Source organism: Aricia agestis, chromosome 10, assembly GCF_905147365.1.
Source record: "Aricia agestis chromosome 10, ilAriAges1.1, whole genome shotgun sequence".
Lineage (NCBI taxonomy): Eukaryota > Metazoa > Arthropoda > Insecta > Lepidoptera > Lycaenidae > Aricia > Aricia agestis.
The window spans coordinates 4,109,427-4,166,028 of NC_056415.1; the positions used below are offsets into that span (position 1 = coordinate 4,109,427).

Consider the following 56,602-nt stretch of genomic DNA (forward strand, 5'->3'; position numbering starts at 1 on the left):
AATATATGATTATCGTTAGAGGTTGAATAATATGAATGAAGTTCGCGTTCAATATTTCGAATATTAGGCTCACTAGTAGATGCGTCTATAATTTCGCTACAATAAGGAATAGAATCATCTAAATCGACTGATGTAGGATACGCGATTAATTTTATTTTAGTTTTTAATAGGCTTTCGTTATGTTCTTGAATTACGGTGTCAAAAGTAACACCGGATTGTTTTGAGATTTGAAGAAATTGTTCGTAAGTTTCAGATATTGACGGAAGGTTATGAGAGTCGATGTCACTTCCGGGTGACAGTGTAGGATTACATAACATTGAATTATCAGTTGTATTTTCATCTAAGGCATGTACTGGATAACGAGATAATGCGTCAGCGTTAGCGTTTAATTTTCCTTTTTTATATACAATTTCATAATCATACTCTTCTAATTTAAGGCGCCATCTAATGAGTCTGGATCCGGGATCTTTGACACTGAACAGCCACACTAATGGTTTGTGGTCTGTTATTATTTTAAACTTACGGCCATATAGATAGGGACGGAATGTTTTTACACCGAATAAAATCGCCAAGAGTTCTTTCTCTATGGTAGAATAATTGCCTTCGGCATTATTTAGGGTTCGTGACGCATACGAGATAGGTTTATCTTTGCCTATGTCTCCTTGCGATAATACAGCACCTACCGCGTAATTAGAAGCGTCGGTAGTTAATAAGAAAGGTTGATTGAAGTCTGGATATTGAAGTAAAGGTGCTGAAGTTAATTTATCTTTAAGGTTATTAAAAGCTAATTCTTGCTGATGAGACCAATTAAATATTGCATCCTTTTTCAATAGAGATGTCAAAGGTTTTGTGAGTTGTGAAAAGTTATTTATAAAACGTCGATAGTATCCGACTAAGCCTAGGAAGGATTTTATATCCTTTGGATTTTTAGGAGTTGGAAATTGAGTTACGGCCTTTATTTTATCTGGATTTGGACAGACACCTTTGTCTGTGATTATGTGACCTAAATAAGCAACTTCGCGCCTGAGAAACTCACACTTATCTGGTTGTAATTTTAAGTTAAATTTTCTTAAACGATCAAAGACTAATTTAAGTTTTGAAATATGACTCTGAAGGTCGTGACTATAAATAATAGTATCATCTAAATATATATATGCATGCAACCCCTGAAGACCCGAGAGAACCGTATTCATCAGTCTCTGAAATGTAGCCGGGGCGTTTTTCAGCCCAAAAGGCATTCTAGTGAATTCGTAGTGTCCAGAGACACTCGAATTTGTATTTATAGTGAATCCTGTTTTCGGGGCGTCTTTCGAACTCATTTTAACCTGGTGGAACCCACTAGACAAGTCGAGAGTGCTGAAATATTTACAATGTCCTAATTGGTCTAAAATATCTGTGATGAGAGGTAGCGGATAACTTTCTGATACAGTGACGTCATTTAACTTACGATAATCTATTACTATTCGCCACTTCTTTTTACCTGAAGCGTCCATTTTCTTAGGAACGACCCATACAGGAGCACTCCAAGGTGAAACCGAAGGACGTATGATATTTTGGTCAAGCATTTTACGAATCTGTGAATCTACCTCTTCCTTATGACATTCTGGGAAACGATATGATTTTACGTGAATAGGAGGCGCGTCTCCTGAATCTATGTTATGTTCGATCGCGCTTGTAAATGTTAGGGGTTCACCTTCCATATGAAAAATATCTGTGTAGTGTGAGCAACATTCCAAAAGACTTTCTTTTTCTTCTTGATTTAAATGTGAGCAGCGAATAAGATCGAGGACTTTTTGGACTCTATCAGAACTTGAATAAGAAATAGAATTTACGGATTGAGACGGAATATTACACGAAGAATTTTCTTGTTCGAAAGGGCTTAACTCTACGGAATAATCTTTAATTTCGATAGCTGAGTCGGTAGTATTTAAAATTGAAACATTAAATCTTTTATTTGATTTTATAGTGACAATACTGTTAGCAAAATAAATACCATCTTTTAAAGTATGGTCTAATAATAAACCTTGATTATTCGGATAACGCTCAGGTGTGTAATTAGATACCGCGCACTCGATGACGGCTTCGGAACGAGCTGGAATTATATAAGTTGGTTGGACATAGTTCATATCCAGGGTTTGTCCGCAGATATTAATTGTTTTAGAATCGTAGTTAATGTTGGCTTTAAAATGACCGAGAAAATCACTACCGATTATACCGTCATATTCTAAACTTACATCATCATTAAATATATGAAATTTATAATTATAAATATTATTAGATAAGTAGAAATTAATTTGAGATGTACCTAGAGACTCAGAGCATTGCTCGATATTATTTATTCCTTTTATTTTAATGATTTCGCGAGACAAAATGTATTTATTATTTAAACTAGATTTTTTAATTAGACTTATACTTGCGCCCGTATCAATAAGAAAACGTAAATTACGCACAGAAAATTCAGTTTTTAATTCGATATGAGGCAATGATATTTTTGTTATAAATGATTTTATTTCATAAATTGGAGTTTCAGATTGGACTTGATTTTTCTTTTGAGATTGGGCACATATTTGGGACTGGTTACCCGCGGCTCTGCCCGTTGATTTTCGATTTTGGACACATATTTGGGACTGGTTACCCGTGGCTCTGTCCATCGATTTTTGATTTTGGACACATATTTGGGACTGGTTACCCGTGGCTCTGTCCATCGATTTTTGATTTTGGACACATATTTGGGACTGGTTACCCGTGGCTCTGTCCATTGACTTTTGATTTTGGACACATATTTGGGACTGGTTACCCGTGGCTCTGTCCATTAAAATATGATTTTGGACACTACTTTGGGGCTGGTTACCCGTGTCTTGGTCCATTGAAAATTGATTTTGGACACTACTTTGGGGCTGGTTACCCGTGTCTTGGTCCATTGATTTTGTATTAAAATAAGTTAATTTATTTTTAGATTTAGCAGGAATTCGCAATGTGCCTAAATTAGTCGGAAAACGGCGGCACTTTTTCGTAATCCGATCATTTAGTTTAAAGAATTGTCGCCGACATTTTCACAAGAAATTTCATAAGGTGTTGGTGACGGTGGCGACGGCGGCTCGTATGTAATATGATGCGCGTTCGCGGACTTATTGTAATTATTAGAATGATTATTATATGAATTACGATTTTCATGATTGTATTTATAAGAATTACGATTTTCATTATTAAATTTCCTTCTATAACAATCTTTAATATCATGACCGTCTTTCTTGCAATATCTACAAAAAGCTTGAGAGCTGGATTGATTATTATTATTTAAATTAAATGATCTTTGACCTTGAAATTTTGAAAAATCACGAGGCGGATAAGATCGCCTACCTTTATAATTACATTCAGATTCCGTATGCCCTGTCCTTCCACAGGTTTTACACCTAGATTTAGAAATATTAGTTTTATATAATAGATTTTGAATTTTTTCTTCTTCTAGAGCGATATTGATGGCGTCATTTAGATTTTTAGGACTTCTACATCTAACGTTATTACTTAAGCGCGAATGTAACCCTAATGAAAATGAAAATAGTGCTAAATCCTCTGTCATAGCGATGCGACCAGAGATATCTTTTTTAAGAGAATCAGAATTATAGATTTCGGACTGTAAATCAGTAAGACAACTTTCAACTTCGGAACGAGCTGGAATTATATAAGTTGGTTGGACATAGTTCATATCCAGGGTTTGTCCGCAGATATTAATTGTTTTAGAATCGTAGTTAATGTTGGCTTTAAAATGACCGAGAAAATCACTACCGATTATACCGTCATATTCTAAACTTACATCATCATTAAATATATGAAATTTATAATTATAAATATTATTAGATAAGTAGAAATTAATTTGAGATGTACCTAGAGACTCAGAGCATTGCTCGATATTATTTATTCCTTTTATTTTAATGATTTCGCGAGACAAAATGTATTTATTATTTAAACTAGATTTTTTAATTAGACTTATACTTGCGCCCGTATCAATAAGAAAACGTAAATTACGCACAGAAAATTCAGTTTTTAATTCGATATGAGGCAATGATATTTTTGTTATAAATGATTTTATTTCATAAATTGGAGTTTCAGATTGGACTTGATTTTTCTTTTGAGATTGGGCACATATTTGGGACTGGTTACCCGCGGCTCTGCCCGTTGATTTTCGATTTTGGACACATATTTGGGACTGGTTACCCGTGGCTCTGTCCATCGATTTTTGATTTTGGACACATATTTGGGACTGGTTACCCGTGGCTCTGTCCATCGATTTTTGATTTTGGACACATATTTGGGACTGGTTACCCGTGGCTCTGTCCATTGACTTTTGATTTTGGACACATATTTGGGACTGGTTACCCGTGGCTCTGTCCATTAAAATATGATTTTGGACACTACTTTGGGGCTGGTTACCCGTGTCTTGGTCCATTGAAAATTGATTTTGGACACTACTTTGGGGCTGGTTACCCGTGTCTTGGTCCATTGATTTTGTATTAAAATAAGTTAATTTATTTTTAGATTTAGCAGGAATTCGCAATGTGCCTAAATTAGTCGGAAAACGGCGGCACTTTTTCGTAATCCGATCATTTAGTTTAAAGAATTGTCGCCGACATTTTCACAAGAAATTTCATAAGGTGTTGGTGACGGTGGCGACGGCGGCTCGTATGTAATATGATGCGCGTTCGCGGACTTATTGTAATTATTAGAATGATTATTATATGAATTACGATTTTCATGATTGTATTTATAAGAATTACGATTTTCATTATTAAATTTCCTTCTATAACAATCTTTAATATCATGACCGTCTTTCTTGCAATATCTACAAAAAGCTTGAGAGCTGGATTGATTATTATTATTTAAATTAAATGATCTTTGACCTTGAAATTTTGAAAAATCACGAGGCGGATAAGATCGCCTACCTTTATAATTACATTCAGATTCCGTATGCCCTGTCCTTCCACAGGTTTTACACCTAGATTTAGAAATATTAGTTTTATATAATAGATTTTGAATTTTTTCTTCTTCTAGAGCGATATTGATGGCGTCATTTAGATTTTTAGGACTTCTACATCTAACGTTATTACTTAAGCGCGAATGTAACCCTAATGAAAATGAAAATAGTGCTAAATCCTCTGTCATAGCGATGCGACCAGAGATATCTTTTTTAAGAGAATCAGAATTATAGATTTCGGACTGTAAATCAGTAAGACAACTTTCAATACGCAGAGCAAATTGTGCAACAGGTTCATTTAATTGCTGCTTACATGACTGTAGATCTAGTAATAAATGGTTATAGTGTTTTCTTTCGCCGAAATTTTGTTTGAGGAAACTTTTTAATTGATTAAAATCTTCAAAAACTTTATGTGAACAGGCAATTTGAGCCTTGCCTTCTAGACGCGATAATATATATTTATTTAATAAAATCTTTTGAGACGGCGATGCTAAATCTAAGGCGTTTTGACAATTAGTTAGAAAAGCAGTTAGAGTTTCACGATCTCCTTTATAGGGACTAATAAAATTACATAATACATTAATAGGGAATTGTTCGCTTACTGAGACTTCTGCCTTTTTATCGACCGACATTTTTAAATTAATTTAAAGAATTATTTATTTATTTTTTCTAGATTAATTTATTAATAATTAGGTATAATATTGTTACTTTAAGGATAAGAGATTGGTAAGGAATTTGGTAAGTATATTGAATGACACTGATTAAAAATATAGCTGAAATGTAGCAATAACAAATAATAATATGCTTTACTCACAGGGACAGGAACACTAGGAACTTGAGCGGCATAGCAGCACGGCGAGCGACAGCAGGCAGCGGCGGCGCGTTTCCAAACGCAACCACGTCAGGAACAACGAGAGCGACAGCAGAAGGGCAGCACGACGACCGGGACGGCGGCAGAACAGCAGCAGGAACAATGACAGGAACGATGGCAGGAACGGCGGCGTTACGGATTTATCGCGATTCGCGCGCGAGATGTCGGGGTGCAGGAGTGCAGGACTGGTCTGCAGGCTTACGACGAAAGGCTTATTGTCGAGACACAGTGCACTTGAGTTTTACGAAGTGGACAAGGACACAATCACACTCCGGAGACGAATTGGTTCATAGTTTTTCTATTCACTCAGTTCTCTTTTCACTTTTCAGTTCAGTTTTCGCGAACCGTTAAGGAATACCAGCGAAACGACGGATTTAATGCTGGTATCCCACTTCTGACACCACTGTTACTTGGTGGGTCTTGAGAGACTTTTTAAAAAAAATCACTTTTATTAAAACTAGAATATTTATTTAAAAAACTTAATAATTGTCTTAAGAGAAGACCTGCACCCGACGAAGGTCCAATTCGATCTGATCAAAAAATACGGAAAATGGAATAACAGAAACAGCAAAAGTTTGCAATTGCAATTCATGGAAATGCAACTGAAAACCTAAGCGTTTTTACTACACATACGTTGACATGTGACTTCCGATATAACAGTACGTCCATATCAGTCATCACTCTTATTTCGTGATTGGACCAACTGTGTACCAAATACCAGGGCCATTACTAGGTACATAATTATTTCCAACGATTTTACTTTATTGCCACTTTTATGCTAATAATTTTTTTGAGAAATTAAAACTTGTTCTTGTTTTCTAGTTTTATTAATACCACCATAAGCATGTTCTATATATAATTGCTTTGATGTAGATATTTTGTACATTATACTTTGAAATCTTTTGTACAATAGAGACAGGACCTAGAAGATTGAGAGAAAGCTAACATAAAAAAGACAAAAATAACCGGACTCATTGCTATTTTTATAGAATTCTATCATCAAAACTATGTTTGATGTATAACAAAAAGCAAAAACTATTTTATAAGTTATAACAAGTTAGTACACAAAATATAATATGCTTTCTATTTTAACTTTCTACAATACTTTCAAACAAGCTATTACAGCTTTTAAAATTAAACAAATCTAAGCCATTAGTTAAGCCGTTAACAACAATTTTATCTGTTATAATATTTTGTAATAACTAGAATCAACCATCTTACTAATAAAAATATATTATTATCACAATACATAATAACTTGCTTTGTCGCTAAACCTTTTCAAATATTTCAGGGAAAAAACATCAATATAGAATTATAGCTTATTCATTACCCACTGACTAATAGAAAGATCCACACTATATCCTTGTCTGACACGTTATAAAAGTGTCTCGACATCGAATCGATGAAGACAAGATAAGAACATTTTATAACTAAAACGTCACACATTTTGGATCTTTTATTAGTAAGGGGATTAGTAAATATTTTTATTAGTAAGTTGGCAAGAGTATATTTAAACGCTTAAAAGGATATACAACTTTCACAAGCGTTTAAATACATCTTGTATCTAATTTTTGTACAGAAATTCTAGGTCCTATATAACATGTATGTTTTTACTATGACATTATCTATTATATGTTTTGTATCACTGTTCGGTTCACAGTTTCTGTCACTGGGTAACACTGCACAAACAAACCGGGTCTGTCCTTTGTCATGCTCCAACTGCACACATTTTTAGGGTTCCGTATTTTAGAAAAGGTATGATCGCATATGAAAAGATGAACCTACTGTTGCAAAGAAAAATTTGATAGCAATTTATTGCTAATGTTTAAATAAAATCTGTACTGTCAGGACTGTACAATTTAGCCGATTACGCCGTTTAGAAAGTTAGCTAGGTAATAACTAATAAACTTAGAACTTTCAAGAAAATAAATTTATAGAAATCAGCTAAGTCCACGGAGCTAATACAGAGAGGAGGTGTGGTAATCAAATTTCCTTAAGAAACAACGGTCAACGCGTGACAATTTGCGGGGTGAGGGGGTGTCAAGCTCCGCTCACTTTTCCATATTTCACCTATCGTGTAAAAGCAAAACTACTAGCTTAGGTCGATGTTGATGTTACTACGTAGTTCAGCTATCTTACACTAGATGTCAAAATTCTTAAATATTATGGGACATACTCAGAACTTTAAAAAATGTATATTAATTATAATAAGGTCAATCATTAAAATTAGGGTTAGAATTTTGACCGAATTTTTAATGTAAAATAAGGAGATAAACGAGTAAACGGGTCACCTGGTGGAAAGCAACTTTCGTAGCCCATGGACACTCGCAACATCAAAAGAGCTGCAGGTGCGTTGCCGGCCTTTTAAGAGGTAATAGGGTAGGGAAGGGAATGGGGTAGGTAATAGGTAAGTAAACTCTTTTTCAAAAATTTCATGAATTTTTTTTTAATCAATTACCTACGGCTGGCCAAATGTCAGCGCGCGTCAACATTAGCAAACAAAACTGTCATTGCGATACTTAACCGATTCAATGCGGCGCACATTTTTGAAGACTTTCAGTCGTGGCGGCACACAATTTTCTCGTGACAGCTTATCCGTGTCATACGCCATAGAAGTAGATGACACGGCTACCGTGTCACCCGCCACGTTCAAAAAGGTTTATTGTTTAGTTGAGCCCAAACCATTGATGTTAACGGAAGGCTACGTTGTTTTGAGTTGACTTCGAGTAGTTTTACTAAGTGTTAACCTGAAAATGGCAGGTAAGCCATTTTTTTATTCAGATGTTGCAAACCTTATGTAGGTTTCAAAGTTAGAAAAATGAGTATTCTAAATATAATCGGAGTTTCCGATGTAAATTATTATTTTAAACAAGTTCGTTGTTAAGTTTTTTTAACCGACTTCCAAAAAGGAGGAGAGTTCCAGTAATAAAGCTCATAGGTACAAGACCACTTTTAACCGCAGGGAAACGTTTTATTCCTATGGATAAGATTTTCGAAAGAAACAACTTAGATTAAAACAAAAATCGTTAGTGGATTAGTAATACTTTGATGTCAACGCATTACGTGGAAAATTAAGACGGTTTTTTTTTTAAGAGAGATACAATCGCTTTCTAAATGACACGTGTCATACGCCACACGTTAAAAACATGTATGACATGGCTACTGTGTCATCCGCACTGAATCGGTTAGTAAAATAATAATTCTGAATACAGCCCTGGATATTTGTTACGTTTCAAATGTTTATCATAAATGACGACAGATGGCGGTTTATAAGTAGTATAATAATAAAAGCTATATAACTACGGTTTTAGCTATTAAATGTGTTTAAGACGTGTGTAACAGTTACCAGTATTCAAGTATGATTATTCCAATAAACTTATGCAAAATTATACGCATTTACATCTGTATTATATTTCAAAGGTTTGGCCATCTAGTGTCAAGTAGTATAACTAAGCCCCGCCCACAATAATGACGTCAGGACCTAGTTGAAAATCACAGTGCACAGTTGCTTAGGCCAGCTCCTCTTCGTATGAGCTCCGTGGCTAAGTCTATCAATTAGATAGGTACTTTCGACTTCGTATGGGACGCACCATAGATTCACGCGCTTCTTACATAACCCGGTTTGCCATTGGCTAATTACCTGAAGTTAACCGGTTAAACTAGCTTACTCTGTAGGTCATCTAGAAAATTTACTTAAATCACTTTTTAGCCGGTCTAATCGGCTTAATTGTACAGCTCTTGTTTTTATTAGTTTATTCCATTGAATAAATTGATTCTCTAGGCACATGGTGGACCAACGTACTTTGGTCCGCCATCTGCCTATGAATTAACTTCTCTCATAGTACTTATGAACTTATCAAGCTTTTTGTTACTTTATATATCAAAATATAAATTGTACAGCCCTACTAAAACAACAAATAAACAAATGTTATTTAACACATAATATTGGCAGTTAGCAGTGGGAGTTCAACGGGGAAGTGTGCTCTCTCCGCATGAGTGTTCTCGCTATGGTGGCTGCTTGGAGTGTCGCCGTATGATTACTAGCTAATATCTGTGACGGTTGGGATATATGTTCGGGTTCTGGACGTTGGCATTTGACTGCTGGACCGAGTAGCCCTGCGTTATGCTGCCCTGCTTCGGTGTCTGCAACAGACAATGAATGTTATTTAATTAACGATTTAACTTTGCTTTTTTTTCTATTCGATAGATAAAAAACACTCGTAAAATCCAAATACGTGACCTAAGCAGCCGTACCTTTATGACACTATGTAACTGTTTTAGAAAGTCTATCATGTTTAATATGATAATATCCTCTCTCTCGGAAAAAATAAAAAAAGTTGATTAATACAAAACGCTAGACTGTAAACAGCTCATGCATCTTTGCTACTTCGTTTTTTTCTAAGATTGTCCTAATTTGGAGCAAAAATTGCCATTGATACCAAAACAAATTGAAGTGGTAACAGCAATGGGGTCATAATTATTCTAAAGTCGTAAAATAGACTTCACGAACATAATATAGCCGATAGCATAAGTTCCTACACTAACTGCCGCACTCAGAGACGAATATTAATTCCTTGACTGTTGATTATTGAAGATTTTGACAAAAGCTCCACACCACAGATTACTAAATAGTTACTACATAACCCATACATTAGCTGTCAAACTCTTCATGAAATTAAAGTTTAATTATCATTAAAATATGTCTTTGAGTGCGGCCGTAAGCCACCTCTCCCGGCGGGACTGGATGCAGTGACATAATAAAACTTCAAGGCCACGCTACCTGCATGTTGTTGTGCTGCGGCGGCGGGTGTATGGAGAGGTGGCGGCTGACGGGCGGCGCGTACACCACGCCCGCGCTGCTCACCGACGAGTGCGCCTCGCTCAGACCGATCAGCACCTGCGGCTGATCATGATGATTATTTATAATTGAATATTAATGATAGACTAATTACAAGAGTAAGCAGGCAGCCCTTACTCTCGATACTACATATAATATTATCTTCCAATTCATAGAAGATCCTTGTTACAAAATCTGAGGCCTTGTGTCAGATCACGGTAACTACTGGGTATGCTAAGTACTCGCATACGGTTTTGCTCGATAGTTTTACTCCAAATGGAGTAATAATTACTGTGTGGACCGCTAAACTCACAGTTCGAAGACTCGCATCGAGCCAGCTCGAAGGCTCGCATCGAGCCGGCTCGATGCGAGCCTTCGAGCCGTGGTTCTTACTCTACGTGATTGCTCAATCGAGCAAAACCGTATATGAGTACTAACTTAGTACTCATATACGGTTTTGCTACTGCTTAGTACTACTAAGCAGTATTTACTCAATAGTAAAAAAACCAAATGTATAACGGAAACCAATGTGCTTTTAAATGGTGATACTATAGAACTAGTGGATACAGCTGTATTTTTAGGTATAACACTAGATTCCAAGCTTCAGTGGGGCCCTCATATTGCTGGGTTGGCCGACAGACTCAGTTCAGCAGCATATGCAGTAAGTAAGATAAGACAATTTTCAGATGAAACAACAGCATGTCTAGTGTATTTTAGTTACTTTCATAGTATTATGTCCTACGGCATTTTGCTGTAGGGCAATGCTGCAGATATAAATATAATTTTTGTGCTGCAGAAGCGAGCTGTTCGGGCAATCTATAAGCTAGCCCGTAATACTTCACTTAGAAAAAAATTTAAGGAAACTGGAATCTTAACTGTTGCTTCTCAATATGTCCTATCAAATGTATTATATGTTAAAAAGAATATATATGAATTCAAGAAAAAATGTGATACCCATGGGAGAAATACTCGTAATAAACATAAGCTTGAAATTCCGGTGACTAGACTTACTAAAGTCAAAAATTCTTTTAAAGGTCAATGTATACGCCTTTATAATAAAATCCCAGAAAACGTTCAAAATCTGTCAATTAATAAATTTAAAAAAGTTGTTAAAGAACGTTTGTGTACCAAAGCATACTATAAGGTTACTGATTTCATGAATGATAGTACACCGTGGGAATAAGGTTGCCCCCTGCAGATCTGTTTCTGTATATTATTTTATTGTAATATTGTACACTGGTTGTATTTAGTTTTTTTATTTCTTATTTAGTCATAATGACATTGTAATTTTCCATCTTTTTGGTAAAAGTTGGCCCCGTGCGAGTTTCTTACGCCGGTTCTTCTCGCCGGGTTAGTTCCCGAACCGGTGGTAAGCCCCAGTAGCAACAACGTTCAGAAAACGTTTGAAAAAACTTATTCTGAATAAAAAATTTTGACTTTAACATTGTTAATGTTAACAAGTCAATAATAGTTCCTGATTTCAGTGAATTTATTCAGTCTAGGACTATTTATTTACTTCCCCAAAGTTTATAGACAATAATAGTCAGACATCTCTAAACACATACCTGCTGCTCCTTCTTCTGCTCATGCTGTTCTCTATTCTTCAGCATGTCGAGATACATGGGCTGTGCGGGCGCGTACATGAGGTTGGAGTGTTGGGAGTGGGCGTGGTGCGCGTACAGTAGTGGGGGCGGGCGCTCCCCGACCACGCCCACTACACCCGAAGTAGGCATGTAGTAGGACCCGCTTGACGCGTACTGCGACGGCTCTGGATGGTGTTATGCAACGTTAAAAATTTACTCTATTTCAATAACACACCTTCGATAATATGGTTTTAATCAGGTGTCTTAGGTAGTTTTAACGCTCAGTTTGTACTTTCGCTTGTCTTTTCGCTTTCGCTTTTTATGCCTTTGTTATAAAGGAGAACGGCGAGTCATTTATTAATTTAAATATTTTTTTTGTATATGATATTACTATTTTGCTGTTTGATAGTATCTAGAATGGATCCAATCTGTATTACTGAACTAAAATTAAACACTAACAGGAAGTTACTTGCAGAAACTTTAACATAAAATATACTTACATGTAACTTTTTATGACATACATATAATATAATATATGACATAAAAAGATACACACATCATAACCAGACACTACATTTCTGTGAAGCTACAAAAGGTAAAAGTTATTTGGTTATTGATTTTCTTAATATAATAGATTGGGTAATTTCAATATACTTATTGAAATAATCCAATATAAGTTAAGTTAGCAATGTTAATTAGTATAATGATGTTTTAATCTTGAGAACGAGTAAAAATTAAAAAAATATGTTTTGTTAGACGCAAGAAAACGGAAAAGAAAATTGTTAACACAAAAGCAGAAAAGAAGTTAGTTATAAGTTAGGGATAGAAACAATTACTTATAAAAATTACAACTAACAACTTATTATTTCAAAATAAAATTTAATGTGATGGATAGGTATATATATATTATATAGTAAAACCACATTACAACTAGCCTTTGGTAATCTCGGTTTTTAATGAAAATGTCAGACCATCGACAAAAACGGCAATAGCTGAAGATTAAGATTGTGGTCGTACGTAGGGTTTTGGTTAAATTAAATCAGAAATAAATAAACATAAAGACTTTGACCAATTTGATGAATTAAGGTTGTTAAAATTATTATTCCCCAAGTTAAAAAAAATCAATGATTACAATAATTATTATTTTTATTCAAGTAATAATTCTCAGCATGATGTGAGTGCGTTTACCAAAACAATATTTGAGGTACGAAAATTCCGATTTTTGAGGTTTTAGTGTGAACTTCTGATTAAGTTTGGTCACAGATTACTACCTACAGCCTACATAGTTACTACGGTTCGATTGCGGGATATATAGAAATTTGACAAAGGTCTCAGGCTAGTTGTCTTTTTTCACTCAAGCACGGGTTTAATTGTATTCTGTTTCCACCGAGAAGTAATGTCTCGACCGTGAGTGAATGAGACAAGTAGCATTAGGACTCATTCAAAGTTTTGCCCATCCAAACCAGACTCTAATAACGTTTATACCAGACTCTAATAACGTTTATTGGTCAAAGACAACGGAAAAAAAACAGAACCAAAAGAGAAAATGAATGAACGATTAGAACCAAAAAAGAAAATTAATGAAGGAGCAAACAAAAAGTAAATGAACAAGTGATTGAACAAGAAGCACACAAAAGAATGAATGAACGAGAGTGCACTCTAAGCGACAGTGACGAACTATCACTCACTGTTCCATAGCACTGCACGCGCCATCTGGCGGCCCATACGATTATCTTCGACCTCTGCGAACAGATTAACACAATACCATTGCTGTAGAAGTTTGTAGCAAGTCATTGTCTTTACCAATGCTTCTAAGCTGTACTCACATTGACAATTAGAGATTTAAAGAAGGTAAGACATTTTTAATTTTACAACGACTTACTGCAAAACTTAACACAAATATAGTACCTCAATACTAAACGGTATAAAATGATACATATAAAAATAGAAACACATATAATTATACCAGTAAAAATAACAACTACCCTTGTGAATTTATAGTAGGTAGATTTACTTATAAAAATTTTGCAGTTTGGCATATTGATAATGACATATTTAGAGCTAAAATATATTTAACACAGTATAATCTTTTTTGTATAGTACATACGATACAGAAAAGATGATACTGTGACATACATACTTTCAAAGGAATAAATAATTTCCAATCTAGGACGAAAATTCTTAGTTTACTTACTAGAACATGATCTTCTCTAAGCTGTCACTTTCTGGCACAATATGAACAGAATTATTACATATTTATTTTACACTTAATTTATTCAATTAATATCAATGACAAATCCCACCCATTGCTACAAAATCCAATATTACAATTACGACAGAAATGAAAACATTGATATCAATTTCGCAAAGCTTATTATTACAACAAACTCACTGTGATCAGAATACACAGACTGGTGTTTCATTGGGGGCTGGTGAATCCTGTGAGCGTAGAGTGAGTAGTTTGGTGACGGGCTACGAGGTCTCTTCACACTCTGTACTGGCCCCCGTACAATTGTCTGTTGTTGCGGGAACAACATGTAGTTGGAGTGTTTGTTCTGAAAATGTCAATAAAATTTTTTCATTCTATGTTATTGAGGAAATTATGGTCATATGAATGTACCATCGAGGAAGTTGATTCCTATGCAATTGACAGACCAACGTTATTTGGTCGAATATGTCAATTCAATGTTAGCTGTGATCGGTCGGATGGGTTTGACTTAACGCGACCAAATTACTAAGGTCCCCCATCTGCCTAGGGATCAACTTCTCTGATAGTATATTGTACAGTGTAAATCCACACATGTCTGTGATAGTACATTGTACAGGGTAAATCCACACATGTTACGTTTGAAAATCTATTTTCGTTTTTAGATTCTTGCAACTAACAGAGGCTTAGTCATCGAACATATTAAACTGATATAATAAAAAAGTTTTACAAAATAATTATCACAGTGGCTGGAATTTTATTATGTTTGCAGAGATAAGGCATTTAGACTAAAAACATTAAATTTGTCTGAAAAAGTATTACAAAAGTAAGAAAGCTCCAGTATTAAATGAGCAATTTATAAACCTTATTCAATATGTGTGAAGAGAGTGGTGGCGGTCTTCCTTGGTTTTGTTGCTGTTCACCCTGCCCAGTGGATGTTGGCATTTGGAACATGGGTATCTGAATATTTCCCATTGGCATCTTCATTGATTGCATTTCACTGTAAAAAAAGTTGTATTTGACAACAAATAAAGAAGAGAGTAGGCGTGGGAGAGCCATGCTTGGGACGAATAGGCCAGCTCGACTGGAGAAATACCACGTTCTCACAGAAAACCGACGTAACCGTACCGTCGCTTGCGCTGTGTTTCGCCGAGTGAGTGAGTTTACCGGAGGCCCAATCCCCTACCCTATTCCCTTCCCTACCCTACCCTATTCCCTTCCCTACCCTCCCCGGGCAGGGATGGGAAGGAAAGGGAATATTACCCTATTCCCTCTTAAAAGGCCGGCAACGCACCTGCAGCTATTCTGATGCTGCGTGTGTGTGATGGAAGTTGCTTTCCATCGGGTGACCCGTTTGCTCGTTTGCCCCCTTATTTCATTTAAAAAAAAGAGAGATTTGAGGTTTACCCTATTTTTGGCAAAGTTTAACAATCATTTATGACAGTCTTATGGCATTTTGATATTGTGGATTTCACAGGCAAATTCATTTAACTAAAGTTATAAAAAATTAAACTAACTTGGCATCTTTCTGTTGCTGTCTCTTTCTTATTTCATCTTCATTCAACACTCTCTTAAGCTGCATGAACAACTGCTGTTTCTCTTTCTCCAGTAATTTCAACTTCTGTTCCAATACTTCTATTTGTTCCTTTGTCTCCTCTGGAAAAAATAGAATAAGAATAAGAAGAGTTTATTTTGCACATCACACAACACAATATTTACAAAGGACGAAAGAACAAGGACACAAATAATTAATATTTTAACATTATATTGTGTGATGCCAAAAATGGCCCCCAGCTCAGCATTAGCAGCCGGTTGCTGCACTGATTTTCTGCTGGGGCCAAGGTGTGACATCACAATAATATAGTTTGAGCAATACAGAGAGAAACAAGGAACATACATTAATAAATGAGTAACCTTAAATACTAAATAAATCAAAGAAAATATAAGAAACTAAAAGATAAATCTATGTGCCTAGCATTAGGAGAAGAAAGAAAAAAGAAAAAAAAAACTGTCAATTATTGTCTATGACGTTTGACGTCTCAAATAATCTGTGGTCTCGAAGTTCTCAAACAAAGATTTTAAAAAATATAACTTACAGTTTGCCAAGGCTTTAATTGAATGTGTCAATGTCAGTCAATGTGCGCTGCTGGTAAAGGGGAACTGTCAAAAATGACTTTTTGTATGGTAGAAGTGTTAGTTCCTTTTCTCGCCACGTTCATAAAGAACCTTGTCGAACTCTATAAATATACAGCTACCCTATTCTGTAACGTGGTTTTATACGTGGCATAACCTCTTAAAAAATGATGTTACCGCATAATTTAACAATAAAAAATTAAACCTGAGGAGTGAGGAACAGGCGTATAATGATATACAGAGTATAACGATCATGGAACAAATGGGTTAAAGATTGCTCAAGGCTGTCCCGCATTCCAACCATGGACGAACCCTACACCGCCGACAGAGGTGCATCAATCGAAAGGTGGTATTTCGTAGAAAGAAGTTGTAATTGAAGCAGATGTGTTTTATAATGTTTGCTAAATGTTTTTTTTTGTTTTCAGCATCCTGAAAGGAGGTGGAAGGTTGTTCCAGCATCGGGAAGCTTAAAAGCTAATAGAGTTCCAATAAGATTATATAAATTGTTTTGCAATTTAATACTTAAAATACAGAATACTTCCTGTTTGAAACAATTCTAACTGGTTTAATATCTCTATGATTCTAACGCATCAGACAAGGACAGAAAACTTGTACAAACTATAATGTTTTTGCGTACATAGGAGTTTTAAGGCAGTTTATATTGTGGATACTTACCAAGGGTCATAACATCTCTTGCTTCTCTTTCTTTCCTTTGTCTTTCTTCCTCAACTTCAGCTTCATATTCTAAACAAAATAAATTGTGTTTACAAATAAAGTAATAAAGATATTAAAATCTATGATGTAAAATATAAAACAATAATAAATAAGATGAAATGAAGAAGGGACACATAGGAAGCAAATTTCACTGCAGTGCTTAAACAACGAACATGAATGTAATTTTGAATTTAATTATATTATAATTAATTATAATATAATATGTATCTATTGAAAATTACTTTCATTGTAGTTGGGTCATAGTTTTTGACATTAGAAAATTGTGTTTGCATCATGAAGATGAGTTTGGGAATTTGCAGAAAATATTTTCAACCTCACCTTCTTTTTTTCTCTGTCGTTCTCGTATTATGTATCGTTTGAGCGCACTAAACATCTTTCGATCCGCGCCATTTTGCTCTTCTGGAGTTGCTGATATCACAGCAGGCATTTTGGTTTCCAGATCAACGGTAATTTTAACGCTGTAATGAGTTACTCCGCCACAAGTTTACGCAGTGCTCAGCACTAGGTAATATTTTCTTAGCAACAGATCAGCAAGCCGAGCGTTGGTCGAGTCAGAAATCTTTGAACTGTTAACACACTGCTAATCAACATTTACATAATATATCACGATTCATACGATAATATAATCAATGATATACAAAGTTATAAGACTTTATAACTAAAAAAATATATAATAATGGATAAATTTTGAATTTCTAATCAACAATAATTAATTTGTTTGCACGTCGTCGCAGTTTACAATTTTTTTGTCATTAACAATCTGACATCTGTCAGTTTTGAGTTTTCACATCACAGATTATTACATTTTCACATGATCCTACTTATGTCCTACTTCTTCTTCTTTTTTTTCTTATTATGGCACTTCGGTTATATAGCCATGGCCTGTGTCAAGTATCCGGGAGTTGACAGTATGTTTAAAATTTTAAAATAATTATTAAATTTTATAGATTTATTGATAAAAACTCTAAAACAATACAAATAGCGAAAAAATAATTATTGATTTATTTTATTTTACATTGAAAAAATTTAATCTGAAGCAGTGACGTCATCGTTCAATGTCAAACAAAATTGACAGTTGTTTGGTTAAACACTTTAACTCAATTTTACTCTGTCTACGCTTGTTTTATTTCATGAACGATGACGACACACATTTGTGACATATTTTGAATTCAGTATTTAAAATAATTTTTTTCTCATTCTAGGGCATAATAATGAATAAAATATTAATTTACAGGTATTATTGTAAACAACTGAAGCGCTTAAAACTATTTAAAAAAAAGTTGTCAACTCCCGGATTATAAATGGCGGGAAAACAGTATTGTTGCATGTCAATTTTCAGCATCGTTTCTTTATATCGTCAGGTCAAAAGTCTAGTCAAAGTCGAAGTAAAAAGTCAATGCAGTCAAGGAGTCAAGTCGGTCGATTCAGTGAAGTGGTAGATGCTTTACTGAATTTTAAATGGTCTGGCCAATGGCCAGTGGCCACCTACAAGTCACATTTTTTTGTATGGATAATGGATAATATAATTTGTAGTGACCGACCGAACTTTCGGTTTCGGTTTCGGCCAGTTTCGCCCAAAAAATCTAGTTTTGCCATAGTTTTGGTTTCGGCCAAAATATAGCCGAAACTTTCGGCCTCGCCGAAACTCATGCGTCGTTCAGTAAATTTTGCAGTAAACTCGTGCTTTCTTGCCAGCGAGGCCCCAGCTCAGTTCACCACATCTATTTAATCGTGATTTGAGATTATGTTTTCGAGATTAGTCCTTAATCAAAAGCTAGCACTTACTTTTATTTTTATTAAATTGTCTTATTGTTATCGAAATTATATTATTGAATTTTATTTCTACGACAAACGCAGGCTTATTTAATATACATAACTATTGGCAAATTACGTGCTATTTTAACAATATTTCCCAAACAAACGATTTAGTAAATGCTATGATAAATTGATTATTATATTGTGTATGAACTTTATTTACTTAAGAATTTTGTTTGACTGTGAGATTGTAGTATATATTATTAGGATTTAGTGACGCCTACTGGAAGTTTGCTTGGTAATTTCATTTTAAACTTCGCCCACGGTCGTGTCCATGTTTCCCATAAAAATAATATACTGCAATTGATTTTGTTTTCAGTAGTACGTAATGTTTAAGGGAGGATTTCAACAATCACACAACTTTGTTTTATAAAACTTAGTTCTCATGAAACGCGTACCTACGGAGATGTAAATCTCGTTTTGTTTCATATGGATTTCATAATCTTAATCACGATAAATAAATCAAAGGTTATGTGACGTCACGCGATAATTTTACATGGTTTTATCAATTTGGAGTCTAGTTACGTTATTTTATCAATAAAAAAGCAAAAAACGATACATAAGCTACCCAAATCAAATGCATCTATCAAAACTGTCATCTTGTAATTTTTTTCGTCTATGATTTTCGATTCGCCATGACACTACACCATTAGTACTTCAACGGCTTTTATGAAGATTAACTGTACAACATTGGACATTCTGAAGATAAAACTCGGATTTGCTGTTTACGTTTGTGTAAATACGTTTAGAACCGATTTAGTGTACACTAAACGCGTCCTATACTCCTATCGTATCGTAGGTGAAATGCTCTGCTCTTGTTTCTTAGGGTAATCCTTCGTTGTAATTCTTTTAATCGCGATTAATAAATCTACGTTTACGTTACGTCACACGATGATTTTTATGTTTCTATCATCTTGGAGCCTTCTCACGTTGTTTTATTAACAAAATGGCAAAAACGATAAATAAGTTCCCCAAACGCATCTGTGAAAACTGTCGTCGTAACAAGTTTTTCGTCTGTTTTTCGATCTGTCATGACACTACACTGACAGGACTTAAGTGTGTTTTATGAAGTTAAAACTCGAATATTGGGTGTTCAGAAGATAAAAATTGGATTTGCTGTGAACGAGTTTAGGTTATGTTGGTGAAATGCAATTGAGTGTTACAAACGTGTTTATAAGTTTAGAACCGGTGTAGTGTGCGCTAAGCGCATTCAATTTCTTTGGTGAAATCGCACCTACTTGGAATCGTATAAAAACGGAATATAGTACAAAAAAATCTAGGGAACATATAAGAGTCTAATGTCTGTTTTCGCAAACCGCCTCCTAACGCTAAGTGGTCGCCTAGCGGCCATTAAGGGTACATATCCTTCAAGATTTCATGAATTTTTGTGTGTCACGTTCGTCCTTAGGGCGTTAGAACTTTTGCAAAACATTACTTTTTTTTTAAATGTGTTTGTTTTAAGAGATATTTGACCCGCAAAGATCACTAGGGAACACTTAGCGTTAGGAGACCGTTGGTGAAAACAGGCATAAGATTAAGTAGATAATAATATATATTTTAAGAAATGTCGCCAAAAGTGAAAAATTCAATGCAGTATTATTTTTGAGTTTGAAAATTTGTAATTTATATCTAAAATCAATAAATTTCAGTAAATAATCGTAATTTTAAATGTTTTACTTAGTTTCGGTTTCGGTTTCGGCCGAAACTGAGAGTAAGGCCGAAAGTTCGGTTTCGGCTGAAAAACCAGTTTCGATCGGACACTAATAATTTGTTTTGCTCTCATGTGACATTAATAATAAACAAACAAATAAAGAAGAGGAGTTTTGTCGGGAATGTGAAAGAGTGATGTTGTGTTTTTGTATTATTTTCCTAAAATTGTGTTATTCGGGTTTTTAATGTGTAATATTGGTAGGTTAATAACCATTTATTCATTCATTCATTATCATTCATTCATTATCGTGCACAAGTGTAGAAAAGTAATGCAATATTCAGAAACGTGCTATTTTGTGTTCCCTCCAAGACTCCATCAAAAGTTTCAGTAAAGAGTCTACCACTTTACTGAATCGATCGACTTGACTTCTTGACTATATTGACTTTATACTTAGACATTGACTAGACTTTAGACCTGATGGACATGACGATTTAGAAAACCGATGGTGAAATAGAATAATGTATAATATACTCGACACATGGTTATTTAGCCAACGTGCCATACTAAGAAAAAAAAGTGTCAAAAGTCAATTTGTCATTTCTCAAAAGTCAAATCTCGTTGGCTGTCAAGCGACGAGGCAGGCACTTGGTACCGTTTAATAGTTGCCAGTTTGTTATAATTAATTTTATTCAAATATAATTTATCAATTTAATTTTATTAAAAGTATCAACTAGTAATTATTTATTATTTTCCATTAAAAAGGAAAAAAAGGAACATCTACTATGGAAGACTCTTCAAGACCCAGAAAAAAGCTTAAAGCGGTGAGTTTACACTTATTCATAATAAAATTGCTAGTAAATAAGTACCTATTTTAATCATAATTTATTGCTAAGGGAATAAAAAAATATAGTAGGTAGGTACTATCGAAAAAATGCTAAAATTTCAAGAGTACAAACTTGACCCAATTCGTCTATAATAACTTAGTTTTGGGTAAGTAGGTAGGTACCTATATTTCAATTATTATTTTCCGTATTCATTTATTGGGTTGATAGAAAACTATGATTATGAAATAAAATAAGCGAAGTTGACCCTATGTAGTATTATAAAGTATTTGATATCTAATAAGTTCTTACTGTGCTAATAACTGCTTTTAAACTGATGGCAGTATTAATTAATAACAAAATTGAGTTTAGTCCTAAAGTGCAAATACAATCGAGATTCTTATCATTGTACAGAAACTTACGGAATATTTTTGTAGGTAGCTAAATAATTTATTTACATGTCTTTGAAATTTCACATTTATGCTGAATGTTCTATTTATTTCATTCTAAAAGCATTTTAATATTTAGAAAAATCTCTTCAAATCTTAACTTATCTTAACTGTAATATTGAAAAACAAAATAAGTAATATATTAAATCGCTTTTGAGGAGATTATATTATGTCGTCATCTGCGATCTCCCTTAATGACGATTATCAAAATGAGTACTAGAATTCTAATATATTAGTTTTGGGTAGTATCTTAAAAGTTGGTTAGGATGTTGCTACCCAAAAGATTTATTAAACAAAAAGATCTTGTCTATAACTCCATATGAAGCTAAAATCCTTGCTTCATAGCAGCATTCACGAGGTTTAATATTGTAGAGCTTCCGACTCAAGCAACCCTTAACAGTATAATATACTAGCCATTGTTTTTGTTATGGTTCAGTCTATGTGTAATCATTAGAGACCGGATTATTTGCATATGCATTTGCATATTTTAGCCATTCTCAGCGGTAACAGCATATTTTACCTAAGATCTAGTTATGATGCATATTATCAGTACATTATCATGTTTGGTTATGTCATGGGAAACCTCGCTCGGGTGAAATCTTTGAAAATATGTCCTCATCTCGAAGAATATTTAAGTCAAAACTGAGGTGGTGTCAGAATAATCAAGATAAAATAAAAATGGACATTCTGGCATCACATCACACTAAAAAGAACTTTAAGTCTTTTTGGAGGCAAACCAATAAGCTCAATCCAAGGCCGTGCATCCCACTCAATGTCGAAGGCATACAAGAGCCAGTTGGAGTTGCCAATATGTTTAGGGAGAACTTTATGATAGAGCCCTTATCCAGTCCAAACTGTGTATCTCGGCAGCTCGAGTCTAATAACCATTTGCCCAGCCGGACAACTGCTCACCCGATATGCTTTACTGCGAAAGAGGTGTCTAACACGATACGCGCTATGACAAAGGGTAAATCTCCAGGTCATGATGGAATTAGCATCGAGCATCTAAGATACGCTGGTTCACATTTACCAAGGGTTCTATCTTTGCTTTACACCCTATGTATTAGGCACACATATTTGCCTGGTGACTGTATGAAGACGGTTGTTGTACCAATAATCAAGAATAAAACTGGAGATTCCTCCAGTAAAGCAAATTACAGGCCCATATCGCTAGCAACAACAATAGCAAAGGTCCTAGACAGTCTGCTTGATCAATATCTAGACAAGCATCTTAAGTTACATGATGCCCAGTTTGGCTTTAGAGCAGGGCTATCTACAGAAACAGCAATTTTGTCTCTCAAGCAGATATACTGATAGGAGCACTCCAGTTTATGTATGTTTTCTGGACCTTTCGAAGGCTTTCGATATGGTGGATGTGGAGCGAACCTTTTCTATTTACAAAAATATTCTAAATGATTGCAGTCTTACAACTGAAAATTTAGAAAAAAATTTGATTGTTTACATTTAAATTTTTTTTAAATAATTTTAATGTCATATTATAATGTTTATTAACGCCTATCAAAAAATTATTTACTAATTGTATGCAGCAGATTTTGAATTTGCATATTTTCATTTAATTTTGCATATTCTGCCAATTTTCATGCATATTAAGTACTCAAAATCATACTATTTACAGAAATAGCATTTTCAATAGTAGGATGACGCTACATGACCTGTTTCCTCCAAACTGGTTTGATTAGTGCACAACCTTCTACTAGATTATATTTAAGAAGCAAGAAAACACGCATTTAAATATTATTAGCACTTGCTTCAGGGGAGTTTCATTACAATGAAGTGCCAGTTAACTTTGGCGTGTTATAATAATCGGCCAAGTCGAGTCGGACTCGCGCACGAAAGGTTCTGTACCGTTATAGACGAAAAAAAGGCCAAAAATTGTGTATAAATTTTTATTTTATTTAAATATTATTATTAATTATTATTAAAGTAGACATATTATATAAACTACTTAGGCCTTTATGAAAATTTTAAGTGCCTAGCTGTTGCCATTATTGGTTTATGGGAGCCCACCTTAAATATTAATTTTATTTTGTTTTTAGTATTTGTTGTTATAGCGGCAACAATTTTATGCGTGGGAGAGCCATGCTTCGGCACGAATGGGCCGGCTCGACCGGAGAAATACCACGTTCTTACAGAAAACCGGCGTGAAACAGCGCTTGCGCTGTGTTTCGCCGAGTGAGTGAGTTTACCGGAGGCCTAATCCCCTACCCTATTCCCTTCCCTACCCTCCCCTATCACTTCCCTACCCTCCCCTATTCCCTTTCCCACCCTCCCCTATTCCCTTTCCCACCCTCCCCTATTCCCTTCCCTACCCTCCCCTATTCCCTTCCCTTCCCATCCCTACCATTCCCTATTACCCTATTCCCACGTAAAAGGCCGGCAACGCACCTGCAGCTCTTCTGATGTTGCGAGTGTCCAATGGCGACAGAAGTTGCTTGCCATCAGGTGACCTTCGGTTTGCTCGTTGGCAGGGGGCCAACGAGCAAACCGAGGGTCACCTGATATTTCATAAAAAAAAACATAATCTGTGGAAATTTCAGAAATCTAGCTATGGCGCGGGCGGTTATTGAGTTACAGCCTGGAGACAGACAGACGGACAGACATCGCAGTCTCAGTAATAGGGTCCCGTTTTTACCCTTTGGATACAGAACCCTAAAAATGAGGAAAATGTACAGTTATTAAATATTTTTTTTCGCCACTGCGATACGACTTGACGAAAAGGCCAACATTTAAGTACCGTTTAATGCTGTCGATTTTATTTACGTCAAACTTTTGTAATTCAGAGGCCTACATGTCGGACTGGATTGCTACGTTTGAGGTGTGCTTGTCGCTCTGTCAGCGATTTAGGGGCCCCCTAACGCTAAGACGCGCTTATGTACATCCGCGAGAACGGGTAAATAAATAAAGAAAGTAAACAGACGAGTAAACGGCCAGGTTATCGAATGTATAACGTGCAGGTATAACTGTTATGTCATTCACCACAACTCAACCAGTAACCAGTTGCAGTTGGTGCTTTCTACGCGCGGGTTGCGCACCGGTCGTTAGCATTAATTCGCGCGAAAAAATAACCGCTATGAGTCTCGAGGAGAGAAACAAAAAAGTGGCGGAAACGTTCGAAAAATTCAAAATAGCTGATTGGGGCAACGGACATGTTAGAACGGTTTGTTTTTTTTTTTATTGTTTCGAGCAAAAAATGAGAACGTTATTTAATTAGTAAATAATAAGAATAATTTAAACATAAAATATCATAAAATCCTTTTGCACGCCAATTAAAAATCTCATTTCTGGTATTGTTTATACTTTCACTCGTGTTTCTCACAAGATTGCATGAGAAACTTTCCATTTCCTTTAATATAACGTAATAAATTACGTTCAACGCGACTATTTTTACGCGATCTTTAATTAAAACTCCTGATTAAAATGTTCCCATCAAAAATGTCAACGGCCGGACTTATACCCGGCTTTTCAGGCATCTTATCTTTTCACTAGCGTAGTTGATTGGTTAATTTTTTGAAGCTAGCCAATCAAGCAATTGTAAAAAGATAAACTCCGGTTAAAAAAAACCTGAGAGACTGGACATGAGAGAAATTTAATTATGAATAAATATTAATTTAATAAAGTGTTTGACAGATAATGTATAGGCCTTTTGCCTAAATCCTTATAAAATTACAGTAAAGTAATTAATGTTCGTGACTGAGTGAGATACTAATAGTAAGTCTAAAATTATGCTGGGTATTTTTATCTTTCCACTGATAGTTTATATTTTAATTTTACATATAAAAGCAATGGATATAAGATCGACATGCCTTATGCCTACGATTCGAATCGGAATCGGCTCCAACGATTTTCATGAAATTTAGTATACAGGGGGTTTCGGGGGCGATAAATCGATCTAGCTAGGAATCATTTTTAGAAAATGTCATTTAAAGCGTGTTTTATCGAATACCGAGCAAAGCTCGGTCAAACAGCTAGTTATATCTTTAAACGAGCAATTCTTGTATATATATATATAAATATATAATTGGAATCTCGGAATCGGCTCCAACGATTTTCATGAAATTTAGTATATAGGAGGTTTCGCGGGCGATCAATCGATCTAGCTAGGAATCATTTTTAGAAAATGTCATTTTATTCGTGTTTTATTGAATACCGAGCAAAGCTCGGTCAAACAGCTAGTAAATAATTATTAACGCAGAACATAAAATGTAATATTTGTTCCAGTTAAATAATAATGGATGTTCTGTTATGCATACTTACGTAAAGCGTTAGATAGTTTCTCCGAACGAATGAGTTTAGTGAATTTATTCATGCATCACCTAGATAATCCATATCCGTCCAAACAAAAATTATACAATATGCGAAAATGTGTATGTCTGTTACCTTGTGGCCCTTGCGAGAATGAGCACCAAAGTTGTAAGTTTGTAAAATGCGTTACCATTGTAAACGCAGGATGAAGGATGAACTAAGTTTTGGTAGACCTTTTCTTATAAGGTTGATACTAAACGCTTGTTAGAAACGTTTGGTGTTGAAATTAGTATGTTACATCTTATAGAGTACATAATATACTTCAGTCAGTACGTCGTCGGAAAAATCGGATTAGAAATGCAAATGAACCGAGAAAGCCAAATTTTGGATATTAGGTACGTGGGGGGTGGCTAGAAAGCTTAAGTTCAAATTGTCGACCAAAATAACCTTGTGGGTTTTTCGCCATCTTGAAAAAAGGGTTAAATTCAGTTTTTTCATCTTAACTTGGTTCCCCGTCGAAATACGAAATCCTTTTTTTTTTGGATCTCGACGTTGACGGTTGAACTGAGTTATGATGAAAAAACTGACTTTAACCCTTTTTTCATGATGGCGGAAAACCCTCAAGGTTATAAATTGGTCGACAATAATTTGAACTTAAGCTTTTCTAGCCATCCATCCCCAAGTAATATCCAAAATTTGGCTTTCTCGCTTCATTCGCATTTCCAAATGTATAATGACTGGAGTAATAATATTAATTTAATAAATTTTGCTTCTTCGAAACTTCAAAAGAGAAAATTATGGTAGACACAATCTAAAACAACAAAGAATCCTCAACGTTCATTATACGTGGGAGAGCCATGCTTCGGCACGAATGGGCCGGCTCGACCGGAGAAATACCACGTTCTCACAGAAAACCGGTGTGAAACAGCGCTTGCGCTGTGTTTCGCCGAGTGAGTGAGTTTACCGGAGGCCCAATCCCCTAGCCTATTCCCTTCCCTACCCTCCCCTACCCTATTCCCATCCCTTCCCTACCCTCTCCTGTTACCCTATTCCCTCTTAAAAGGCCGGCAACGCACTTGCAGCTCTTCTGATGCTGCGAGTGTCCATGGGCGACGGAAGTTGCTTTCCATCAGGTGACCCGTTTGCTCGTTTGCCCCCTTATTTCATAAAAAAAAAACTAGGTTATCTTATAAATCATAATATCATAGCGTGTATGTAAATTGAGTGGAAACTTGTTATACTTAGCTGAATGCTAATACTTTATAGTCTATAGAGCGAATTGATTCAATTCAATTCAATTCAAATATTCTTTATTGTGCACACAATACATAGAGAATACAAACAATTTAAACAAGATTTTACCGATCCGATCTAAGTACTTTTTTCATTAAATATTAAAAAAAGGCTTGAGCTGTGTTCCTATGTTTTGCTGTTTTTGTATAATCTAGCCAAATCTGTTTTCTGGACGTTTGAACACAGCGGAAAATCTGGCCATTTTTTTGGGTTTTTGAACGTTCATATCTTATTTAATAATTAAATTATGAAAAAGAAAGAAAACATAGGGACATTGTATTAGTGGTCGTAGATATTTAGGAAAAAAAATATAACTCTACTAGCATTATCCAGGGAGGAAACAGGGGACAACGTTTGTATGGAAAAAAGGGCGGTGTGGACTCCTCTTAAAGTCTAGCCTAGACTTCAAGAGACACTTTATTTGAGTCTAGGCAATAGGCATGAATATTAAAGTACTCTTGATCAAGTCCTTAGGAAAAGGAAGTGAAGTAAGTAAGACCTCTCAGAATAAGGAAGTATTCTAAGGAATAAAAATAGATTAAGTGCTTACCTTGATCCTTCTATAGATTAATTATTGTCAAGTTGTAGATTAAAGACTTATTTACCTCTTAATTACTGGTTACCTAGGTTGCAAAAAGAATATATTATGGATCAGATTATAGATAGCATAATCTATGTTTATTTGCGACAAATTTACCATTTAGTCGACAACAAGGCTGCAATGATACTTAAATTAGAATACTCCCCGATGTTACGTAAGAATCGAACAAAAATAAAGCCTATCGAATGTTAAGCCTTACGTTTCCTTTGAAAAATTACATGACGCCCTAAAATCATCCTTATTCCCAGCAATAACTGATATTCTCTATTCCAGTGTGCGCAAGTCGCGACCAACGTGTCAGAGCAGAAGCACCAGGTGACCAGAGCCAAGAGGAGCAAAGCGCTCGGCAGCCGCGCCTTCCGAGGCAGCACTGTTTGGTTCACCGGCCTCAGTGGTGCGGGGAAGACCAGCGTCGCCTTCGCGTTGGAAGCCTATCTGGTGTCGAAAGGTAGGTAAAATACCAGGCGAACAGAACCAACCGCCGTTTGTTAGCCAGACCTAGAAAAACCTTGAGCTTGCAAGTCTGACTTGGAATCTTATCTGTAGCGCTAGCACGGCAACCAGCAGAAATGCAAAAGTATGGACAAACTTTGGAAATAAACCTAAGGTGCCGTTCCGATCTTTTTTCGTTCCTAAAAATTCAATTAAAATGCCACTTTATGACACACTATAGTATATGTCATAATGTAGGATATTATTTGAATTTTTAGAACTATAGTCTGTCATAAAGTGACTTTATGACAGACTATAGTCACAAACTGTGGAGATAAACTTAAGGTGCCGTTCCGATCTTTTTTAGTTCCTAATAATTCAATTAAAAAGCCACTTTATGACAGACTATAGTTCTAAAAATTCAAATAATATCCTACATTATGACATATACTATAGTGTGTCATAAAGTGGCATTTTAATTGAATTTTTAGGAACGAAAAAAGATCGGAACGGCACCTTAAGTTTATTTCCACAGTTTGTCCATATTTTCGCATTTCCGCTGGTCGCCGTGCTAACGCTACTGGTGTCAAAAGGTAGGTAGAACAGAAAAACCAGGAGATCAGGAAAAAGAAGGAATGAGCTAGGTTGCCTCGTCATGATTCTCTCAGTGGTACAATGGATGGATGATGGCTTGGAGCCTTTCTAGTAGTGGTGTCGAAAGTTAACTGTAGTTGTTCATCAGTCGTCACATCGTTAGCAGAACCATTTGGAAATTTACATAGATGTGAATTTGTCCTTGTTGTCGGTTGTCTCAGAATACAGAGTTGAGTTTGTTCTGTATTCTGAGGGCAGGGGTCGGCAAGTAGTTTTAGGTGGGGTTCGGATACTGTGGATAAATTTTAACGAGGTCCAGAAAAAAAAACACTTGTCCTATGTAGCCTAAAAATAAAAAAAAAATATTTTAATTAATAAAGGTATACGTATACCTACCTTATCTGTGTATTAGGGTGGGTTGCACCAACTAACTTTAACTTTAACCATAACAAAATGTCAAATGCACTGTCAAACCCCTAGTAAAAGTCCATAATGGACGCCATATTTGACGATAACCTTAACCTTAACTACGCCTCTAGTGCAACCCACCCTTAATAATTAATACTTGGTATAAAATACGTTACAATATTTCGCGGTCCGAGATTCCACCTTTCGCGGTCCGCCTGTTGCTGACCGCTGCTCTAGGGTCATAAAAATGTTGACTGGTATCACATGAAGCAGCAGCTGCAGTTATCAGCTGCGTGAAGATAGCTAGGTATTTAAGAGCGCGCAAAAGGAAAATTTATTTAGATGATTTCAATTTATTTCAAGGAGAAGACGTCAAAAATAAATACAAGGAAAAAATATTGACAAAAACACCAATGATCTTAAATATAAAGAGATTTTTCTAATAATTATGACTTCCAAAGAGTAATACTCCAAACAAATTGGGTTACTTTGTTAATATTTTGTAACAAAGATATTAACAATATGTCAAACCTTGTCCTCAAACCTAAAGGCTAAAATGGAGCGGGCAGCTAATCGGGTCTTTCGCTGGTCCACACCACTGGGGCCCTATATTCACTTTAAGTCCTTATACAGTCAGATAAGAACGTAAAAAGAATGGATTTAAGAGCTCATGATAGAGGCCCAGATTTTCGAACCGCGGTCCGGTCCGAAACTGCGAAGAATTGTTTTTGAATTGCCCGATTCGTACCGCGGCTCGAAACAGAGAATACCTTGTTCTGCAACCGCAGTATAGATTTTATATAAACATAACTATGTTTTATGTTTGTGCTAAATCTGAAAGTAATATTAAAGTCATACTGCTATATTATGAGCTCATGGGGGGCAGTTCTTCGCTGTTTCGAACCGCGGTTCGAAAATCTGTGGTGTGAACCAGCGAAAGACCCAGCTAATCGTAGTTTGCCAATAAAGTCCTTTTCAGAATGTCCTGTCAGGCATGTGCTGACACATCTTGAAATTTTATGATTCTACCGCGCACATTCGCCAGTTGAAATAACCTTTATAAACACGATGTTCTTTAAAACAGAAACGTGCACTAAATATATTGATATTTGATAGCTGTTCTAAACTATAAACATGCCCAAAATATGCATGATTGCCTAAACATATGACATTCAGCGTTATAGTAACCTAATATAATCGATAGAGAGATAAGATTACTAATAATCTCCATAAACTCTACATTGATATCTGAGTGCTAGAGCACTAGCAGTCTAGGTTACTAATCATGTAATATTGTCACGAAATATGATGATGGAAGGCAGTTCTTGTATTTTCAAGTTGCTATTAGACCCCCTTATTAATAAACGTTGTATAAGCTTTGAATAGTTACACGATGTTTTGTCTTCTACAATCCAATTAAAAATGTCACTTGTGTGACAGGAACAAAACACTGCATAACTATTCTAAGCTTATACAATGTTTATTAATAAGGGGGTAAGGGTTTAGGGCTGGTGTAAATAGTCAGTACTCAAGATGCAGCTCGGTCTCAAGACACGGTTCAGGCTCTGTGATTGGTTGGCTGTCAAAATTTGGACCAATCACAGAGCCGAACCGCGTCTTGAGACCGGGTCGCATCTTGAGTACTGACTATTTATACCAGCCTAAATGTCAGAGCTTGATTTGCTCTCATGCATACTTACCATGAGACAGCATGTACTCACACTATGAGTGTTAGGCGTTAGCTATAATATAGTTCCGAAACCTCAAACTATTGCAAAAATATATATTTTTCTTTTCACGAAATTAGGAGAGGCTTTTATCATGGTAAATTATCATGTGTTTATGTCAATGGAGCAAATAATTTAGATAGTTTAAATATTGTAACTACTATTATTATTTATTAGTTAAAGTAGTGTCTAAATCCCTACCGTGACCGCTCCATCTCTTGCGGGGCCCATCCACGTATCTCCTGGTGGGCCACTAACAGCGATTACGAACAATTATATATTATATTATATAAAAAGCCATATTCGTATGATTGCCAACGACTTACATCGATACCGTAGATAGCTTCGCAGATACTGTGACAGTCATAGTTATCCATCATTTATTCATCATACAACGTGAAGGGAAGTCTTTACTTCTGTTTCAGCAACAAATGCTGTTATCATAGAATAAGGAGGCGATTTTGCCGGAGATAACCTACTTCCCCTCCTTATACTATGCTGTTATCGTTCAGTTTAACAGAGTACAATAGCGTAAAGTACAGCTATGTAGGGTAATAACAGCCTAATTAAGATAAACGCAAAATGGTTATGTAGCTAAATTATACGACCTCCATTATAATTTATAACTAGAATATACTATGTAATATACATGACTAGTAACTACTATATGAATCGATTAGCTATATGAATAACTGGATCATAATTCATAACATGTTAGAAGCTAACTGCCGCACTCAGAGTGGAACATTAATTACGTCTTAATACCTCGATCGTGGGAATCGCAGACACAATAAATTTTCAATTGTTATGCGACACCCGGGTGCCGCTAAATGTAATTAATTCAAAATTTAGACATAAGCCTCATACACTATCTGTCAAACTCTTTATTAAATTAAATAAAAGGTTAATCATAATAGGCATTGTCCAAAAAAAAATCACATGTACTTTTTATATTTTTTTTCGTTAAAATAGGGTATTTTAATAATATAAATTAAATAATTTTGAAATACATTGGCTAGTTTTTTTCTTAATAAATTTTTAAAGTTTCGCTCTGACGTCATCATCGGCGGCCAATTGACTTCTGCAGTATGTTTTAAATTTCCTTTCAATCTTATTGGCTGGTTCGTCAAATGCAAGTCATTATGTGAAAGCTGATACGAGAAGCTTACCAAAGGTTCAAAACGTAATGTTGGTCGAATTTATTGCTAACTACCTGTTGCCCGCGACTTCGTCCGCGTTAGCATAGTAGATCACATCCCAAGTATTATTTATTGTACAAAAATATTTAAAATATACAGAATTGACTTTCCTACGATTTTATTATATATAGATGTTCCGCGCGGCTTCGCTTGCGTAATTTAGGAATTTCACGCAACCGTACATATTGCAGCAAAAAATAGCCTATGTCCCTTCACGTGGTCTATTCTTCATGTTTGCCAAATAACATAAAAATTGCTCCAGTAGTTCATAAGATAATAAGTAATTTCATATAATTTCCCCCGTTTTTTTCCACATTTTCATCTATTTCTTCGCTATTATTAGTCTTAGCGTGATAAAATATAGCCTATAGCCTTCCTCGACAAACGGGCTATCTAACACTGAAAGAATTTTTTAAATCGAACCAGTTCCTGAGATTAGCGCGTTCAAATAAGCCCTTTCATATAATTTCCCACGTTTTTTCCACATTTTCCTCTTTTTCTTAGTTCCTATTAGTCTTATCGTGATAAAATATAGCCTATAACCTACCTCGATGAAAGGGCTATCTAACATTGAAAGAATTTTTTAAATCGGATAAGTAGTTTCTGAGATTAGCGCGTTCAAATAAGCCCTTTCATATAATTTCCCCCGTTTGTTCCACATTTTCCTCTATTTCTTCGCTCCTATTAGTCCTAGCGTGATAAAATATAGCCTATAGCCCACCTCGATGAATGGTCTATCTAACATTGAAAGAATTTTTCAAATCGGATAAGTAGTTCCTGAGATTAGCGCGTTCAAATAAGCCCTTTTAAATAATTTCCCCCTGTTTTTTCCCACATTTTTCTCTATTTATTAGCTCCTATTATACTTAGCGTGATAAAATATAGCCTATAGCCTTCCTCGATAAATGGGCTATCCAACAGTAAAAGATTTTTTCAAATCGGACCAGTAGTTCCTGAGATTAGCGCGTTCAAACAAACAAACAAACAAACTAACTCTTCCCAATTATAATATTAGTATAGATTTGACGCTATTGAAGGTCAAACTAAGGTTAAACATATTTGTTCAAAAATATAAGTAACTAATGGATATTTTTTTCGCTTATATACATAAAAACGATCACTGACCTTATTCCTCGAAATGTTTTTGTAATGAGCAAAATTAAAAAAAAATGGACAATCCCCATTAAATGTCTCTGAGTACGGCGGCGTAAGTAAAGTTTTGTGCATAGGTTTTTCCATCTAGATTAGAATTTCGTCTGTTACTTATGTGCTCTCTTTAAACTGCTCTTCTTGCTAATAATTGCTATGCATATTTTTATAGGACGATACAATTATACATAGTAAGTTGTTAAAAAATCGATTGAATATAAAATAATAAACTTATCAGGCCAGTTTCAGAGAGGACGTGTGAATCATATTTTGCTGGTACAAAGTGAAAAAGGAAATACATAACTGTACTACCTAGACGTCATGTTCGACAGATTTGATGTACCACTTTTGAATCATATTGATAAAAATAAAATGAATAAAAAATGTTTTATTTCTGAGTAAATTTGAATCAATTTTTTTCAGAATGGTCTACCTGATGCCTACCACCGGTTCGGGAACTACCCCGGCGAGAAGAACCGGCGTAAGAAACTCGCACGGGTCCTACTTTTTACCAAAAAAGATGCGTTATGAGTTGATAGGCCGTAGGCCGGTCACAAAACACGTAGAAATTTGGCCATTGAACTTGTCTTGCCTTACTCGTCTCTTTCATTCACATGAGCCGTGAGCGAGCTAGAGGTAGCTCCCATATGCAGCTTAGCACGAGATTTAACTTTTGTGCGCGAGTGAAAGATACCTTTCTTTCGAGTGAAATACCAAATAGGTTAAATAAAAAAAAAGATGGACTGGACGTGTGTAATCAAAGACCTCTCGAAGTATCCAAGAAGTTTTGCTTTCTGCTACGGCCCAAACGCTAGATATTTTTGTCTTAATTTCACCAGTGACTGTTAAAGTTAACGCTCGAATTAGTATCACGTTACCTCTTTCGTTTTTCTTATGATTGAAAGAGAAGACTTGACATTTTAGCTGTTAGCACTAACAGACGTTGGTGAAATTGGGGCTTAAACTTTACGTAAGTGGTTTATGCAAATCACTCGGGTTTGAGGTCAAGAGACTTAACAATACTTCCTGCAATAAGCGGAGATCCTCATTTAAATGTAGTTAATCTATAGTTCTTACATCTGTACCTACTTTTATAGGTATCTAGCTTGATCTTTCTTAGGATTTTTCTTAGTGCGATAATTCATTAGTGCAACCACTTGTAAACATTTTTAATGCACATAATTTTTTCAATGGATAAGATTGTATCTATCATGTACGTAATAATGTTTTTTAACGGGCAAATTGCCCACCACTCATTTCCACCACTGCAACCCCTGTGTCGCCATGATCTATCGGGGTAACCAACCATGAAAATCCTTTAAAATCATCTCAGGGGAGGCCGACAAGCTAAAATTACTAACAATGTATCAATATTATTTAATGTTGTGAGCCTACAATATCTAGGTTTAACGTTTATAGAGAGAAATCTACCAAATAACTTTTACTAGCTCACATTCTCGTAAGACCCCATACAGGAGATTGCTCCTTTATGAATCTCCTTGAGAGTGAAGAAATCTTTACTCTCAAGCGTACTCACTATTTGATTGTATGGCTATATTAAATACATTCTTATTTTTAGGTATACCCGCATACGGCCTCGACGGAGACAACATAAGGACCGGTCTCAACAAGAACTTGGGCTTCTCAAAGGAGGACAGAGAAGAGAATATAAGAAGAGTGGCAGAGGTGGCCAAACTCTTCGCCGACAGCGGAGTAGTCTGCTTGTGCAGTTTTGTATCGCCGTTCGCTGAGGTTAGTTGCTCTATAAATTACTTTCTTGCGCATTTTTGATACTCTTAAATACCTTTAGGCTTTAACCCGCGAAACCGTATATTTTTTCGTTATAAAATTGTCCAATGTACTTTTCAGGAGCACCAAGTTTCTCTATTTTTGTCTGCTTTATTTTATTCGTCATAACTGGTTCAGCGTTTTAAGTGTAAATACAGATAGATGATAATGATACACTTTGACTCATTTATAATATAAGTATGAATATTGAAAACATCTCATTGTGTGAGTACACAAGAGTCTAGACGAGTAGAGAACTTGAATGTTAGTTCACGTGTAAAATGAAGTAAAACTCACACGTTTTCATGTTAGAGCGCTTACAGAGGAACGGCACTTGTCGACGGCACGCGTCGACTGCCGTCGACAAGTGCCATTCGTCGGTAAGAAGCCGACTATGTAGAGTTAGGGAAGGAAGACTTCATACTAAGCTTCTCTAACTCTACTTTTAGTTAATATTTTATTTAAAATTATTTTAATAACTACAATTTCTCGTTTTTTTAGGATCGTGATGTGGCCCGCCGTATCCACACAGACTCAGACCTGCCGTTCTTCGAGGTTTTCGTGGACACTCCCCTCGAGGTGTGCGAGCAGAGGGACACTAAGGGGCTCTACAAGAAGGCCAGAGAGGGACAGATAAAGGTTCGTTGTTGCGGCTTCATTTGTAGGTGTAAGGGTCAATTCAGACCGCAACGCGACGCGTAAATTAAATAATAAATTTGTATTGTATTGACAGACTTGCAAATTCGCACTTCAAATTTTTCGAAATGCATCTACGCGTCGCGTTACGGTCTGAATTGACCCTAATAATACTGAAGCTTAAAGAAAACTAAGGGGCTGTTACACCACTTTCTGATAAGTGCCGGATATGCAATCCAACACTTAACTTGACAGATAGAGTATGGAGAATCTGTCAAATAAGTTGTGGATAGCCTATCCGGCACTTTATCAGGAAGTGGTGAAACAGGCCCTAGTGTGGTTTTCCTTCTACATAAGTTCCAGAATGTAGAGTATAATATTAAGGAGAGGTACTATTGTTACAAGATGAGTAAGCTATACAGTGGTCAGTGTTTTGTCCTTATCTCTCAAGTGACTTCTCTAATTTATCAGACAAGGACAGAACATTCTATAGTGTATCAATCACGTCATTATCTATTTTTATTAGTGTGTTACCCTATACTTTCAATGACTTTTTGTATTCAAATACGTATAACCTATAGGTTTCCAGATAGGGAATGTAAATGATCCTAAATTTATTCTACATATTGAAGCTACAACTTTTAGGTATATCATATTACTCAGAAAAACAGTTTTTATGTGACTGAACGTTACGTCATAGAGTGAGTTGCACCAGAGGCGTGGTTATAGTTACTGTTATGGTCAAAGTTATGGTTATAGTTAAGGCAAACTTTAACTTTAACCTTGACCACAGAATTTGACAGATGACAGCTGGTCCGACAAGGCTTTAAATGAACGTGGGCGGGGGCGCTGCCGGTAAAGGAGAACTGTCAGAAATGGCGTTTTTGTATGATGACAGCGTTAGTTCCTTTTTTCGCCACGTTCATTTAAAGCCTTGTCGAGCTCTAGGTTATTGTCAAATATGACGTCCATTGATTTTAACCAAAGATTTGACATTTTGCATTGTAGTTAAAGCTATAGTTAAAGTTACAGTTATAGTTGAAGTAAGTTGGTGCAACCCACCCATAGTGTTTACAACTTAGAATTTTGACATAAGGAATATGAAATGTAATTTTAAACGCATACCAAATAGTTTTTTCACTTCTTTACCAACACGTGTTTGAAACAAACAGTCTTATGACCCAATAATGACTTGTTATCTGATACTATAGTGCGATATAGTATCTTAAGGTGACGCCGCGGCATTAAAGAAAAAACCGTGTTGGATATGTTTTAGATTGCTCGTTTTCTATGAGAGGCCGCCGGGCCGGCCTCTCATAGAAAACAAGAAATGGAAAGGGCGTAAGCGACAAAATGGTTTCTGTCGCGTAATCTATACTAATATTATAAATGCGAAAGTATCTCTGTCTGTCTGTCTGTCTGTCTGTCTGTCTGTCTGTCTGTCTCGCTTTCACGCCAAAACTACTGAACCGATTGCAATGAAATTTTGTACACAGTTATTCTAGAGTCTGAGAAAGGACATAGGCTACATTTTGATGTGGGAAAATATCTTATTTCCATGAAAATATCGATGAAAATTACTTCGCATTGCGCGTGGCCAGCGCTCATCCCGGGGGTCCTGGGTTCGAGTCCCGCAGGCGGAACAAAAAGTTTTCAATGTTCCTGGGTCTTGGATGTGTATTAAAATAATATTTCAAAAATCTTAAATATATTTTATGTATAATATGGGCGATTCCATTATCGCGGGTGCAACATTTTGACGCACTTAAAGCGTCCTACTGACAAAATAAAACATATTTATTAATCAATTATCTTCTGAAGGTATACATTTTAACTAGTTCAATCATAAATTGTAAATGAAAACTAAAATTAAATCTAAGAAAAGCCACAAAACATGTTTGAAGTGCTATCGCGGGTGCAACTAAATTGGTCCTCTATTAAGAACTCGGACGGGTTCATTTGAGAATACTGCTAATTGTGGAACTTTTAGTAATTTATTAACCCATATTTCAAAGTGTATAAGACAAAGAAATTATTTAACTAGATACAATTAATTTGAGTAATTAGTACTAGGAATTATTAACAATTTTCACGATCGCGGGTGCAACATCAGAATATCGCGGGCGCAACGAGTCTAAAGAAATTGAATTTATTCATAAGTCTGCCACTAATTTCTACATTTTTGATATGCAATACATAATATTATTAGTAAATTGTAATAATACTATTTAAAATTTTCTTATTTTTTAATTATCAGTCATTTATCGAAAAATACAATTAAATAATGTAACTTAAGCAAACCTTTTTCGATGTATTATTATAAAACCGAACTACAGCACAGGTGTGCTGTATTTCGGTTAATTCAAAATTAATATTTATAATTTAAAAGAATATGGGCGAATTATAAGTAAAAATATTTTTTTCAAAGAACAATATTAAATATTAATTATTTTTCCTATCATTTGTAGCATTTCTTCTAAAATATTTAAAAATAAAAGAATATAAATCATGATTTTGAAACATCTGTTAAGTATTACATGAAATATTTAGAAAAATATAAAACACGATGTGACTCCATTCAAATTTTTATAAATCTTGTAATTACATGTAAAGTAATAATAACAAATATAATCTAACGTTATTGTTTACCTAAATGATATAAAATAAGACGAAAATCACTAGAATAGTCAAAAAATAATTTGTTGCATTTCCAATTGTACTGCTTCGATCGCGGGCGCAACCACTTTAAAGGTTCTGTTTTTGTATTAAAAATAATAAAATAGTTTGTTACAATGATTAATTCTAATTTCCCTCACATTTCTCCTTACTTTCACAAAGTTTTAAATTATTAACAACATATTTTAGCGAGAAAACTAAACTTTTGTGCCTTTTTTATCGCGGGTGCAACCATGGCAATTTTCCTTTAATAATGTTTGAAAACTATTTCAAAATTGTTGTTTTTTTTTGCAACGAAATAGAAACTTATATTATACAGTCAATATTATGTATTAAAATTTAACTTCGAGATAGTGATTTAGAGTAAAAATGATCATGTGTGGCATAAGCAGTTTTTCTCGCGCCGTTAGTTGATATCACTTCAAAATGCTCTAAATCATTCAAATTACAATTTTTACTCATAAAAGTTCTTTTGCTAGTAAATATACATCTTTTTATTTATAATTCAATAAAAAAACTTAACAAATGCTATACTTTAAAAATTCGTGTTGAGGGTCGTCTCTAGCGGAAATGCCCATATTATAAAAAATCCAGAAATATATCGACGCGATGCAATGAACATTTTAGTTCTAATACGATTCAACAGATGGCGCTTTTTTTTTTACTTCGTTGTAACATAGAACTAATCATACTTATTAGTTATTATGTTTTTGTTTATAGTTTTTAATACGTTAGAATATTATGTTTAATAATATTATCACTTGCTATAATAATAATCAATCTATCTGATCTTATAGAACTCCTACTGCATTTCTAAGGAGTTCGAGTGTGTTGTGTTGGCCTATATTCCATCCAGAAAATATTTTTACATTTTAATCTATACTAATATTATAAATGCGAAAGTATCTCTGTCTGTCTGTCTGTCTGTCTGTCTGTCTGTCTGTCTGTCTGTCTGTCTCGCTTTCACGCCAAAACTACTGAACCGATTGCAATGAAATTTTGTACACAGTTATTCTAGAGTCTGAGAAAGGACATAGGCTACATTTTGATGTGGGAAAATATCTTATTTCCATGAAAATATCGATGAAAATTACTTCGCATTGCGCGTGGCCAGCGCTCATCCCGGGGGTCCTGGGTTCGAGTCCCGCAGGCGGAACAAAAAGTTTTCAATGTTCCTGGGTCTTGGATGTGTATTAAAATAATATTTCAAAAATCTTAAATATATTTTATGTATAATATTATAAAAAATCCAGAAATATATCGACGCGATGCAATGAACATTTTAGTTCTAATACGATTCAACAGATGGCGCTTTTTTTTTTACTTCGTTGTAACATAGAACTAATCATACTTATTAGTTATTATGTTTTTGTTTATAGTTTTTAATACGTTAGAATATTATGTTTAATAATATTATCACTTGCTATAATAATAATCAATCTATCTGATCTTATAGAACTCCTACTGCATTTCTAAGGAGTTCGAGTGTGTTGTGTTGGCCTATATTCCATCCAGAAAATATTTTTACATTTTAATTCTAATATATGAAAACAGATGGCGCTTTATTTTTTACTTCATTATTATAACAGAACTAATCATACCTACTTTATTATATATTATTGTTTTTATTCATAACTAGCTGTTGCCCGCGACTTCGTCCGCGTGGACTTTAGTTTATAGTGCGCGGTGTCAACAAAATTTGTGTCAAATTTAAAAACTTTTTAAAACCCTGGTAAGTGGTACCCCTCTTAGGGCCGCGCAGCGCGCTACACCGGAATGGCAGCGCTGAAAGTGCTCGCCTCGCCGCTGCCATTCCGGTGTAGCGCGGCCCTTAATTAATCAAAATACCCAAAAACAGCTGTGCAGTGTGCACATAATCTGTACTAATATTATGAATGCGAAAGTATCTCTGTCTGTCTGTCTGTCTGTCAGTCTCGCTTTCACGCCAAACGCCAAAACTACCGAACCGATTGTAATGAAATTTTGTATACTGATAGTCTAAAGCCTGAGAAAGGACACAGGCTACTTTTTTACTGGAAAAAAGGGTTGTAAGGGTCGTAAATTTGTTCAAAAAATTCATAATGGCGTTCATATGGCGCCGTGCGTCTTCTACATGGCGCTGACGCTTGCTCAAAAGTCTTTCTATAAGAGGTGGTATCATCTTACATTTAAGTCTCGATTTTTTTCGATTGTTATATCTATTCTACGGTATTAAATAACTCAGTACTTTATCTGTGCAGGCAGTGACGTAACCTTAAGACCAAATTTCACCAACGACTGTTAAAGTTAATGCTCGAATTAGTATCACGTTAGCTGTTTCGTTTTTCATATGAATGAAAGAGAAGACAGGATATTTTAACAAGCTGTTAACACTAACAGACGTTGGTGAAATTGGGGCTAAACCTATCAATGATAAATAGTTTATGGGTAAAGTTGTGTAATTGGGGGGCTAAATAAGCTTTAAAATTTGGCATAATATATAAAGTTTAACATACAAAAATGAAGTACTTATTGTTTGCACACTGCACAGCTGTATTGATTTAAGGGGTACCAGGGTTTTTTTATAAAAGCTTTTGACACCAATTTTGTTGACATCGCGCGCTATAAACTGAAGTCCACGCGGACGAAGTCGCGGGCAACAGCTAGTTTAATAACCATAAATATATTTCATATAAGCTATGAGCAAATTAAAGTGTATGCTTGAACCAATCTATGTACAAATTTTGGAAGCTTAAATCACTCTCCTCTGTTGGCAAAATTAGAATCCCTTTTTTTAGAGAGGTATTTTTGATTGATATTATATATATATTTTTGACTGTGTTATAAAAGTTGACCAATCGTGTTATGCTATGGGTAATTCAAAGGCAAAGACACGATAAATACTGACAATGAACTTTAATTTCTTAGCTTTAGTCATTGCTGCGAAAAATCGATATCGCTACAGCCAAATTATCAAGGCGTCGCCTTAATATTATTATCCGATGAACGCTTAGTATGCATAGAATTAGTAAATATTATTCATATTTTCCTTTAATATGATTTGTCGATTTTTATACAGGAAACTATCTAAGTATAGAAACATTGTCGTAGATTTTATAGCCATGACGTCAGTGATAAAAACTAGTTAGTTTTTACTTAGTAGTTACGTTCTATGTGTAGCTTTCTTAAGCAAATTATACTTTTTTTTGGGCAAAATTACATAATACATTTGCACCGTGCAAATAACCAAGAAAAACTCGTCTTACTGTAAATTTATTCATTAAGTATGTACGTTTTGTATTTTATTATGTAGTCACTAATTAAGACATTGTGCAGTGTGCACTTTCCTGAAACAAGATTTCATAATTTTCTCTCAAGTTTGAAAAAAATAAAATATAATACGTATTTTGATGATTTGTCGATACAATATTGCATCTAGTTCACCTTGGAATATTAATAATGTCTTATAACTAGAAATAATCTCAAACTACAATAATTGGTCTATAAATCATAATATTTACGATTTTTCATAAGAACTCTATTTTATGCTCAATTTGTTAGGTACAAGGTTAGCCCTTACAATCTCCCGGAAGACCAAAAACCCTTCTAAATCTGTATTTTGATTTAGTCATAAGCTTAATAGGTAGCTATAACTTACAGTTAATGTGTAATAAATTTGTTTTCATTTAGAAAACGACTTTTGTATAAGTAATAATATAATCTTTCGTTGACAGAATATCATGATTTGAGTTTATTGCTTATTATTTCGATCCTTGATGATTTTGCTAAGGATTGGCTAACTACGTCTACAATCTACAGATATTACAGAATCAAATAGTACTAGTCACTAGAGAGCAAATGCAATTTTGGGCGAAGGCGTCAACTTACACCGATCGCACATATTTTGTCAGCACCGTACGCGCATACGCACCACGTAGGTACACGAAATGCGGCGCGTACGGTGCGGACGAATGTGCGAGGTTTCACATCATTTCATACAACGAATTCTAAAATGCGGTGCGATCACCTTAAATCGTTATTGTTCCTAGCGATGGGCAACTGTACGAAATTCTACTTTTTTCTCGACCGGACTATGTTTACTTCTTTCACTAATTTCCGTTTCCTCTCCAGGGCTTCACCGGCATCACTCAGGAGTACGAGCGGCCGGAGGCTCCGGAACTGATCGTCCAGACTGTGGGACAGTCTATAGAAGAGTCCACAATGCAAGTTATCAAGCTGCTAGAGTCACAGGTATGTGACTAAAGTCCAAAGTTAAAATATAAATAGCTACCTACAAAAACATGTTAAATACAAAAAGTACTGCTTATAATATTATATTTTAACCACAGAGCAAATGTGTGAAAAACAGTAATTGCAAGAATCCTCGAGACAATAAGACAGCCTTTTTAACGGGGAGTTGAAACTTCATAGTTCATATACAATGGCAAAAATTTTGTTTTATTCTGTGCCTGCGTCTCTTGTACCATCAGTAGCGGTAGCACGGCGACCAGCGGAAATGCGAAAGTATGGACAAACTGTGGAAATATACCTAAGGTGCCGTTCCGATCTTTTTTCGTTCCGAAAAATTCAATTAAAATGCCACTTTATGACACACTATAGTATATGTCATAATGTAGGATATTATTTGAATTTTTAGAACTATAGTCTGTCATAAAGTGGCTTTTTAATTGAATTATTCGGAACTAAAAAAGATCGGAACGGCACCTTAAGTCTATCTCCACAGTTTGTGACTATAGTCTGTCATAAAGTGGCATTTTAATTGAATTTTTCGGAACGAAAAAAGATCGGAACGGCACCGTAGGTTTATTTCCACAGTTTGTCCATACTTTCGCATTTACGCTGGTCGCCGTGCTAGCACTACAGAAATTACTTTAATCGAAAGATTGTAATTGAAGGGTTAAAATGTCGAAAAGTTGCTTTGGTAATTCTAATAACGCTCAATAAGGAAATAATGTTTTACTAATTACTCGAGTGCAAAAATGTGGTTATTATCAGTGACGAATTGACAACAGTATCTAATTCGCAGATCTTATCATAATTCTATCAACATCCTATAAAATAATTTAAGGCTGATTAGTGATTAGTGATTATATATCGAGTTAGACTCTCTAACTCGATTTTTTATATGTATATATTTTAGTTTATATAAAAAATCGAGTCGGACTCACCCACGAAGGGTCCCGTACAGTTGTAGACCAAGAGTTGGTAAAAAATTGTGTTTTTTTGTATGGGATAATAAAAACCACTTGAAATTACTACAGTATATATTTAGTCTATGCTTGAAATACTCGAAAAGTATTTAATACTTTTGAGTATTTCAAGTGCTTACCTGTTGCCATTATTGATTACGAGCAAAATAGGCCAAAATAAAATCGACCAAGTGCGAGTTGGACTCGCGCACGTAGGGTTCCGTACCATTATAGAGCAAAAATAGGCGAAAATTGTGTTTTTGGATGGGGGTCCCATACAAACATTAATTATTATTAATTAATTTTTTTATTTAAATTTTATTATTCCCAAATTTTTTAAGTATAAATAATTAAATACATATAATTAAAAATGTGAGTACTTCAAGTGCTTACCTGTAGCCATTATTTTTATTACGAGCTAAAAAGGCCAAAAATTTTGCCACCCCTCAATTTTACGGCTCTGGGCAAATGCCCGGCTCGCCCCTTCTTAGACCCTGGGCCTCTCATAGAAAACAAGAAATGGAAAGGGCGTAAGAGACAAAATGGTTTTTGTCGCGTATTTTAAAAACCATAATTAATATCCTACTTCCTACTAATATTATAAAGGCGAAAGTTTGTTTGGATGTTTGTTACTCTTTCACGCAAAAACTACTGAACGGATTTTAATGAAACTTTACAATAATATAGCTTATACATCAGGATAACACATAGGCTACAATTTTAACCGACTTTCAAAATGGGGGAGGTGTTATGTTCGTTTTCTTATATTCAACGATTACTCCGCCGTTTGTTAACCGATTTTCAAAATTTTTCTTTTGGTATATAGGGTATCATCCCAATTTGGTATTATATTCACAAAAGTGGTAATCTGATGAAGGATCCATAAGTAATCGAGGGAACTCTTCAAAACTTATAGGGAAACATGTGGTGACTTCGGTTTCGTGAGAAGTATTCTAAGCAAATGTACCAACAAGTAAGATTTTGCACCGAGATATACCTGGTATACCGTGGTTCGGAAGGTGCTGAGAGAACTCCTGATTCTTTATAGATACAAGTTTGGGAGTTTCGGCGTTGTTTTAAGAACAGAAAGCATATGCTACTATGCAAATTACATTCATCATCATCATCATCATCACTACCATATTTTACCATTTCATAGTCTTTTAGATCGAGACTCGAGTTTGTCAAGCGATAATTTAAAAAAAATCTATACCTACCTAATATTATAAACCTGAAGAGTATGTTTGCTTGAACGCGTCAATCTCAGGAACTACAGGTCCGATTTAAAAACTTATCTCAGTGTTAGATAGACCATTTATCGAGTAAGACTATATTATATTATATTTTTAGGCTATATTATATTATCACGCTAAGACTAATACGACCGAAGAAACTTAGGAAAATGTGGGAAAAACAGGGTTACAACAAATATTTTTTATGGGAAAATGTAGGTTTCTGTAAAATTCGTAATATACGCGGGCGAAGCCGCGCGAGACATCTTGTATTTCATATAAGCTATGGGCAAATTATAGTGTATACTTGAACTAATCTATGTACAAAGGAAGCTTAAATCACTCTCCTCTGTGGACAAAATTAGAATCCCTGTTTTTATAGAGGTCTTTTTGATTTAATTATTCTGTGTTATAAAAGTTGACCAATAGCGTCATGCTATGGCTATATGGGTATTTTTTTTTTTAATTTATTTACTTAAACAAAACAAATTTATATTACAAAATAACATGGATTACAAATATTATGGCTTAATGTTATTACAATAAGACATCGGTAGCTACCAAAGTATAAAACTGCAGCGCAGCTAACAATGCCTCTTACAGTTGTAACAAAAACAGTACTTAACTTAAAATAAGTAACTTAAAATAATTAATATAATGTATTATAGTTTATATAGATAACAAGGCTATGGCTAATTACGGCTTACAAAATATAACAAATATGACATGTGACTGCCGTATATGTTATATATGAGTTTAGGGGTTGGGGAATTGTGGACTAAGATGGGGTTGAATATTTTAGATTCATTAGATGGAAACGAGTTTTTCTGTTTCTTCGTAATTAAATTGTTTTAGCCATTTTTTTAAACACTTTTTTAGTTTGTATCTTGTTAAGGAAAATATATTTAGTATTTTATTTACTTTATTATAGAGTATAGGGCTGATGTATTTAAAATGTCTTCTGGCTGCATCTGTATTACAAGGCAGTACCTCACAGACTTTATAGAAACGGCGTTTATTTAGGTAAGAGTATGGGTCGTATATGAGAAGTTTGTGTTTCTTTTGTATAGTACGAAGAATATACAACTGTCTCGCTGATAATACTTGGCACATCGTAAAAAGATCTACAGTTGGGAAGAATAGCGGCTTTTTAGCGAGAACCTTCAGAACTGCCCTTTGTCCACGCTCAACTCTAAGCATTGTAGTCTTGTGTACGGCACCCCAAACTAATATACAGTATCCTATATGAGACTGCCCTAACGCTTGATATCATGATCAGGGTTTGGAAATCAATGACAGTTCTTAGTTTCCTAAAAACATATGTTAATTTCCTTAGACGTGCGGCGACAGAGTTGATGTGGGGCTTCCAACGCAAGTTATTATCAATGATTACTCCCAGATATTTGATGGACTCTACACGTTCGAGTGCAGCACAGTTACAGTTTGAGGCTGGAATCGAACTGTAACAATTATGGGCGTAGAGAGTATTTCAAAGATAAAGACATGATGAATACTGACAATGAACTCACTTTCTTTGCTTACTCATTGTTGAGATAAATCTATATCGCTGTAGCCGAATTATCAAGGCGTCACCTTAATCCTTTTACATTACAGGGCATAATCCCCCGGTACGAGAGCGCAACTGGAGTGGAGGAGCTATTTATATACGGCAACCGTCTGTCCAGCGCCATGGATGAGGCGGAGACCCTGCCCCACGTGGACCTCACCACGCTAGACCTGCAGTGGGTGCAGGTGAGTCACAGGACATCATAGTCATGAATCGCGTTCGTGGTCCAGTGGTTTAGAGCGTGGTTCTTGACTCGGGAGGTTGTGGGTTCGAATCCCGCGTTGGAAACATATTATTTCCAAGTTTAGTTAGGACAATGCAGGCTGGTCACCTGATTGTCTGACAAGTAAGATGATCCATGCGTCGGATGGGCATGTAAAAAGTCGGTCCTTCCCACTGAGTTACGAGAGTAAAGGGATAGAAAGTGCTCTTGTGTACTGCGCACACACTTGGGCACTATACAATACTCCTGTGTAACTGGCCTGGTTTCAATTCTGGAGTTATTATAGTCATGAATTATGATTGACTTAGTCGGGGTGTTCCAAAAGGTCGCACTTATTTAAACATTTTAAATGATTTTTGTTGCTGACTTTTTATTGTTTACAGGTCCTATCAGAAGGATGGGCTTATCCACTGAAGGGTTTTATGAGGGAAACTGAATATTTACAAGTAAGTATTTTTAAATGACATGTAATTGAAAGATAACATGTCATGACAATCCAAAAAATAAATGATAGGTTTTATCGACTTTGCAAAGGTTAGTCACGGAATATTATTTTAGTGATAAATATTATTTACTTGGTACATACTTTTCAAAAAAGAAGATTAAAGATATCAACCACATGTTGTCCACTGTATTATCATATTCGAATGTTGTAAGGATACGACCTTTTCGTTAACAAGCAATAGCCACAACGAGAAAGAAAGTGTTGCTTATAGCACGAGAGAATTTAACAATATTTAAATATTTTATGAGTGATGTACGCGTATATCACTGACCTCCATTATACAAGTACGCTGGACCTATGATACCCTTTGAAAGGACAGCTATTTTTCGTGCCTATTTGAAGCGGAATTAGCGCCCCCAATGCGGGGGAAGAGAACTAAATCTGACGTAAAATGACGTTTGAAAGTCGACATATTGGCGCTGATAGCAGTAGTAGTGGGAGTACTTGGAACTAATGCTAGTTTCTACAACCAACAGCGATTAAGCGGCCATTTGCAAGTTACATCAGATTTAGTTCTCTTCCCCCCAATTGGTAGCGCTGATTCCGCTTCAAATAGGCATAAAAACAGTTGGGTATCTTATGTCCAGCGTACTTGTTTAATGGAGGTCAGTGGCGTATTTATGTTCAGACTTAACTTTTTCACAAACCAATGTCAGTTTTCTGACAGTTTATTCAAATGCTAATATAGTGGTATTGAAAGAGGTAGTAAATAATTTTCATATTATAAAATACTATTTCAGGCTCTACACTCCAATTGCCTAACACTGCCAGACGGGTCTCTAGTGAACCAGTCAGTGCCGGTAGTTCTACCGGTGAGCACGGAGTTGAAGGAGAGAGCGGCTGGCGCGTCGGCGCTAGCGCTGCGGTACGCGGGCCGAGCGGTCGCCGTACTCCGAGCGCCGGAGTTCTACCCGCATAGGAAGCAGGAGAGGTGCGCCAGACAGTTCGGGATATATCATACTGGACATCCGTATATCAAGGTGTGTACTACGTACAACAAAAGTCTGAAAATACTGTCCGTCTAGTCTACTACAGCTGCTGTCCTACTAGAGTAGAGTTTAGAATCTAGACTAAGAGGTCCTAAGTGGCAATATCTAGACTCTAGATGTTGGCACTTAAGACCTCTTACGCGCGCACGTATGGACGCACGCATTTATCTACTCACGCACGGAAACACACACCCCATAACACGCAGACACGTACTCACGCACGCTCGCATACACATACTCTAACACTCACGCACGCACTCCTACATGCACGTACACACATAATACCTTTTGATGATGTATTTTTATTCTGTCGACTCCACGAAAACGTGTTGTAATCTTTTATTATTTATTTATAGCTAATATAATTTATATGTGTAACATATTATATACCTTTATGTCCAGATGATAGAAGAGTCCGGTGACTGGCTAGTGGGCGGTAACCTGGAGGTGTTCGAGCGTATACGCTGGGACGATGGCCTCGACAGCTACCGCCTCACGCCCAACGAGCTACGACAGAAGTTCAAGGAGATGCAGGCGGATGCTGTGTTCGCTTTCCAGGTATATAGAATACACTTTTTACTTTGTTTGCCAGGTTTAGAGCCGCTTGCACGTTCCAGGGTAAAATAATTTGTCTTTGAGTTAACTTCTAACTGTGGGTTAATTATTTATATTTTCTTGTATTGCCAAGAGTTAAGACTTAACCATGAGTTAAATAATGAAATATTTAACCCGGCGAAGTTGGAGGCTTAAATGGCTAAATCTGTGTTAAAACGCCATTTTATGGCCTATGTTTGTAGCGAATTATCATTAAGATCTAATTTTTAATAATGTACAGACTTTTTGTTTTCGGATGAAGATGAAAAAATTGTTGATTACATTAGTTCAGATTTTTTTAATAGAAGAGTAATTGGTGAACGAATTGATCATTTTATTTTTTTTCAAATTTTATCTGTAGGCTTTCTACAGTGCGATGATGCCCATGAGCAACAGCATTGAGTCTGTCCGTAATTTTAATCCATGCTTCTTGCTTTTGCTGAAGATTAGCACAACTTTAATTTGTAAACCTTGGTGCTATGATAATATTTGTGTTCCTATCTAAATTTGTATTTAATAAGAGACAGTAAAAGTTTATTTATTTAGTTATTATTCATTTATGTTAAATATGAAATTCTGAAGCTTTATTTTTTGAAATGTTAAAATTTTCCTACAGGCTTATCGTACCATTAAAACATCAGTGATATAATATTTCTTCTTTGGTGTATACTTAATATCTTAATCGGACAGATTTAATGACTTTTCATTAAGTACTTGAAATTATAATTTTTTTAACCCACCAACCAAGAAATCTGATTTTTATACCATGGTAACTAGAGACATGTGGGAAGCCTATAAAAACCTAATCTAATACACTCGAGCATGTCGCGAAATCCACTCTTGGCCTCCCCTACTATACGTTATCACATTGAATGCATAAGTCATGTTTGTTTTGATCTGCCGTCTAGGTTAAGTTACTAAATACTTAGTTTTGGTTTTTTACTTAGCATTAAGGACGGGCGCGCACTGGCAGCCAGGCCGCAGCGGCTAGGCCGCGGCAGCCATCGAGGTAGATACCTTAGTGTGGAACCGCCATAGACTACGCGCACTTGACCGCCGTGCAGCCAGCGGCCACATCATACTTTCGATGGCCGCCGCGACCTGGCCGCTAGTGTGCTATTTGGCTAAGAATCGCCAAGTATTAATACACTGTGAATAGCTTCAGTTTTTTATTAAGAATTCCGTATATTTTTATAGTTAAGAAACCCCATTCACAATGGTCACGCCCTCCTTATGCAAGACACACACAGACAGCTCATCGAGAGAGGATATAAGAAGCCGGTACTACTTCTGCATCCACTAGGTAAGATTAAAGATAACAATATTTAAGTACTATAATCGAATAGATATTTACACCTTTAAGGGCCGCACCACACCGGAATGGCAGCGGCGAGGCGAGCACTTTCAGCGTCATATTATGATTTTAACTACAATAATGAAGATAAAGTTTAAAATCATATGACGCTGAAAGTGCTCGCCTCGCCGCTGCCATTCCGGTGTAGCGGGGCCACCCTAACAGGGAGTATAAAATGTACTATCAGAGAAGTTGATTACTTTGCACGTGGCGGATCTAAAAGCAGGTACACATTGGGCGCTCGGCGTTGCGTTGAGCGCGCGTTGGTCGCGTACATACACTGGGCTTAGCACGGCGTTACGGCGTATAGTAGGGCGAAGATACTTTTGAAAACTTGAAGAGATTGCTTGTGTGCGTCACAAAAGACGACGACAAAGGCAAAGAAAATATTGGGTGCATCCAATACTAAGAGATAGACGCATGGAATGTTTGTAACATTGTATCCGAAATTTAGGCTGGTTTTATCGTTGAGCGTTTCGCAGCGCCGTAGGAGCGCGCGCGTTCGAAGCTGTAACAAACGAACGGACGAACGGCGCTGCTCAAGCGCTGACTATTTATACAGGCCTAAGAGCTGGTACACATCCTGCTTCAAAACGCGTTAAACGCGCGCTTGCATGTGTACGCTTCAATAGAATCCGAGGTCCTCGAAACGCTCGTTAGCAAAGCGCGCGCTTTCAAACGCCCAATGTGTACCGGGCCTGAATTGACATAAGCCGACTACATGACGTAGGTCCGTCAACTGCCTAGGAATCAATTTCCTCGAGTATTGATTATGATGGTAAATGATACATTGAAAAACTTTTTTAAACAGCATGCGTTTTGTTAAGTACGTTGTATATTTCTATGGAAAACACATTATTAGAGAGTTGTGTGGAAGTAAACTCAAGACAAGTAATTTTGAGTGGGGTCCAGAAACTGTGGGCAACGAGGTCTAGAAAAAAACACACTTGTCCTATGTACTTAGCTTAAATTATATTTATTATGATTTAGAAATTCATACGTATATTGATACTTGGTATAAAATACATTATAATATTTCATGGTCCGAGATTCGACCTTTCGCGGTCCGCCTGTTGCCTACCGCTGCTCTAATGTTTATGTCTCTCCGATATCAGAAACTTCAACTGCGCGATTCAGGATTTTGCGCTGTTTAGTACGCTGGCTATCTTATCTTATATCGATCTAGCTAGGAATCATTTTCAGAAAATGTCTTTTTATTCGTGTTTTATCGATAATCGATAAACTGAAAAATATGACTCTTCCTGACATCTATTGACGAATAATAATACTATTTTGTTAGCAACTAATTGTTTTAACGACCAGCAGATGGTGTTATTAAGTAACACGAAGTCAATGAGTGTTTGCTATACCGAGCAAAGCTCGGTCATCCAGGTACTAATAATATTATATAAGATAGACAGCGTAAAGAAATAGATAAAAATGTTATAGTTAATGATGTTCCCAGGCGGCTGGACGAAAGACGACGACGTGCCTCTAGAAGTTCGCATCAACCAGCACAAGGCGGTGCTGAGCGAGGGGGTACTGGACCCCCACACCACCGTGCTCGCCATCTTCCCCTCGCCCATGATGTACGCTGGACCCACTGAGGTATTATGACTAGAGAACGGAATATATTAATTTAAACCTTTGTAACACCACATTCTTGCAATTAAAATATTCTATTCTATTCTAAACAAAAATACATTGAAATGAATGACAGGTTATTTTTACGTTCTGAAAATTTCGAATCGTAATTTCGGTAAATTCCCAAATCGTGCGTGCATCTGTTTTGTGTCTGCATTCTGCTGTCACATTTTACTGCATGCAGCATACACAAAACATAATATCACATTTCATGGATGTACCCAGGTTCTGGGCCAGGGGGGGCAAATTACACAGGTTCTGGGCCAGGGGGGGGGGGGGGCAAATTACGCAGATTCTGGGCCAGGGGGGGGGGGCAAATAAGATTTTTTTTATAAGCTAGGTGTTTATTAAGAATAAAAAAATAATTTTTAGTTGTTAAAATATTGTATTGCAAACAAATGGCAAAAATTCGTTTTATTATTTTTATAGATGAAAGTACTACATAATATACTTAGTATGGACGTCAACATGATCCAGGGGCTCCCCCTCGGTACGCCCATGTCACATTTACCCACTTGTAAGTTCATCAAGATCATTGGCAGTTCCAATGGCATGTCAAGTGTCGCATATAACTTGTATCTATAGCCCACTCTTGCATAGACTGTAATCATGAATATTCGCAGGTCCGCTATTACTTCAATCTCTAATGATCCCATCTCCATCTGGTTTTTTGACAGGAGTTTTCTTCTTTCAGGATCTTTTCACTAGCACTACTGATTGGTTAAGTTTTTGACGCTAGCCAATCAATAGCGATAGTGAACAGATAAACTCCTGTCAAGAATAACTCCGAAACTAGCGGCCTACAACGAAACGATTTTGAGACACAAACGATCAAATCAGAATGCTGCGTCCTGCTCTAACAACGTCACTTCACATTTGTTACAGTTGGACGCGGCATTTCGTTTCGTTCGTTTGAGTCTCAAAACGGTTTCGTGGTGCCGCACCTAGGCATAATTCACCTTTGCATTGACATTGTTCATAATGATTATTCGCAGGTCCAATGGCACGCCAAGTGCCGCATGAACGCTGGAGCCAACCACTACATCGTGGGCAGAGACCCCGCTGGCTTACCACATCCCGGCGCGCCCGGAGACTTGTACGACCCCCGACATGGCGCCATGGTGCTCAAGATGGCGCCTGGGTTAAATGACCTTGAGGTAAGAAGGTCATCTTGTTGAAAATTAGACAAGATGGCGGCATTACCTAATTGTGATCGAGATTGCAAACTTCACACGATATCTTAAGAAAATGGCGCTCGCGCCTCGTACTCGTACCATAAAAAGTCTTGCAGGAGTTTTGTCACGATATCAACGTTTCTCGCCTCTAATTCCTAACGAGTTCTCATTACTGAAATAAAATAGAAAACAAAAGTATTTATTTGCACAGTGTTAAGAACGATAATAATATTTATTAAAGGCAATATTAGCTGTATAAATATGAGTTTGTTTTAGAATATCACAGCGACTATTATGTTAAATAGTAAGGTAATGAGATTGTCTTTATATTTTAGATTATTCCATTCCGAGTAGCGGCTTACGACGCGTCCGTCAGTAAAATGGCGTTCTTCGATCCCACACGCAAAGAAGACTTTGATTTCATATCAGGAACTAGGATGAGAGGTAACATATACATAATATTATAAAACAAAGTCGCTTTTTTTCCTCATTTCCCTTTGTTCCCTTTAATCTTTAAAACTACGCAACGGATTTTGATAATTCTTTCAGTTTTAGATAGCCAATTTTATCGAGGAAGGCTATAGGCTATATTTTATCACGCTAAGACTAATAGGAGCGAAGAAATAGAGGAAAATGTGGAAAAAACGGGGAAAATTATTTGAAAGCGCTAATTTGAACGCGCTAATCTCAGGAACTACTGGTCCGATATGAAAAATTATTTCAGCGTTAGATAGCCCATTTATTGAGGAAGGCTATAGGCTATATTTTATCACGCTAAGACTAATAGGAGAATGTGGAAAAAACGGAGGAAATTATTTGAAAGGGCGAACTACTGGAGCAATTTTTATGTTATTCGGCACAGATAATAAGTAGACCACGTGAAGGATCATAGGATCGATTTTAATCATTTTTTCAGTGGCTATATATTTTATACCCGTGCGACGCCGGGGCAGGTCGCTAGTTTATATTATAATATTTTAATCGTACTGAATACTGATAAACTTACAATGTATAAAGCTACACAGTATAAATACAATAACACTCCAAGAATCCAAATTGCAATCCAAAATGTTCCATGACAATTCTCTGTATAAGTTAGCGAGCATGCAGCTATTCCAAAAAGAAAGCGAAAAAAACAAAAAGTCGCAAAGTATTTTGTGAGGCTAAAGCAAGCCTTAATAAAAAATACTAATCATCCTTTTTGTTTTTAGGTTTAGCCAAAGCTGGTAAGGAGCCGCCGAAAGGTTTCATGGCGCCGTCCGCATGGAAGGTACTTGCCGAGTATTATCAATCGCTAAAATCCAAAATGGACACTAATTGAGAGAGATTATGACGTAATAAACATACAGGGTGAAGTTGAAACGCTTCCAAAAATTATTTAAGTAGAAGTAAAATAGCGTTTACGTATTGCTGACGTATAATTGTGTTCATATAATTGTAAAATAGGCGTTTATTGTATTATAAAATATGAATTATGTATGAGAAACGTGAAATGTTTGTGCATGTAATTTTTGTAAATGTTTAAATTGACACCCTGTATAGTATTACAAAATTACAGTAAGTTAAATTATATTTAAAAGTTTATAAATCGAATTGTATTACATTCCGTGAGTTAATATGGTATTTATTTTGTGTACCACATTCCTAAATAGTTTGCTGTATATCTTCCTTAGTCTATGCTGATAAGCACAAAATGTTTATTTAGACGTAAAATGGTCGCTACTAAGTTATTTACCGGTCTATCAATTTTGTAGGTTATATAGAGTATAGACTATGAAATTGACTTTTCATTCTTTGGGTCGATTTCTAAGCAAAGTCAACATTATCATAAAAATCGATTCCAAAACTTGTACCACTGACAAGTAAAAAACTTGTAGCATTACCAAAAGGCAACTATAAGAGAATATTATATTGTTATAGTCTAAAATTATTTATTGGAATTCAGTTATTTTAAAATCTTTAGTACTTTATTGTACCAGTATGGTTGTTATTTATTAATTTTTTATATGTATTAAGAAATATTGCAATGAACTATGATTATTATTTTTACACTGTACAGAATGAAACATATTTTATGTTACACTTTTATATTAAATACAGTTTATAAAACGTTATTTTTAACTGTTTATATTATTTAAAATTTTAAGGATAATTATGGTGCTTGTAATTTTAAATATACAATATTAACATTATTTATCTTTTTTTAAAATCCATATAGCGTATAAGTAACAAGTAAGAAATATAATAAATAATATTGACCATACTTTTAACGAAGAATTTAAATTAATTTATATTTAAATTAATTAAAATTCTACGTTACTCATGCACGTTAATATGTTACTAAGAAGTTATTTGCATTTAATATTGTGGAATTTTTATTATAATTTTTATGCATTATGCAAGAATATTTTCGAGATTCTTCTTGGCTCATGGATGTAAGCTTAGAAAGTGAAAGTGAATTTTGTAAAATATAGATAGAATGATTTTGGTCTGGGTCAAAGTTATGATATACTGTGTATAATACAGTTATTGTGTATGTATGTATGTATGTAAGCACTTACATAAGTGTAAAGCGCGGTCCCTCCCCGGCTTCTCAGCTCCCGATTTTCTTATAATGTATGTGGTGGCCAAAGGAAGACCTTCCGACCGAGCGAGGTGTTATGCTCGGTCAGGCCGAAGCCCACGTAATACATTTCAGCTGTCGTATATATACCGACCGGAATGTTAGGCGAATTGTGGGTACCGCCACATCACTCCCCCCCAAAGACCGGAGGTCGAATCTTGAAGTCTTGTCACCTGAGTCGCCAGTGCCGGTGAGTTCCAGTGAGTCGGAACTGTTGCAGTGAGTCCCAGTGAGTCAGAACTGTAAGCTGCTGCACGGGATCCAGTGAGTCGGATAAGCTGCCGTGCGGGGCCGATGCTACGTGCTGACCAGGAGAGATGTGCTCTGCTTGCTGACCGGTCGGTGTAGTGAGGAAGCCCGTTGATGCCGATGCGGAGTCGCCCAGGCCGCGGTACATTGCGGCTAGTGGACGATGTACCCGATGAGGCGATGCTGGCTGGCGCGATGCGGAGGGGCAGGGAGTGATGATGATGAAGGAGGCGTGTTCTGTCGAGGGTCACCAATGTGGAATATGTGCGTGGCGGCCAAAGGAAGACCTTCCGACCGAGCGAGGTGTTATGCTCGGTCAGGCCGAAGCCCACGTAATACATTTCAGCTGTCGTATATATACCGACCGGAATGTTAGGCGAATTGTGGGTACCGCCACATTCTCACTCGGGTTATCATAA

At 35.9% G+C, this 56,602-nt stretch overlaps 2 protein-coding genes across 4 annotated transcripts; one reads left to right on the forward strand and one right to left on the reverse strand.

Moving 5' to 3' along the window:
• Window positions 1–9,693: 9,693 nt before the first annotated feature.
• On the reverse strand, window positions 9,694–17,989 carry LOC121730911 (G protein pathway suppressor 2). Of its 2 annotated transcripts, XM_042120122.1 has the most exons (9): window positions 17,656–17,988; window positions 17,278–17,346; window positions 15,987–16,125; window positions 15,334–15,469; window positions 14,656–14,818; window positions 13,952–14,005; window positions 12,246–12,448; window positions 10,624–10,746; window positions 9,694–9,986 (listed from the first exon to the last, which is right to left on the reverse strand). In XM_042120122.1, exons 1-9 carry the CDS (start codon window positions 17,762–17,764, stop codon window positions 9,888–9,890), a joined length of 1,095 nt encoding a protein of 364 aa, XP_041976056.1. In that variant the 5' UTR covers window positions 17,765–17,988; the 3' UTR covers window positions 9,694–9,887. The 2 variants fall into 2 exon arrangements, with proteins under 2 accessions (XP_041976056.1, XP_041976057.1); XM_042120123.1 differs by lacking the exon at window positions 13,952–14,005 and having other exon boundaries at window positions 17,656–17,989.
• Window positions 17,990–21,519: 3,530 nt separating this feature from the next.
• Window positions 21,520–54,780, forward strand: LOC121730910 (bifunctional 3'-phosphoadenosine 5'-phosphosulfate synthase). 2 transcript variants are annotated; one of them, XM_042120121.1, is made up of 14 exons: window positions 21,520–21,624; window positions 28,504–28,678; window positions 35,319–35,491; window positions 36,029–36,166; window positions 42,950–43,069; window positions 46,875–47,012; window positions 47,434–47,496; window positions 48,296–48,535; window positions 48,947–49,102; window positions 50,336–50,441; window positions 51,958–52,100; window positions 53,132–53,293; window positions 53,647–53,755; window positions 54,523–54,780. In XM_042120121.1, the coding sequence occupies exons 1-14, from the start codon at window positions 21,586–21,588 to the stop codon at window positions 54,630–54,632; spliced, it is 1,872 nt and encodes a 623-aa protein (XP_041976055.1). In that variant the 5' UTR covers window positions 21,520–21,585; the 3' UTR covers window positions 54,633–54,780. The 2 variants fall into 2 exon arrangements, with proteins under 2 accessions (XP_041976055.1, XP_041976054.1); XM_042120120.1 differs by lacking the exon at window positions 21,520–21,624 and adding an exon at window positions 25,091–25,251.
• Window positions 54,781–56,602: the final 1,822 nt, after the last annotated feature.

Excerpts from the sequence above, each read along its gene's own strand:
- LOC121730911 (XM_042120122.1), bottom strand. The coding sequence starts at position 17,764 with ATGCCTGCTGTGATATCAGCAACTCCAGAAGAGCAAAATGGCGCGGAT. Across the intron at positions 14,006-14,655 it reads GTCTGTGTATTCTGATCACA|AGGTCGAAGATAATCGTATG; the intron begins GTGAGTTTGTTG and ends ATCTGTTCGCAG. Across the intron at positions 10,747-12,245 it reads AGCAGAAGAAGGAGCAGCAG|CCGCAGGTGCTGATCGGTCT; the intron begins GTATGTGTTTAG and ends CATCATGATCAG.
- LOC121730910 (XM_042120120.1), top strand. The coding sequence starts at position 25,165 with ATGAGTCTCGAGGAGAGAAACAAAAAAGTGGCGGAAACGTTCGAAAAA. Across the intron at positions 47,497-48,295 it reads GGGAAACTGAATATTTACAA|GCTCTACACTCCAATTGCCT; the intron begins GTAAGTATTTTT and ends ATACTATTTCAG. Across the intron at positions 52,101-53,131 it reads TGTACGCTGGACCCACTGAG|GTCCAATGGCACGCCAAGTG; the intron begins GTATTATGACTA and ends GATTATTCGCAG.